This window comes from Pollachius pollachius (assembly GCF_949987615.1).
Source record: "Pollachius pollachius genome assembly, chromosome: 2".
NCBI lineage: Eukaryota > Metazoa > Chordata > Actinopteri > Gadiformes > Gadidae > Pollachius > Pollachius pollachius.
Window position 1 is genome coordinate 33916697 of NC_136935.1, and position 67853 is coordinate 33984549.

The following is a 67853-nucleotide window of genomic DNA, read 5'->3' on the forward strand; positions in this document are numbered from 1 at the left end:
TATTAACCATGCTTGAACCAAAAGACACACGAAATCAGGAAATACTACCGCTGATAACACACCGTGTTATTTCTTATTTCTGATCATGAATCATGAATTGTGTTTGCATGAGATCAGCCAAAGGTGCTCTCTCTTTGGAATATGAAATGAAGGGAATATCAACCAATACCTGGCAATCCATTATTAACAAGCTGCCCACAGCATGAACCTGTCCCAGCACCGGTGACGGCTCCCAGAAAGGAATGCTTGGTTATTGAACCTCTCGTTAAAGATTCTCCTCACAGGCACAAAGAAGGGTCAGTATCTGGTCCAGTATCTGCCTTGAAGAGATTTCCAACGGCAGGAAGTGCACAGCCGGAATGAGGAAATGATGTTATGATGCACAGGGAATTGTTGATTGTGTGCATATCCTGATCATCATTCACGGTCCTTGTTGTCTTGGTTGATTGAAAGAAGACACAAGAAGTTAATGATGGGTGTGTGGGTGTGTGTACGTGCGAATGTGTGTGTGTGTGCTTGCGTGCGTGCATGCGTGTGTGTGTGTGTGTGCCTTTCAATTTTTTTACTTATAAATGTGGGACAAATACTGCAAGAATAGAAGGTAATTGCACAGAGAGAACTGGAGGAGAGAGAGAGGCCTACGTGTGTCTGTTTACAGTGGAGCAGGATGTGAACCTGTGCTGGTGTGTTTGTGACACAGCTGTCTGTGTTCAGTCTGGTCTTGTTAGCCACCCGCTGAGACACAGACGGGCGGTAGACCCCGGGGGGTCCAAACACAACCTGCCTGTTTTAATGCTTTACTCATTCAGGAGCCTCTTATGATGCTTTTTAAACCTGATCATCCCTTCTCCAGGATACCAGTTAAGGACTTATTTTAAGGGTTCATTGAAGGGTTATTTAATGGTTACTTAAAATGTTACATTTAGGGTTCTCTAAAGGTTCTTCAAGGGTTATTTTAAGGGTTACTTTAAATGATGCTTCAAGACCTATTTAAGTGTTAATTTAAGTGGTTCTTTAAAGGTTATTTTAGGGTTACTTGAAGTCCTTCTTTAAGAGAGTTTTTAAGGGTTACTTACTTTAAGGGATCATTAAGGGCTCCTTCAATGTTACTTTAAGGGTTTCTTCAAGGGTGGTTTGTAGGTTACTTTACTTACACTGTCATCAACAGAATGGAGGGATCTTTGTCGTCGTGGTCCACGTTAATACCCTTAAGAGCCAGAGCAAACAGTAGAAATGTTGGATCAAAACACAAGATAATTACATTATTCCACATGCAAAACCAAATGAGAACTGCTTGCTGCAATATGCATCATGTAGTGTTTTTTGAAAAAAAAAGTTAATAAATATTATAACATTTAATAATAATAAATACATAATGCCTTTTAAAATGTGCAGAAAGCATGTGTTGATGTGTATTGTTACATAACATTTTCCAATGTTCACTGTACACTGTACTCATACACTTGAGTATGTCACGCCCAAAATATTACACTGCAGAAACGTAATCCATCATTCTTCTATCATTCATCTTCTATCATCTATTTTCTATCATCCATCTTCTATCATCAATCCAGGCATGGACAGACAAGCAAAGTGAAAAAGCAGGGGTGAGTGTGTGTGTGTATGTCCCAGAAAACAAGGCAACAGTTAGTGGATGTTTAAGTAAAGGACACAGAACAGAAGTGTCAGAGCATCATATTGAAACGGTGTGGCTGAGTGGGATAGACAAAGAGAGAGAGATAGAGAGAGAGAGAGAGAGAGAGAGAGAGAGAGAGAGAGAGAGAGAGAGTGCGAGGGAGTGTGTGCGATAGAGAGACAGAGAGAGAGAGAGAGTTCAGCAGCCACCTATACCTTTTAGCCCCTACTCTCCCAACAGGGGAGAGTAGCTCTGCTTCAATTGTTTATTGGCAGTATCGTTGGGTTAAAAATGGAACTCTCTGGGCCCCTTGCCATTCGATGGTCTGGTGTTGGATATTTGGTAGCAACATTTTGCGTGGAGTTGAAAGCTGTTTAACCTGTGCTGTCCCCAGATGCTCCGCAGCTAAAGAGCTGAGCTAACAGGGCTTTGTTTGGACGTGCTATGAGACCAGACACCCCAAAAACCCTGCTGGGGTTTTGTTCTAGTGACAGTAATGGTATCATGACATTTAGGGGAACTAGTTAGCATTCGGAGATAGTACAGAGAGGGGATCTTGCCTTTGAAAGCACCAGGATTATAGAGATGCATCGAGCTCAGCTCACCTATCAATCATTGCTCATTAATAATTCATGGTAGACTGAAGACAGATTCATAGTTTGCTGTATGCCTGTATATATCCCTTATGTGTTATTCAAATCGTTGAACATTTTAAAAACTGTAAACACCAACCCTATAAAAGGATAGACTTTAATGAGGTTGACGCTGAAGAGAGAGACAAATTGGCTCTCAAAAATACGGTTGTTTGTAAGACTTGCTCCTTGTTAGCTGGTATTGAAAGGCATTCTAAATGAAGAAATGTATAAAAAATGTTAGGAGCTGAAGTTACCCATGCATTGGACAGCTGGAATCCAGGAATCAATTTCAGGATTCATGTCTTATGTCTTAATAAATCTCTTTAAAGCACTATGTGGACAGCAGGCTCCTAATGACCCAGATAACCGGCGGATTTCCTACCGTTAAATCATCACGATAATCGTTTCACCAACAGCATGGATATTCCTACCTATAGGTGGACTGGAGGAAAGAGAAAGAGGAGTAAAAAACCTTAATTAACTCATTAAGTAATTAAGTCGTCATTATAGAGGCTGAATATTTTAATAGGTTATGAGTCATCCAATCAGTTAATTTGGGCACAGGTGTCAGAGCGGAAGGATCTTGGTCTGAATATCTAATCAGCTATTATAAATACGCAGAGACCTTACCGCACACAAGAGAAGTGCTAATCAATTAATCATAGTAATAATGATATCCCACGTTAAATGTAATACACTGATTCTTTGAGAGGTTGACCTTGCAGGCCATAAGCCTTTTCCCTTTCTCATGCTTTTATGGGTTATTATGAAGTTCATGTCTCATTACTGCTATGATCTTGAAGTGCCCGTCCTGGAGGAAGTAATACAATGTCATCTCTTTCTGTACGTTCACACCAAAAGCTGTAAAAGATGCAAAATCAACGAATAGCTCAAAACGCAACGCTGTCCAAAATATTTACAGCTCATATCGCTCTTGCGATTTTGCTTTTCCATTTAAAGGAGCTTTTTGCACGCTCGTAGTTGAGGCAAGTGCTACAAAGCCACAAAAACACAAGATAGTCATAAGTTTGGTCAATAGAAAAATAATAAGAAACATAAATACATGAAACACTGAATGAACTATGGAGCGATTGCTTATATGCTAGATTATAGCTTAGTTGATCGCTATCGTGTGTGTGTGTGTGTGTGTGTGTAGTATTGTTTATTATGGAAAAGATCCGCTCAACGGGAGCATTTGCGCCAGGCAGACACACGGTAAAATGACAAATTAGAAATAGATTTTTGTGCGGTATCTCCCTGCTTCTAAAATGCGCGCACATCTCCACCCACCGCACGTCCGCTGGTTTCCATCAGCATTCCACTGTACGACCATCCCTGTTGCGTAATGCGGATTGCGCATGCCCTCATACATTGTTGAAATCATGATATGGTGGATGCTTTATTCTCTTTCTATGTGTTATTTAGTTAATGATCGGGCTATTATAAGACCACGTTGGCAATGCAATCGCGGACAAATACGATGCCCTGCAACAGCCGCAATTATTCTCTCACGCACCATGATGAAGGAACAAATGTGTGGTAGGAACTAGGAACTAAAGTTCTCGCCTATGTTTACTGTGACCCACGCCGGCGAGAGACATCTACATTCCGATTGGCTGGCGGTCATTTACAGCCAAAACGCTACTAGCTCATTTGCATAGAGTTGAGCTGTTTTCAACTCTCATTTACAGCTTTAAAGCTATCACTCAAGCGTTTTATCGCTCCTATCGCTTTATCGCTCATGTCTAATAGAAAGTGAATGGGTGTTTATCGCTCAAAACGCTTTACAGCTTTTGGTGTGAACGCACAGTTTTAATAGAAAGGAAAACCTAGATTGCATACAATGGTAATATTTTACACTTTGTACCTGAATGAAACCAACACCCTTGACAATATAGGACAGTATGGTCGCTAATTAATTATAATTTCCCTATAGGTGCGCTGTGCAATATCCAATCTCCATCTCTGCTGAGAGTCAAGGGGTTTTACAGGAACAGGGAGATGAAAGTGCTTATTCAAATTATTATTTTTTTTATGGCTGTGATTAAAGGACGATAGTGGTCTGCATTATTAAACCATCCTAACACCTCTGCTGGCTTCACTTAAACATCTGTTACTAAAAACTTACGCACCGAATCTGTCAATGAGTAATTAGCGTAAGCGCACTCTCACTACAGATGTAAACAATAGCCATATAGCACTTTCGTCTTTTGGAGTCAATGCAGGTAGCTTGAGTACAGATCTTAAGAAGTTTGCAGTACAAGAGTACAAAACCACGGTGCAACTGCTGGGCACAATAATGTCATTTACTATGGTTTGATCTGAGTACCTTGATAAGCTATAGGGATGGAATGTAGTATTCCTGTTACTTTTATTACATGTAGAGGCTTTAGATAACTATGTTTCAGAAAAAGGACAGCAAACGATAAGGCGTATTCTTATATGGTTCAGTGGTCTCCAAGCAACACACAACACACTTCAATACAGAATCCACCTCCACTTCCAATGTCCTTAAATGTCACACACCCTTTCTCTCTCTACAATCCTTCCCTTTTCTCTCTCTCTCACACTAACACACACACACACACACACACACACACACACACACACACACACACACACACACACACAGTGTTTGAGTTCCTTGGTTCAGTATGTTTCAGTGTTGATCAGTCTAGCCAAGGTTCTTCGGGGAGGTGATAGGACAGGCTCTCAATGGAACAATCGAAAGAAGAGATTTGATTCTCTATGCCTCATTGTCACCAAAACCAGATCACAACAAACAAAAGCCAATAGAGGAGTGATCGCACAGTAGATAAAGTGCTGCATACAGTGTATCTAGATCGAAACTGTATGGTAATGCATGTCTTTGCCTTTTTTTTACTCACAGATGCAGACAAGCCCCTGTTGATTGTGACGTAGATGTACCTACACACATGGCTTTGGAGCCCTCTCTGTGTAACATGAATTGGATCCCTACCTGTTCTTGAAACCATGATCTTTAAACCTAACACTGCAATATGGAGTTGGCAATGAATACATAGGATTACTTCTGAACTATATGAGAAGTGCACATATTTTGGCTCACTTGGTGTAGTGTCCTTGCTTGTCATAGGACACTATTTTGTACGCGGATCCAAAAGCACTATGAGGCATCTTTTAGTAGCTGGTGTTATTAGGCAGGCTAAAAGATTAATCTCTTTTCTTTTGTTCTCACACAAACCCCACAAGCCGAGTTGATCACGGCAATGATGTACTTACAAGCGCAGTAATTTGCATGGCTTTGTAGCCTAACGATAAGTCTTCTCTGAGTGGAGCACTCAGACAAATATATATATATTTTTTTTGCTTGCAGTGAATCAACAATCAATTCAAGAATCAAATAGATTCCATTCAATGAACATACACACAAACACACACAAACACAAACAGACTTTACATCTAAATAATCTATTTAACGATGTCTGAATTTGCTCTTCAACCTTCGACTGGATTTATGGCCATATATATAAGCCTTATTTGTATGAAGAGTGACACCTGGCAGTGTCGCTCTGAGTTGAAATGCTGCAATTACATCGTGTCACGATGGCTGCCGGGGTGGAGGAAGAGGAGGCTGGAGAGCGAGGGGAGGGCTCGTGGCGAGAGCTATTTCTCCTCCGAATGTCCATTATGGATGGAGCCATGCTGTATGCAATCACAATGAAGGTCTATTTATAGCTGCCTTCAGCCATCCCTCTTCACCACCACCTAACTTGGAATGAACCTCCCTCGCACCTCCTCTCCCTTTCTATCTATCAAGCTCTCCCTTTCTCACTTTTTAGATCTACCTTCTTCTCCCTCCATCCCTTTCTCTCTTTCTTTCTCTCTTGTGCTCCCTCCTCCTCTCTCCCAATCTCTGTCCTTCCCGCCACCCTCTCTCTCTCTCTCTCTAGCTCTTCCCCTCTCTCTCTATTGTGCACTTTCTCAGTAATCGACTTCACGCACACAGACACTCACACACAATCTGCCTCTTTTCCCTGCCTCTATCACTCCGTCCAAGACGGTATCAAACACTATCACGGTAAACGGACGAGGAAGTGAGTCAAAGTGAGAGTGAGCGAGTGAGGAGAGAGTTACAACATCGGTCAGCTCTGTAGTGATGCAAGTCAAATATCTCCAGAACAGAGAGACGCACACACTCACAAGGTATAAAATAATGAGAAAGAATGAAGAAGAGAATCAAGTGTAAAAGCAAGTGAGCAAGAGCGATAACCAGGAGACCTGACAGCTGTGTTTCCTCTCTCCTCTCGCTAACGATTACACTTGTGAATAAAGGTGTAGAAATATAATGAGGACATGGCCTTCTATGTCATCTATGACCATAACAAGGTATCTTTATAAATTACAATGTTTTTATATGCAAAGTTCAAAATCTCTCGAAGAAGTGAGAACTTAATAGCATCGCTCGAAATCTATTGGACAATACCACGTCATGTTCTAAACTGTTAACCCATTCGGGAAGAATCCCAAACCAATAGGTGAGGAAACACATTAGGCTTGATCTGGATGAACGACCTTCAACCTTTTCCCATTGTCAAGCTGGAGTTATTATACATTATAACAGTTTAATCATTAAACATAATACCAGTTTAACAATTATGCATAATACCAGTTCAAGTAGTATATATAACACCAGTTGGATCATTAATATACAATACCAGTTCTACAAATTCTACATTCTATCCGTGCCATTATACATAATGGCAGTTTCATAATCAATACATAATATGAGGATGTCAATTTTGTTTGAAGTATGATGCAACAATTAGTTGAGCCCCTACTGTTTGGGTAGAAATAGAGCAAGGGAGAGAGAGAGAGAGAGAGAGAGAGAGAGAGAGAGAGAGAGAGAGAGAGAGAGAGAGAGAGAGAGGGGGACAGAGAGAGAGTGAGAGGGACAGAGAGCAACAGAGAGCGAGTGATGTGATGTTTATTGCATTTTGCTGATCAGGAATCATTTTCAATTACTGCTTGGATAATAAAAACTCTGGAAGCCAATATCCCATAGACAGACAGAGAGGCACAGAGTTTTGGATTTAGCATTTTAAAGTTAACCGAATTACCCAAATAAAAACTGTCTCCCCCCTCAGTGTTTTCTTATAGGCCAAGAGTGTGCCTGCCAGCTGATAGGCTGAGAGTGTGTTTGCCAGCTGGTGATGTCACTTACCATTGCATCAGTGGTTCTTGACATCACCTGGATAGTTAGTATCACAACGAGATAGTGAATAAAGATGCTGGCCAACGAATGTGTGCTAAACAAAGCAGCACAGAGTTTGCTGCATTAACCTTTAAGTAACTCTTAATTCTAGCAGTACATAAGACAAATAATTCCTTCCAACAACCGCAGAACACATTTTATGATCAAAATAAATAGTAAATATATTTTTGTACACTCAAACCAAGGATTACATATAAAAGAACAATGGCCCCGGGTTTCGAACAGGCAGCAGTGGAACTGTATGCAGTGTTGTAATTAGTTGTGTTTGGCAGGCGTCTCCAGAATATTGTAGCCTACTGGTCTTACAGCCATAGAAGCAGTGGCTCTGGGCCTGAGATACAGAACAGCCGTCCATGAGACCAGACACAGTGGCTCGCGGCTAGACTCACTCACTCACTGTGGGGAGAGTTGGAAGGAAAAGAAAAAACACGCCGTTCTAGGACGTGACTGGATTATTTCATCATCAGGTGAAGTGCCTTTAGAATACAGATAAGTACTTCATCACCAATTTTGTGCTATCTAAATATTGAGCAGTGCTTCTTTCTAAAAGGTCCAGTGATTTCAGATGCATGAGATTACCGCTTAAAATGTGCTTTAGATACTAAAACTTACTTTTACCGGACTACCCCTACCTAATTCTGCCCCTGGGGTCCATCAGTCCAAATGACTCGTAGAGAGCAGTCAGGAACCAATCAGAACACAGCCCCATGTGGTTGAATCACACCACAGGCTATTTTCAAATCCCTAGTAAATATCCTGTCTGAACTGTGTGGTCGTGTTTTGCCCTTCTTTTGTTTCTCTTTTTTAGAGGAGGAGATACGTTTTTAATTGAAATTAACCCCCCAAGCACAGAAGGCGATGTTAGGGGTCTCTGATCTCAAGCCAAGGATAAGCTGTATCCCTGGTGGACTCCTCGTGTTTCCCCTTCCGGCTACCTCTCATTACGGCAGCAACAACAATGCATGTTGCCTTACTGAATTCATTTTTGTTTCCAGCCTCCCTGAATTTAGCGTTTAAAACACGCCGTTCAAGGTCCCGCAATATGTTTTGGATTTAATATGAACTGGCTTCAGGTTAGGAACGATTCATGATCCACAGAGATGCACTCATCTCCTTTATAGCCCAGAGGCTTCTGAAATTATTTAAATAAATAACAAATACATATTGTGCTATGACCATGAAAGTCTCATGAAGTATTGTGTTGTGCTTGATACGGTTCAAAGGATGTTAATACGGTGTAAATATGTAGATCAGAGAAATGTGTGTGAATAATAATTTCCCTGACTTCAGTCCAACTCACCTTGGCAGGTAATTCCAAGTGTGTGCCACAACAAGGCTCCGGATGGAATTCCACAGAATTTATACATACTGTCCGTTAAAATGTTTTGATTAAAGAAAATGGGGTATAGCTTCAGGAACCGGAAGACTCATTAAGATCCAGCAGATCCAGGCATGTTTTGGCACATGGGTATGCAAAGGACTTATCGAGGATTGTCACGTGTTTGAGCAAGATTTAGCATTTATTTCCCAGGAAGAAATAAGCCTGTCCTGCGTAACAGATGAAGAGGTGCTAGTTCTGGCTCAGATTCAACCACGATCAGTATGCAGTACCCTTCAGGACTCGGAGCGAGGGAAAGGTGGGGGGGGGGGGGGGGGACGGACTTGTGTAGTTGTTTTGATTACCATCTGTGTGTGAGTATTTCCATGTAGATTAGAGACGGTGCCAGCAGCAGAGAAGGTGAAATATTCTCACACAAATTGGCAGAAGGCCGCCAATAGGTGCGGGTTATGATAGTTGAGGGGAGTTGGCGGTGGTAGTGGTTTTGTACGTGTGCACTCAGGGTGGGATTGGGTTTTTGTCGTCTGGTAACTTCATTCACATGTGATATCCCTCCTCGACCCAGCCCCCTCTATCACACACACTGTGGAATGAGTGCCTGGAAAAGTGCAATAAAATGCAATGAATTATTGTTGCCTTATCATTGTCCCGCAGTTGCCTGTTGCTGTTGTTGTTTTTTTGCTGGTTTTGCCCAGCAGTGTATTTAAATAAAACAACTGAATGGAATTAGGCATATATTACACTTTAAAGTTATAAATATATAACCTTAAAGTTTAAAGTTATGTATTATTACCTTAAAGTTTAAAGTTATGTATTATAACTTTACACTTCTCCTATCACTGTCCCTACCTTTAAAATGTGATTGTAAAAAGGTATATTTAAATCAACGGTATATCAATATTCTGTCATGTCTATATAATTTATCTGTTATATCTGACTCGTCACCTTTGTTCCATTTATCCTCAATTTCTGCCTGTTTTTCACCCCCCCCCCCCCCCACACACACACACACACACACACACATACACACACACACACACACACACACACACACACACACACACACACACACACACACACTGTCGACCGGGATACAGGACACACATGCAGTGTAAATATGTCCTTCGAGTGACCCGGTAAATCTCAGTTGATTGCTGAGCATGACCCAGAAGTGGTCTCTAGCGTACACACTGTGTGTGTGTGTGTGTGTGTGTGTGTGTGTGTGTGTGTGTGTGTGTGTGTGTGTGTGTGTGTCTGTGTGTGTGTCTGTGTGTGTGTCCAGCCTAATGCAATGGGACCCTTTCTCACGCCACTTTGACATGTGTGAGAGAGAGTGAGAGAGAAAAGGAGAGGAAGACACAGAGTCAAAGAGAGGGAGAGGGAAATATCTAAGGTAGCAGAGAGGGAGGTATATAGGGATGAAGATGGAGGGAGACATAGGGAGAGAGAGAGAAAAAGAACGATGGAGACAAGCAAGGGAGAGGGAAGGAGCCAGTGAGAGACCCCGGGACAGAGAAGAGTGAAAGAGAGAGGTAAGAAGAGAACAGGAGAGAGAGAACAAGTCTTTTTGTGCTTAATGCACTAGCTTCGGTCTCTGGGGTCCTCTATTAATATCATCTATGCATCCACTGGGACGTCACTTATAAATCGAACCTTCAGAAGAAATTAATCACAGAGCGTCTGGCTTTCATTATTAGGGGGTCAAAACCAAAAGAATATCCTTTGTTATTGCGCATGTATTCCTTTCATTCGATTACATTACCTAAGATTACATCAGATAAAATGTATTGTCATTATGCAGAGTACAGGTACAAAGCCAATGAAATGCAGTTAGCATATAACCAGAAGTGAAAATGTAGCACACAACAGATGTGAGAGCTACAGTAGTGCTTCAGTTCAGTGTGCGTGTGTTTGAAGTTTATTGATTCATACAGCACCTTAAAGGCAAACACATAGACACAACAATAAAGCACATACAGTGGCAGAAGACGCTAGTATCAGAATAAAACAAGATGCAGCGAGACCGCCACTGAGCATAAGAAACACTGGTATAAACCTTCTGATTATTGCTGTGTGTACTTATGCACGTGTAAGTGCGTGCACATGTGTGATTGTGGTTTTGTTTGAGTGTGTGCATGTATGTGTCTTAAGTGATTATGTTTGCATCAATGTACGTTTGTGCGTGTGTGTCTGTATGCATATGTGTATGTGTGTGCATCAATGTACGTGTGTGTGTGTCCACCATGTTGTGTCTTTAATAAAAAAGGTTGAAGCTGGAAAAATCGTCCAAGTTAGAACTCACACTGAGCTCGTGTTTGTCCTGCAGTCTGCTAGTTTCTGAAACATTCTCACCATAGCTACCAAACACACACAGACCCCCCCCCCCAACACACACACACACACACACCACACACACATGCAGCTCAAACAGCTTCGCAGGGTTCCAGAGGAATCCCAAGACGTCTGAACAATGTGTTCTGGGTTCTCTGCTTGCCCCCTTAACATCCCAACAACTCCATCCACGGTGGTCGTCCCCGGCAACATGCATAACCGCCCAATAACCTGTCCAATTACCCTTTTATGGTAATTGAAATTCCCTCCCGAAAGATTTATAAGCGAAAAGCATGTTTCATAGAGTTTTCTACGATTCCTCTGCAGTCATGAGGAACCAACAGTCATTAGCTAATTTCAGCTGATGGAGCACAGGGAGACGTTACACGCAATAGTTCACCCTCAGGTTAATGCGTGGAGCACAGCCGTCCAATCAGGACACAGCACTCCAGGGACGGCAGGAAGTGTTGCCGTTGGTTCGCCCTGAGGGTGAAAATAGACTGTAAGTACTTTGAGTTTCACCGAAGCGCGACTCTATGATTACAAAGATACAATGATACTAATTAGTCTCATCAATAAGCTGGAAAATATGAATTAAGTCTCAATTATGTCTCAGGCATGACAGCTATTTGGTTGGAACTAAAGGAGTTTCAACTGTCATAGGATTCATGTTATCAACCACAATATCAATATCATTTGTTGGCAAAGAAATACAAAAAATAATCTTTACAGAAATTTACAGACACAAATACTACCATTTATACATCTAGTACATACCTATTGGATATCACAATGTATATCCCCAGAAGATATATAAAATAAGACTTTTGGAGGACATATGCAGAGTAGGTTATTTCCATGTAGTAAACCATTTAAATGTCTCCAGTTAACAGTCTCCAAATTAATCTCCCAATGTCCCTTTTATGACAGTTATGACAGAAAGAATAATGATGTCAGTACATTAAAGAGATGAAGAAAAAAAACACTCTCAGAGATAGACAGGCAGGAAGACAGACAAACAGACACACACAAACACAGACGCACACACACACACCCACACACACACACACACACACATACACACAGAAACAAACACACACAAAATCAACCACAGCCAAAAACACACACACGCAAACACACACAAACATAACACACACACACACACACACACACACACACCCACACACACACACACACACACACACACACACACACACATACACACACACACAGCTCCCTCAACAGGGAGAGTTGATCAATAGAGGCTGAAGAATGCCAGGTGACAGCGGAGCCATGGCCAGCTGCTGCTACATCTTGCGGGATTGGGTTCTCTTCCCTTATGGTTAGGCTGCCCACACCTCAGAGCACGTCAAGAGCTGGCCAGGTGAAGCATCTCAGGCTCTCAATCGGCTTCGGTTCCCTCTCGCTGAATCAATAGGAGTTCAGTCTCTAACGACAAATGAGTTCTTATGTTTAATAATCCAGATGCTGGACATCTGGACCTGGCTACACCGGATCCAGAAATCCAGAACGTGATCCGACCAATCATGACACAGTGTCAAACTATGCATTATAATAGCCTGCTATGTGTTCTGCAGAGTTCTACAAGTAAAGAGTGTCGTGGTTGGTCGAAATTGCACCTTGGACCTTGCATCCGGTTCAGGAGTCACTTTATTCTGGCTTGAGTCACTTTACTCTGGCTTGATTCATAGCTCCCTTGGTATCATTTTCAGACGACAGCGAATGAAAAAGCGGACCAAAATAAAACGGATGACATCGCGTTAATAGCTCCGTTGTAAAAGCAGTACCGTGCAGGTGTAAATAACAATGTGATGAACTGTCTGCCAGCCAAGCTGTGGAAGAGCTGCACAGCTGTGTGTGTGACCCGGGTCTGGATGGGTTCTGGGACCTGGAAGGTGGCTGGTCACAGTGGCCCCCAGAGAGAGAGGACCGGTCCCAGCGACAGACTGCACCAGATGCGGGCATGTAGTCGGCCAAAATGGGAAGGATTGATTTAGCCTGACCATCCACAGAGTTGGAGATGAAGGAACCAGGCAACCAGGCTGGAAGTCTTTTCACAAAGAAGTGGGAATAACATTTGTTAAAATATGATGAAAGCAAAGAATCAAGTGATGAGAGAACGAGATTTGCTTGCATTACCGGAGGCGTTCTGCAAAACTGTGGGTTTGAATCTGGCTCCCTACAATTTTCTTTGGAATGAAGTTCATTTGAGGATGTAGAATTAAATCGGTTCTGCTAGCTGGTAGACTAGTCACAACATGAAGATGTGTGTCCTTTGAGGAAATACATGAAAAAGGGAAATGTCCTGCAGTGTATGAATCTTGGACTCTTGGAGATGCCCTTCTTCTAAGACTCAGTTTTCAGCGAGCTTTATTGGGGTGCCCTGAGAATTCAATAACAGCAGAGTCTATCCTCAGCTGAACCTTATACCCTGTTCTTTCATTCATAGTGGAGTGTATCTTCAGCTACTCCCATTCATAGTGGGGTTTATCCTCAACTACTCCCATTCATAACAGAATATACCCTCAGCTGATCCTTAAACCCTGATTCCTCACTCATAATGGGGTCTATCCTGAGCTGATCTTTAAACCTTTGATCCCTCATTCAAAGTGGTTCCCTCATTCATAGTCGAGTCTATCCCAAGCTTCTCTCATTTAACCATAAGCTTCTCTCATTCATAGTGGTGTCTATCAGCTTCTCTCATTCATATTGGAGCCTACACTAAGCTTCTCTCATTCATAGTGGAGACTACCCTTAGCTTCTCTCATCATAGTGCAGTCTACTCTAAGCTTCTCTCAATCATTGTAGAGACTACCATCAGTTTCTCTCCATAATATTTCAGTCTATCATTAGCTAATCCTTAAACACTGTTACTCTTTTGGTTTTCCTCTGATTAACATCCGATCTACAAAATAAATAACAGATTAACCAATATACAGTGAATGTGCATGTGTGTGTGTGTGAGTGCGTGCGTGTGTGCGTGCCTGCCTGCCTGCCTGTGTGCGCGCACGCGTGTGTGTGTGTGTGTGTCTGTGTGACCTTCTTCCAGTGTTTTGATCCTCCATCTTGTGGTTCTGTCTTTAATCTCTACGCCTTCTTTCATTTCTTGTTTTTCTCACTCTTGCACTTTCACAATCTTTAATCTTCTTCTGATCGATTTGTTTTCCATCCTGTTGGGCTTCTTCCTATAACTTATTGTGAAGCGCTGGTAGTGTATAGTACATTTAATACATATTATTTCATAATATTATTGTGACTAATGTTATTAGTAGTAGCAGTAGTATTAGTAGAAGTATTTACCTGACATAAAAGTGATTTTGTACATCAGCACATGCATTACTGCCTTGTTCCTGATTACTTCTAGTGCAGCGACTACATAAAATACCTCATAGTTCATTGTATTATACGCAGAATATAGAATGTTGCTTCTTCACCTGTTTCTCACACACACGCACACACGCACGCACGCACGCACGCACGCACGCACGCACGCACGCACGCACGCACGCACGCACGCACGCACGCACACACACAACCTTCATTGTCTCCACAAAAAATCCATCAGCTTTCCAACACCACATCATGTAATAATATTCTAAAAGACAGTGGGCAGGTCAAGCAAGCCTTCTGAGTTCGCCACAACAGGAATTTAACCGGGTCCTCTCTCCTCCCACCAGCGCCCACTGGCATCCAACACAGAAACGTGATCCTTCTACCACTAGGAAAAAGACAGACTCAAATACCTCCATCGGTAGGATAACTACACTATAAAGTACCTCTTCCACTTGGAAAACCACACAATAAATGACCTCTACCACTAGAGTAACTACACTATAAAGTACCTCTACCACTAAGCCAACTACACTATGAAGTAACTCAACCATTTGGAAAGCTAAAAAAAAATACCTTGACAACTAGGAAAATAAAGAACTTTATCTATTGTGTCTTGGCTTAAAAAAAACAAGGAAAAAATAGGAAGAGAAATATTTATAATGTCTGTATTTAACAATATATAAAAGCTTCAAATGTGTTGTTAAGTAACATGTTCATTTAATACGTTACGTTTATACATTTGGATGTGATGTTACACATTGACAATCATTATAAACAAATCAAATTGGATGAAAATACAGATTTTTCTCCCCTCCTGCAATCATAGCAGTCATTTCAGAATATAACAGGTTGAACCTGTAATATTTGGTCCACTGAAAACAAATGAGTTCTCATTTCCTTTGTGTGTTTATGTGTTTTTGCAATTTGCATACAAAAATAAATCAAAATAAGAAAGAAAAGGCCCAGAACAAAATTTACCAAAAAATGCCTTAATAGGACAGTGTTGGTTTAATCAGATCGCCCAGGTAATCAGAGAGGTGGCAGATCACCGTCCTCCTATGATTACAGAGCAGGTTTTCATGATCAAGGAAGAAAATATTTTCTTATAGTATAATAGTTTTCTTCACAATTTCTCTTTTTTTAAACGTAGTTCAATTTATTTTTTTTACAGTGATTTAATCAAGATTCAAACTTGCCGCTACCGATTGAAAATCCGTTCTCAAGGTTCTTGCTCATCTTTCTGTGACCGTTTCCTCACAACTGGAATCCGGCAAACAGAAACACGTTGGTCCGTTGGGTTTCGACAGACCCCTGACCTTTGCCCTCTACGACCCTGCCCCTCGACCTCTGGCCCCAGGGGCCCCCAGGACACATGTCACCAAGGCCCATCCCTACCTGGGGCCCGCTATGTACATCGAGCCCGCCCGGGGACTGCAGCTGCACAGCGTAACTGGACAATGTTCACAGCTGCCCCCCCCCCCCCCCCTCCTGGCACATCAACAGCCAGGAGCCAGCAGAGACCACAGCCATCCATTGGCGTTGGTGCTGCTGTTGGCTCTGAGCTGCACTTCCGAGTCCCATCTGTTTACTGGACTGGTTTGCGTGTCAGCTACCACTTTGAAGGAGCTAGGCACCCTAGGCTGTCGAGTATTTTGTATTATACGGCATTAAAGATGACATTTTCTTATTCAAATTCGTTTTAAGATTATGATGTAGGAATTTGAAGCTCTAGATTCTGGTCTCACTAACTTTCACTATAGGTTAGATAAGATCTAGGACTACTTTCTAGATGCTATAATGGTAGCCACAGCAGCAAGCACAGGACAATGTTATACAAGAAAGGAAGAATAAAATACAATAATATAAATTGGGACCGAATTTTTTTGGAGAAAATATTTCTAAATACAATATGAGTATATTGGGTTGTATGCCAACAGTAGGCCTATACAAACTATTAACGTCGTGACGAGCCCCATACATGTCCTGCGTCCTACTACAACGAGCTTTTGAATCGTCCTGATGTTGAATCTGAGTAGATCTCCGTGCCGCGCGTCACCACCGCTCCTTTATGACTCTGCAGGCTGCGTGACGCGCCAGTGGATCCACTTGGCGGGGAGGAGCGGACTTCAGGCACACTGTGCAGGCGGTGGTTGTGTGGGGAGATGCGGGGAGAGTTGCACAGGGTGTTCAGGACGCCACCAGCGGTGCGTCTGTGTGAGAACTTCACCATGGCATTTTCCTGACCATCACAATTATTTTTCCCTTTTTTTACCCAAAAATGTCTTATTTATTTTTTTACTACTTCAATACGTATTGACCTATTTTTGGACCTTACAGTTAAAAAAAAAAAAGGGGGAAAACTTTTTATCATTCGAAACGCATGCGACGGTTTGCCTGGTGCCGTTCTTTGTTGGAGCCAATCTGAAGGAAAAACAATTACATTCTCGTCGCAAGAAGGCCTGCACGAGTGCGTCAGTGTGACTGCAAGCTATATTTCTGGAGTAAACACTCAGGACTCGTACTATGATGTCAAGTACCGCACTGTTTTCAACGGGAAACAAACTTTGACCACCTCTTCATGGAGTTTCAAAATGACCCATTCTAACTTCACGGAAGACGGAAGCGACGATGGGATCTACTCGGGCGAGGCGCTCAACGCCTCCCTGGACAACCAGACGCATGCGGGCGGCAATCGCACGACCTGCATACCCTCGGAGGTGGACTCCCAGGTCATCGTTGTCGGCGTGTTCCTCGCACTGTTCATTCTGGTGGCCATCGTGGGCAACATCTTGGTCATCCTCTCTGTGCTGTGCAACAGGCACCTGCAAACGGTCACCAACTTCTTCATCGTTAACCTGGCCGTTGCCGACTTGCTGCTCAGCATCATCGTGCTGCCCTTCTCCGCGTCCCTGGAGGTGCTGGGCTGCTGGCTGTTCGGCCGGGTGTTCTGCAACATCTGGGCCGCGGTGGACGTGCTGTGCTGCACCGCGTCCATCCTCAGCCTGTGCGTGATCTCCATCGACCGTTACATTGGCGTGAAGCACTGCCTCAAGTACCCCGCGATCGTGACGGAGCGGCGGGCGGCCGTGATCCTGGTGGTGGTGTGGCTCTCCTCCATGGTCATCTCCATAGGACCGCTGCTCGGCTGGAAGGAGCCGCCGCCGGAGGACGAGCGCATCTGCAGGATCACGGAGGAGCCTTTCTACGCGATATTCTCCTCGCTCTTCTCCTTCTACCTGCCGCTCATGGTCATCCTGGTCATGTACTTTCGGGTTTACGTGGTGGCGCGCCGGACCACCAAGAGTTTGGAAGCGGGCGTGAAGCGGGAGAGGAACAAGTCGATGGAGGTCGTGCTGCGGATCCACTGTCGCAGCGTGCTGGGCGACGTGCGTCCGGACAGCTCCAAGAGCAGCAAGCAGCACCCGTTCAGGAGCTCGCTGTCGGTGCGCCTCATGAAGTTCTCGCGGGAGAAGAAAGCGGCGAAAACCCTGGCGATTGTGGTCGGCATGTTCATCCTGTGCTGGCTACCCTTTTTTTTCCTTCTGCCACTAGGTAACGATCCTTTTCATTCTCTTTTATACAAAGGCTGTACTGACAATACTATAGGCTATTGGTATATGTAATATTGATGTGTGCGATGGTAATGGAATTATTTAAGTTATCTCCGACCGGCAACGTAATGACACAAATTACATCCAATGAATCTATATGTATATTATATATTTAAATGATAGGCTTACATCAAAACACATCAACACACACACGCACACACACACTCACACACACACACGCACACGCACGCGCGCACGCACACACACACACACACACACACACAGATCTTCATCATAGATTAAAATGTGAACATCACTCAGGGTCAGTGATTGAGCTTTCAATACAGATCAGATTCACAGGGCTGAGCATTTTTATTTTTCCACTGATTCAAATCTAATGCCCTAAGCAATCAATAAGCAATTTTACGCTTGCTTATGTATTTGGCCCAGATGCGTTTCACCATCGGTCAGATGTGATCTTGCTGACATGGAGGTCTTCCTCAACCTTGAAGATCCAACAGTAGGCGTAGCATATTTAGCTTCTTAATCCCCCCCCCCCCCCCCCCCCATCTCCTCATAGTCTTCCAGACGTGCACACGTATACACAGCAGCAACAAATACAACGTGATGTCCCAACCCCAGAGTTTGACCTCTGACCTCCACACTCCCACCACCTCTCTGTTTTCACTTATTATGGTGGGAGGGGCCTCCTCCTGGGTCATGTCCCCCCCCCTGGTGTTTTATAAACTGGTGATTTATAAACTGGCTTAATGACAAGAGTAATTGACCCAAATGAACCAGCCACTTTCCTGGTATTCTTCTCAGTGAGAGGCTGAAAGAAAAAAAACAGAGATGAGGAGCAGAGAGGAAGGAAAGGGAGGATGTAGCTCCGCTGCACGCTTCATAGATAACAACACAATTAGTGAATCAAACTCTGAGGTTCAAAAAGACTTAATACCCTTTCGAGACTTAATACCCAATTACATGATTGTTATTCCTCATAGACGACAATTCTCTGTTTGATATTCTCTATGTGTGCGTGTGTGTGTATGTCTGTGTGTGTCTGCGTGTGTGTATGTGCATGATTCTGAGTGTTGGTTTAAAGTGCATTGGAGGACGTAATCTTAACAAAGGCGCATGCGGCAGGTCACATCATTTTCTCTAACTATTCCCTGTCCTCGTGAGTTTTCCGTGCTACCCTGTCTTGGCATCGCTACAGAATCACTGCCCAATATCTAGCATTCTCTATGGAGAAATTAAAAAGGAGGGAGAAAAAGGTTTGTTACTTTGGTCCACCGTTATTCCCATTTCCTTTTAGATTGTGTTGGGCAGGAACAGAGGAGAAAGGGCTTGGTCAAAAGGAAATGCTTATCTGAAGAAAATGGCACTTAATCTACAATATATTATTTTTTTCGGGGTTTAAAGTTACAGACGAAGATCTGCTTGCACATTTAAAAAAAAAGATTCTTCAAATCCTAAATGAATCTCTTATAAAGTCAGTCAGCACTGCAGGATTCGGACTTAGAGGGTTGTTTGAAACTACAAATATCCATAGTGAGAATCGTGAAATGATAGTGAAATAATAGTGAAATGAGAATCCAAATAATGTATTTTCAACATGAGAAAATACATATTGTATGTAGCTCTGTGGCTGACTATTTAGCCTAAAAGGTAAAGGTTTATTATTTACAATATATTTCTATGTATAGATAAGCGACCCTAATGGAGGCACACAATGCTCCTCGCTCAATCTCACCATGCCAAATGATTACAATGTTTTTTTCGTTTTTTTTGTGTATTTAATTTTTGTTTTTGTAATTTGTTAATTTGTCTGATTCCAATGTGATGTAATTTGTGAAGTCCCAATATATTGACATTGAGGTCTAAAATCCAGCTGCATGTCAAGGCCAAAAGACAAAGTTTTGCGTGTGTACACAACAACATGCAGCCCTCCCAGAGCCTAGCAACATGTCGGCCTTCTCTGCTGAGGCTCACATCGTCACTCAAATACAAAACCCCTTGTCGGACTCAACAGCCTCAACTCAGACTAAGGAGTCAGGAAACATTCCTACCACCGCGTTCTTGTGCAAGCACTACATAGTGCCATGGCCAGATCTAAAGGCTGGGAAGGCCCCAGTATGCTTAACATTAAATATAAATCAGCATGCATTGGCTGTTGAGCGTGTCCATTTTGACAGGGTACTATGTAGTCGTGACAAATAATGCAATTTGCTTGATTATTGAAATGATTCGCCGTGGGAGACGACGTGGCCCAGGTGACTACAGACACAACTACAGGCAGCGGCGTATAGGGAGGGGACATGTGGGAAAAAAGTTAGATGAGTTCAGTACCCTCGCTCACACTGAATTGATCGAAGTCCAATGTGCTGCTTTGATTTGGTGCCAACCCTGCCATTTCTGTCGATGCAAAAATGGCTTCTTTAATATCCTATAGAGTAGACAATGACATTAATAGTGGACTATTGTGCAGTTGATTAGCTGTGATCCTGCTCAGTGCAGGGGGTCGTCTTCCATCCCACCACATCGCCACAGCAGAGAAAGAATAGGCCGTAAACCAGGGTGATGGAAATAACTTTACAATGGCCTGATTGGCTTCTTTGTTTTCTTCCCCTTCGATTCGTAAGCAATCATATTAAATATGCAGTCATTATTGTTCAAGGTCCTCCATTGCCAGCCCTTTCAACAATTGGCCTTTCTTGGTTTGAGCCTGACAGCCATTTAGAGATACGGTGGTCCATTCGGGATCGGGATCCTGTACTGACTATTTGTCGTGTGACTCAAAGATGAAAAGCACTGGGTGAGATCCCCAGTGTGAGCAGCTTATCTGTATCTCTACTTTAAATCACCGTCCTTTTGGATAAAATAACAACATAACTCAATAGGAAATTCAGGGAAATATTACAGGACAAGGAGCATAGCAAGATCTGCTAAATGACTAAATATGAATTAAATTATATTTTGTATTGCCACCAACAGATACTGTTTGCTGTTTGATTTGAGTGCCATGGAGTTTCAGTTGTTGTCCCACATTACATTACAACTGGTGACAAAGGCACATCCTGTTCCTTTGATCCACAGAATTCATCATATTTGTCCAACATCCATTCAATTTGTGCATTTTTGCCCAACATCCATCATGCTTGTACTTGTTTCCTGTCTTTTGGATAACAATGGAAGTTATGGCGTTTTGCCAATTTAACGTGTGTTGGACGGACATCATTTTAGATCCAAACACAGAAATCTGGATGGTTTCGGCCATAAGAAAGCAAAAGAAGATGAGACATGCTGGCCTTGTTATTGAAGGCAAGCAATGCAGGAGAAATCATTTGAACTAGACGTGACACGATACGTTTTTTTAAATAAGTGTTCAGTCTGCGTCAGTCTTCTAATGCTTTGATCCCTCACTATATGCAACATTTTAAAGCAAAAATGTGTCTGCAGAAAACGGGCAAAACCCATGCACATTTCCAACCCATAGAAGATGTGTCTGGATGGGTGCATGCTGTGCGTAGGCTGTGAGGAAGGGATTTTTGGTTTGCACCAGCTTGAGTAGTTCACTCACTACAACTTTAAAGGAGGTTTGAGTCCCATGAAAGCATTTGGCTAGCAGTGCTTTACATTTAGCTGCTCTCTGCTGCACCGATAGCATGAATTACCCTTGCGTCCCCGAACGGGGGGCGTGCATAGGGACGACGTCGGAACGTCAGTTCAGTCGAGGAGGTTTCTCCCCCACCAACACAACACTTACTTTAGGCCCTCTGTTCTCCCAGGCCACGTCCTGGCTACAACAAAGAAGATAAACCCATATACAGTGGGGCAAAAAAGTATTTAGTCAGCCACCAATTGTGGAAGTTCTCCCACTTAAAAAGATGAGAGAGGCCTGTAATTTTCATCATAGGTATACCTCAGCTATGAGAGACAAAATGAAAAAAAAAAATCTAGAAAATCACATTGTCTGATTTTTAAAGAATTTATTTGCAAATTATGGTGGAGAATAAGTATTTGGTCAATAACAAAAGGTCATCTCAATACTTTGTTACATGCCCTTTGTTGGCAATGACAGAGGTCAAACGTTTTCTGTAAGTCTTTACAAGGTTTTCACACACTGCTGCTGGTATTTTGGCCCATTCCTCCATGCAGATCTCCTCTAGAGCAGTGATGTTTTTGGGCCACACAGACTTTCAACTCCCTCCAAAGATTTTCTATGGGGTTGAGATCTGGAGACTGGCTAGGCCACTCCAGGACCTTGAAATGCTTCTTACGAAGCCACTCCTTCGTTGTCCGGGCGGTGTGTTTGGGGTCATTGTCATGCTGAAAGACCCAGCCACGTTTCATCTTCAGTGCCCTTGCTGATGGAAGGAGGTTTTCACTCAAAATCTCACGATACATGGCCCCATTCATTCTTTCCGTGATACGGATCAGACGTCCTGGTCCCTTGGCAGAAAAACAGCCCCAAAGCATGATGTTTCCACCCCCATGCTTCACTGTAGGTATGGTGTTCTTTGGATGCAACTCAGCATTCTTTCTCCTCCAAACACGACGAGTTGAGTTTTTACCAAAAAGTTCTATTTTGGTTTCATCTGACCATATGACATTCTCCCAATCCTGTTCTGGATCATCCAAATGCTCTCTAGCAAACTTCAAACGGGCCCGGACATGCACTGGCTTTAGCAGGGGGACACGTCTGGCACTGCAGGATTTCAGTCCCTGGCGGCGTAGTGTGTTAGTGATGGTAACCTTTGTTACTTTGGTCCCAGCTCTCTGGAGGTCATTCACTAGGTCCCCCCGTGTGGTTCTGGGATTTTTGTTGACCGTTCTTGTGATCATTTTGACCCCACAGGGTGAGATCTTGCGTGGAGCCCCAGATCGAGGGAGATTATCAGTGGTCTTGTATGTATTCCATTTCCTCATAATTGCTCCCACAGTTTATTTCTTCACACCAAGCTGCTTACCTATTGCAGATTCAGACTTCCCAGCCTGGTGCAGGTCTACATTTGTGTTTCTGGTGTCCTTTGACAGCTCTTTGGTCTTGGTCATAGTGGAGTTTGGAGTGTGACTGTTTGAGGTTGTGGACAGGTGTCTTTTATACTGATAAGGAGTTCAAACAGGTGCCATTAATACAGGTAACAAGTGGAGGACAGAGGAGCCTCTTAAAGAAGAAGTTACAGGTCTGTGACAGCCAGAATTCTTGCTGGTTTGTAGGTGACCAAATAATTATTTTCCACCATAATTTGCAAATGAATTCTTAAAAAATCAGACAATGTGATTTTCTGGATTCTTTTTTTCATTTTGTCTCTCATAGCTGAGGTTTACCTATGATGAAAATTACAGGCCTCTCTCGTCTTTTTAAGTGGGAGAACTTGCACAATTGGTGGCTGACTAAATACTTTTTTGCCCCACTGTATATTGCATTTGAAAAAGTGTGTGAACCGGCCAACTCATCGGAGCCCAATCTATGTCAAGAGAAAATAGCCTTCTCCAAAAGGCTGGATCTTGAAAACACACGCACGCACGCACGCACGCACACATGCACGCACGCACGCGCGCACACACACACACACACACACACACACACACACACACATATTATCTCCTCAAGTACCACTCTCAAAGCAATCAGCTTTCCAACAACACTGGATAAAAGTGTAATAATATTCTAACAGACAGTGGGCAGGTCAAGCAACTACTTACAGCCTAAGTTCTCCACAACGGGAATTGAACCGGGTCCTCTGTCCTCCTACCAGCGCCCACTGGCATTCAACACAGAAACGTGTTCCTTCTACAACTAGGAAAACTACACAATATAGTACCTCTTCCATGAGGAAAACGACACAATAAAGTACCTCTCCCATGAGGGAAACTACACAATAAAGTACCTCTTCAACTATGAAAACGACACAATAAAGTACCTCTTCCATTAGATAAACTACACAATAAAGTACCTCTCCCATGAGGGAAACTACACAATAAAGTACCTCTCCCATGAGGGAAACTACACAATAAAGTACCTCTTCAACTATGAAAACGACACAATAAAGTACCTCTTCCATTAGGAAAACTACACAATGATAACTAGATAGTAAACAACGAACATATTGAAATGCTAAATAGATTTTTTTTGTGAACTTTCAAGGTTAATTATGATGATGTATGTTACAAATATTAGTAGGAATTTGTATTATTTTGGAGAAGTATTCAGTAGAAGCAGAATACCTTATGTCTATCATTAAATATGTATTAACATGCTGTGTTATCAGACAGTTGAATGTATTTGTTACAGTTTGATTATTGAGCTATCAATGTTATATATTAAATATAAAATGTTCTTTCACAGTCCCAATTTTCATAGAGTTCATGCACATGAGTTCTCTCTCTCTCTCTTTCTCTCTCTCTCTCTCTCTTTCTCTCTATATCTATCTATCTATCTATATATATGCACACACACCATTTCATTTTCCTTTTGTTTGATTTTAATTGTCCTGAATTTCTTATCATCTCACCTCATCTCATCTTAGCCTGTGGACATGTATGGATCTAACCAAGAATCTAAGTGCTGGGAATAGAGCAGACTAAGCACTACACTATCCCACACCCATTTGACATCTCAGATGAAGATGGTAGGTGTGGTGATGCAGAAAAATGAGCATGGGCCACAGAGGCATGGGCCACTGGTCCCCAAAATGGCCAGGCTCCATAGCTCCAAACCTCAAGGTAACAGCTTGGGAAAGGTAGCTTCTCTTCCGTGTGTAAGTGTGGCCATAAAGGTAACCATTCTCTGGAGGACAACATTGTGAGAAGTGAATCCCTGTGATTCTGTTGGGCAGGGTAGTGTTTTAGTGGTGGATAGGGCTCTCCCCTCCCCTGTGGGGAATGGGGAATGGGTTTGATCGCCGATGTGAACAGCCTTAGCATTCTTTAGCGAGTTAGCAACAAGTACATAAATATGGCCTGCAGAACAGGGATTCCACCAAACAACAATATATTTGAATTTCTCCATAGGCAGTTTGCAGACGATGCGTGCATTAGTTCAACTCCTGGCAGAAGTACAAACACAGGGAACAACACGGATAGAACCGTGAAAAGACATGAGAGATGCCTACTCAATGCGAGAAAACATCAGTGCCTCAGGTGACCTGGAACTGCAGGGTATTTAAGGGAGTGTAAAGGGATTAATGAGCCAGCGAGACACAGATGCCAGTGATCAGTAGGCTGATGAAGTGGAGCTCTGACTATTCGTGACATTCATGTAACACATATAGAATCATTTTTGATTTCTGATTGCAGACGCGCTCATATCTGGGTGAGTCACTTTTCTTTTGCTTCGTATTTGTTTGGACTAATCATGTTGTTTGAAGCGGGGATCTGTTAGCAGGTAATTGGCAAACACAAACTCAGCCAGTACTTGTATACTGTAACAAAGTGTCTGTAAACGTTTCACAATCAACACCGTGTTGACTGCAGAAATACACTCACCAAATCCTCTTCTGAAAGCTTCATCCACTAATCACATGCATATTTTTGCATGTAAACAAGCGTAACGCCGAAGTTGGTTTCTTGGCTCAGACTCTATGACATCTGTCCCTAGTTCTGCTATAACATAGTAGGACTGCTGGATCCAAGATTATATATATTAATACTTGACCACAAATGAGCCACCAATGTCTGTTTGCCTTGTTTGACACAAACATGTAGGATATTCATTAAAGAACACTTTGTATAAATGAAGCAGGATCTTTATTAGAGAGCTAAAGGCCTTCCCCACACGGGTGTAATAGTAGAGGAGAACACAGGTGTATTTCATGACCTTACTTAAGGCCACTGGCATGCCTAGCCTATAATGAACTAAATGAGCTACACCTGTTTTTGCCCCCAATATTACACCTCTGTGATAAAGGCCTCTGGACATTGTTAAATAGCCTACAACCTAAGATACGTCTTTCCAGCACAAAAAGTGTGTGTGTGTGTGTGCATATGTGTGTATGTGCGTACGTGTGTGTGTGTTTGTTCTGGGTCAGCTGGACGGCACACATAATCATGAGGCTATTTCAGATCTGCAGAATCTTGCTTTCATCTGGGAGACGCAATTATGAGCAATTACCTCCCACTGACGTTCGCCAGGAAACAGTAGTGCTACTAGGCTCTGGGTGAACCCAGCATGCTAGCACGACGGCTAACATAACAATGCTGTGTGGCAGCCTTTCCCAAACCCTCAGCCTCTGGGGCCCACTTAGACCAACATAAACAAACTTGAATAGATATACAAAACTAGAATGACCAAATGAACACAAATCTCTTAGTCAAGTTGATTTTAAGCTTTCAATCTGCAGATGAAGTGCATGTTAAAACAATATAACAGTTTTGGAGTGTGGCTCAGGAGCCCTGATCCACGGCTTGAGAAGCACCACAGTGTAGGAGAAGAAGCTCTGCACTATCACATCATGGGCCACATTAATATTGAGAGAAATGGCTCTCCATAAACGGCAATTCGTTTTTTACTGTTCAGCCCAATCCCAAAAAACCTTCCAAACCTTGTTTGTTTATTTGGAAATCAACAGCTGATACTGAATTAGATTAAGCCTTCAGAGAATAACGATATAAAACTGAAATCCTCCGGACTGGATTCTTAGTTGACAAACTGTGTGGTAAACATCCTCCTTGACCTTGTACCCACTAAACATTGGACGTTGGATAGATGTGCAAATCATGTCTATATCTGGTCCGTCGGTCCATGTCCAATTCTGGACATCTATTTGACAGCCAAACTAGGTTCACTCATAGACGGATTATGAGATATCAAGCCCCTGGGCACGAGGACTCCCCCCCCCTCCCCTTCCAACACAAACACACGCACCCAGATACACACACTTATTGCAGATAATAAAAGCTTTACTAAGTCATTGGCCTATAGCCTACATTCAACTGCAACTCAGCAGGATTTGTAGCACATAAGGCAACATCATAATAATTATTACAAATAAAGGCATCTTTATTTATACAAAACAGGATTTACAAGGGTTGCCATTTTTGGCAATTTGAACGAATTTCGTTAGTTTTTAATATTTAAAATAGTCAAATATAATTTTCTTGAGGCTGTTCAATAAGAAAGTGACGGATCAGCTAAGAAGTGAACTGCGCAGGCACGGCGGCCTCAATAAAGGTCAACAGCAAATACATTTTCTCTTGTTTCTTTTTTTTTTTTTAATTTTCGCTTAGCTGTTTCACTCATGGACCTATTAAGGTTCCACTTAGAGTTTACCGTTGCAACCGTTTACCGTTGCTCCATGTTTAAATCAGTGCCTTGTTCGTGACTTGTGAGTGACCGGTCTCAAATTCACAAACTGAAATATTGCCCCCTAGTGATCTTTTCTTTTACTCAGTAGTAATACGCCTACTAATGTTTTCGCTTGAATTTTTGTATTTCTCTACTGATTGCTTGGGCCCCTGGGCATGTGCCCGGTGTGCCCGTGCGGTAATCCACCCTTGGGTCCACTATTTGGATGTCAAACCATGTACCAACTTGGACGACATATTGACGTTCACCATTTCACCTTTGAACTGGGAACATTTTCGGTCCACTGAAGGGGTTGTTTTGTAACGCCGGGCGACGTCTTTCATTTGGCGTGTGCCGAACGTCTAATGTTGACGTCCACGGGATCTCCTTGTAAGGGGTATTTTTAGTCCAAATGTGACGTCGGAGTGACGTCTTTCGGTGTCAAATTTGGGTCCACTGAAGGGGTTGTTTGGTTACACCAGGAAACGTCTTTTTTTTTTTTACGTCTACCGAACGTCTAATGTTGATGTCCGTTGGACCTCCGTCCCACTGCGCAATGTGACGTCGGATTGGCGTCTTTTCTGTATCATTATTTGACGTCAAATTTCGGTCCACTGATGTTACGGCCACATTGGCCTTTCAGTATCATTGCGTGTGTACTACTTGTTTTGTCTGCCCGTGCTCTCATAGGCCTGGTCCCGCATGTTCCAGGATGGGGGTGTGCCCGCATACGGGGCGTGTCCCCCAAACCGGATAAAAGTGGGCCTGGCCTCCGAGAGACGGCGGCGGGATATTTTGATTTGTGTTTTGCGCTGATTGTCAAGACCAGTTTTGATTAATGCTTTTCACGCAATTAAAACCAAAAACGTGGATTGTCACGCGGTCTCCTGCCCCGTTTCTTTGTTACGTCTAAGCCGCGTAACACTGAAGGGGGTTGTTTTGTAACGCCAGGCGACGTCTTTTTTTCGACTTCTACCGAATGTCTAATGTTGACGTCCGTGGGACCTCCGTGTAAGTGCTATTTATAGTCCAGATGTGACGTCAAATTTAGACTAATTTTAGACGACTTTTTTATACTACTTAATGTTTCGAGGTGTTTTCTCTACCATTGATTTTCCTGTAGCTGTAGCATTTCACCTTTGACCTGTTTTGGACGCCTATGACAGATGCAGGAAATACATGATGATATATTTGTATATTATGTTTTTTTGTTGTTATTTTAGATTTCCTGGTTTATTTAGTTTAAGTAATACAGTTATTTTTTATGCATATATATTTTTTTGTTTATTTATTTGGAAATGCTGTTTATAATTGGCCTAGGCATGTCTTGTGTGTGTGTGTGTGTGTGTGTGTGTGTGTGTGTGTGTGTGTGTGTGTGTGTGTGTGTGTGTGTGTGAAAAGACGTCACTCCGACGGCACATTGCGCAGTGGGTATATAATATACCAATGCTATGAAGGTCAGTGGATGTTACCGTTAGCCGAACCCACTGCAGGGACACAAGGTGTGATAAGTGGGACACATTCTGGGAGCAACTAGTTTTCAAAAATTCAATTGATATATTCATGCCTAATGTAATAACATGTATAATACAAATGTGCTATCAATATACATATCTTGCATTTATACTAAGATGAGATGAATCCCCCGCATATCAGTCAAGAAGAAGCATAGAGGTACCATGGATACAGTAAAACGTTTGATAATGAAAAAAATCCAATCCAAGTTCATTCCCCCAGGCAATATTATTCCTCTGTTTGACAAACCATGCCAAACCTATTTTTGCTTCACATTAAAATTGAATCATCTCATTTTCCAGCGTTTTTCTGACTGTGATTTGCTTTTGGATGATGAATGTCCCTTTTGCAAATAACATTATTCCCCACATAAATTACAGGCTGCAAAGTTTCAAAGAGGACTTTTGCAGTTTGTTGTTTGATCAAATCAAAGCATATATTGTGATAAATAGGGTGCTTTTTAAACGTATCTCTTTCTTTATACATGCATTTCATTATAAACATTAACAGAAAGTGGTTTAAAAACGAAGGGACGTTGTTGCAAAAATCCATCCTGAACAAGCTTGACATGTATACATATATTTGTGTGTGTTTGAATTGATAAATAACCTTTAATAGCTAAATGTCAACGTATATATTTGTTGATATATAGTTCTTATCTCAGCCGCTGTATATATTTATATTTATATCTTATAAATATATATTTTAGTTCATGCAGGTCTTTGTTATGTTAGGCCTTTATATATAAAAAATCATGACATGTATGTGTTCGTATATGCCATGCTTATATTAGCTTATTTGTGTTCCCATAAATCCTGGATCAGTGTGCTGACGTGTTCTCATCCTACCCCCCCTGCCCCCCCAGGCTCCCTGTTCCCGGCGCTGAAGCCTTCCGACACGCTGTTCAAGGTGGTGTTCTGGCTGGGCTACTTCAACAGCTGCATCAACCCCATGATCTACCCCTGCTCCAGCCAGGAGTTCCAGCGCGCCTTCACCCGGCTGCTGCGCTGCCGCTGCCATCGCCGCCGCCGCAGGCTTCGCCGCTTCTACGACCAGCGGTGGCGGACCGCCGTGAAGGGGATCCAGAGGGAGCGCTTGGGGAGGGGGGGGTACGGGCCGGCCTCCGCCCTACACGGCTCCACCGACGGCGGCATCGGCGGCGTTGGCGGGTCGCTGGTGTACCCGACCTCGCCGTCGACCGGGAGCTCTCTGCGCTTCAAGGGCTGGCGTCTGTTCCCGCCCCTGCGGACCTCGTCCTTCCAGCTCAGGGAGAAGATGAACAGCCTGTCGAGGAAGATCACCACAAGGGGGGGAGGCTCCGCCGGTGGGGCGGGGGGCAGCGCCGGCTCCTCGCTGAACAGGAACGACGTCGATACGGTGTCCATGGGGATGTACGGCGAGTGCGAACCGGGCAGCTATCAGGTCTATGACTTCCCAGACTGCTACGACCTTAAGGAGACTGACATTTAAAGACTCGGGTGGAGGAGGAGGTGGGTGGTGCTGATGGTCCTGAGATGGGGCGCAGGGGGGAGGGTGGGGTATGGTGGGAAACCTGCAGAAAAACCCATGGGGATGTAGCTCCTTGATGGTAGAAAGTGATTTACACTGTGACTTTGACTTGGGGTTTGGGGATGAGCTAATTTGAGCTGCAACAAATGCTTATGTTATTTATTACGGGGGAGAGGAACGTTTAACTGCTGAGACAACCGCTGTTGGACGACGGTTAGCAGTTAGCTCAATTTGACTTGTCATTGTTATGTTAAAGTATTTTGTTATTTCTTACTAAGCATTTGTCAATCCTGCTCTGTTGAATAAACAACAGAACGACCATGTTATATATCTATAAAAGGTGTGTCAGCTTTGAATAGCAGTGGAAGGATTTTATCGAGTGTGAGGCTTGTTTTCCACGTAAAGGTCTGTCCTGGGATGAATATGCTGCCACATCATAATGGATTGAATGGGGTTTTTGCGTGTGTCGGGTCGAAATACCAGAGGGTAAATGGAATTCCTGCTACTGTCCGTTTTATGGGACAACAAGCTGCATTCACCTATGATAGGAGAGCTCCAATAACCCTGTAAAATAAACCATCCCGAAAAAAGAAAAGAAACGTTCTTAGTTTTCTGCTTTTTTCATCTGCTCATGGGCTATGGGTTTTGTAAATATGAGGTGTGAAGAAAATAGAAAATTTAAATGATAAACAGTTCGTTCTTTTCTTGGATTTCATCGTCAACTGTTGCATCTATCTATCACATTTAAACGGCGGTGCCAGTCTGGTTGATCAATGCATCTTAACCGACTATGCTAACTTCAGTAAAGGACCCGTTACCAATATAATTAGTCAAAATCACTCCTTGTGCCGATTCTTACTTAGATCATTTTGTATTGATGCACCTGCCACAAAGGTTATCATTGCAATGTAGCACGTTGGTCTTTGTGATACATCATTTTGTAAAGTAATTGTATGGTGATTCACTGTTATTTTGTCCACAAACTCCGTACTGACCTAAACACATTGATTCTAGTAGAGGAAAGTGCTATGTAAAGTAGTTTTGACGATTTATATTGGTTACAGATGCTTTAGTGAATTAGTGTTGGGGATATCACTCATCCACTATTCAGTATAGGATCATACAGTCTTATTCAACATGAATATTAAATATATTATCTATCACAATGAAAGGCTATGTCATTCAGAGCAGAGCTTGGTCAACACTGAGGTCAAATCCCTGAAGTGTCTTGTCTAGCGAAGTTATGATTAATGAAAAAGTCTTTGAATGATTGTACTAAAGAAATCAAGCAGGTTGACATGAATTGAAACTCAGAAATACTATAGAGTAGTTCTGGGTCTGGAGTCTTACTGAACTTCCCTCAGTGTGTCTGTGTGTGTGTGGGGGGGGGGTTGTGCGTGAGTGTGTGCCTGCATGTGCTGTGAGTTTGCTGTAGACAGGTGTTATGGAAACCATACCAGTAGACCAGCAAGCGATTTGCCGTCACCACAGATTAAAAATGCAAAATATAACTTATATACTCTTAGGTTCTTACAGTTGAACTGACTTGGCACAATACCCACTAAACCACTTTGCCCTGCCTTCTTATCTGAAGGGTTCAGCATTCTTCAAACACGATATGTAACATTGACACCAACCGTTTCAAATGGGTAATGCAGTTCAAATTCCTCCTATTGGGGAGAGGTGTCTCCGTCCACACCCTCCTCCCCAGACTTGAGGCCCAACCCAAATGATGAGCTCATGTTGCATTTGCCTTGAATTGCACAATTGAACAATTGCATCTTTAAGATTAACCTGTGTTTTAGAACGGCTCTGGTCATGGTGCTGCAGCAGACTGTGTTTCTGTGCCAATTGGTTTAATATCTGGGAACCCGGAGGACTCAGGGAATGGTGAAACATAACACAAGGCCGAATCAAAAACAAACCTTCAAACATGGAACAGAAATTTCAAAGGAGAAGTTTGTTCCTTACTTTCTGATGACATATCATGGCCATTTTAGGATTTAGTAAAGCTTATTTATTACATTTAGCACCTTTAAATAAACGATGACAGATGGGAATAACGATGCTGACTATGTGGATATTTCTATGACATTTTGTGTATTACGTCTGAGTCAGAGTCGGGCCGTCTAAATAAAGTGGCTCCAGCCCCCGGTGCCACGGCTGATCCCGGCAGTTGGGTCAGAGCCACTACCTCATTGAACATCTCTTTCAAACACATTGGCATCCTGCCCCCTTATGTAGATCATCATAAAATGGGAATCATTTAAACTTGAGAAATACTAATAAAGATAATTACATTTAAGCTCTTATTCTTTAAGTTACGTCAGCCTATTGTTTCCAAAGTAAGTTGACACATTGCAGCTTTGAAAATACTGGAGACGCTGTACAAATATACAATCACATAATACATTTTGTTCAATCACTTTGAGTGGGCTATTTCTGGCATCGCAAATGTGTTCTTTAATGAATTCCTTCATTTTCTACTTGTGTTTACACTCCTGAACCAATCTAAGATAAGCGAGTTGCCTAAAGCCCTTGTGATGATGAACGAAACGGAACATAATGGGATCCTAAGTCCCTAAATCCAACACCAAATAAACAAAAACAAAAGAAAGCGCTCTACTGCTGATCAGTGCGCTCAGCACCCTCCTGAGACTGAGAGAGGTCTATTCTGGGGGACGCGCCCGGCAGACAGATCCTACACCCCATGATCATGAGGAAGGCCCTGCGGAAGGAGCGGTTGAACAAGCCGTAAAGGAAGGGGTTGAGGGAGGAGTTGATGTACCCCAGCCACAGGAACACGTCCCACACCAGTGCATGGGTGCTGTGCTCGATGAAGGGGTCCACGATGTTGACGGTGAAGAAGGGCATCCAGAAGAGCAGGAAGACCCCCATGATGATCCCCAGGGTCTTGGCCGCCTTCCTCTCTCTCCGCATGGCGTTGCGGTGCCGCTGCTTCTTGCTCGAGTCCTTCCCCACGCCGGCCACCATCTGGCTCTCCATGGCGCTGATCTGCATGGCCTGCCGCTTGGCCGCCTTATAGATCTTCCAGTAGGCCACCAGCATGACCGCCATGGGCAGGTAGAACGCCACTAGGGAGGCCGTGACGGCGTAGGCGCGGTTCACCAGGAGCACACACACGTCCGGGGGCAGGGGCACGTCCACGCCGACCGCGTGGAGGCCCCCCATGATGGGGCCGAAGGAGATGAGCATAGGCACGGCCCAGCAGCCCACGATCAGTGCCGCCACGCGGTCCCGCGACATCACCAGCGAGTAGAGCAGCGGGTTGCACACGGCGTAGTAGCGGTCGAAGGCGATGCAGCTGAGGTGGAAGATGGAGGCGCTGCACAGCATGACGTCCAGGCTGGAGTGCAGGCGGCAGAAGAGGGCGCCGAGCCGCCAGCAGCCGTCCAGGGTGCGCAGCATGCTGAAGGGCATCACCACAAGGCCCACAAGGCTGTCGGCCACCGCCAGGGACATGACGAAGCAGTTGGTGGGGGACTGCAACTGCTTGAAGTAGGCGATGGAGAGGACCACCAGCAGGTTGCCGACCACGGTGCAGACCACGGCGGCGCTGAGGAGGCCGTAGAGCAGCAGGCGGGAGGCCTGGTGGCGCTCCGTGGTGCAGGGTGGGGCGATGCCATGGAGGCTGTCGTCGGAGGGCTCAGGGGTCCGAGGGTCCAGGCTGCTGTTGTCCATCTGGATCTTGTGATGGGATGGAAAATCCAGGAGTTTATAGAAGTCTGACTAGTTCAATACAGATGACGTGAAATAGTAGGTCTAGTAAAAAGGTTGCACAAAAACATCCCCCGCAACCTCCGCCCTGAGTTCTGTTACTTTCGGGGTCTCAAAGCATAGCGAGATGCAAATTCCTCATTAGTTGTGTTCACAATTGTCTAAACGTTTCCACTGATGGACACATTTATCTAAATCCCTGTTTAGTGATCTCACCCAAGTGAGACTATAAGCCTGTTGGACTGAAATGCTGCGCTCTTATCTCAAACTTCCACCGTCTTGTTTGGTTGTCGAGGGAAACCAGATTCTGCTCTGTTCTATTTGATTGTCATTATTTTGATACAAAAGAGACGTATGATTAACTTTGGGAAGCATATTCTAAACTGGGGAGAGTTAAAGCTAAATACCTGTTAATGCAATCATAGAACTGATTCCCTGTCAAACGGTGCACTGGCTGTCATGGCCTGGAGACAGCCTTTCTCTCCCTTAAGGCAGCTGCCATCAGGTTTGTTAGAGCAGAACTCATCGCCCCATCCGACAGACTGTGACAAACTTGTCATCCTCAAACTACGGGATATATTTAAGGCATTTAATGATGATTACACAGTGTATTTGTTTAGTTTACTGTTGTCATTGAGATAGATGATGTTTTTCTACTCGTGGCTGAAGCATCCAATCAATGACAAAACTACCAATGAAAGGTACATTTTGAAATCATGTCACTTTTCACTGTTCTTTGCTGAAAATGTCATGCTTTGTAAATATTTCTGTGATTTTGATTCAGTTATTAGATTGAAAGTAAAGTTACAAAGACAGTTAACATGATTCTGCTATCAAACAGGTTTTAAACCTTCATATTTTTCTTTGCTATGAAAATCATATAAATTTTCCGTCATTTAGGTTTCATTTTCTTTATTTATTTCAGCTTCCAACTTCTTTGACATCTAGCCCATCTCGGGAGGGATAAAAGCTGTGACAGCACTGGGAGACTGAGTGTCGAAGTTCACGACCTGTTCAGAAATGACACTGCATCATCATTACAGAACTATGTGTGTGTGTGTTCTGTGGGCCTGTCTCAACACAGCAAGCAGAACCCAGCCCCCACACACCCTGAGGACCACTGTGACCAGTGTGTGTATGTGTGTGTTTGTGTGTGTGTGTGTGTGTGTGTGTGTGTGTGTGTGTGTGTGTGTGTGTGTGTGTGTGTGTGTGTGTGTGTGTGTGTGTGTGTGTGTGTGTGTGTGTCTGAGAGAGTCTTATCCGTGTGCTGGTGTTTGTTTGCTGTGCACTGACTGTTAAGATGTCATGTTGTTTGTCTTTCAGTCTGCCCGTCCCCGCAGGCATACTCTCGTCTCATGTGATAATCAATTCTTCAGTCTTTTCCTCTTTATTTTAATAACCTTGATCAATAAGAGTTCTAAGGATTTGGTTTTAAAAAGAAAACAAAAATGCACTCAATGAACCACCAAACAATTAATCAGGAAACATTTTAAACGTGCCTTTGATTACTTTTCCTTATCCTAATACAAACAGAAATAAACCTGATGAATTATTTGTCCCAATGCCAGCTCTGTCAAAACTAAACTTGGACGCAAATTAATACTTGAAAATGGTTGAGTCTGTTTTCGTAAGATTGCCTCCGTCCAAATTGCTCTGCCTATTAGTCTCATTGTGGCACTTCAAATGTAGAATATAAAGAGGAGAATGCCTTCCACTCAGCAGTAAATCATTAATTATGTGGAAACAAACAAATCAACTCCACCATTCAACTATGCGGAGCATATCACCATCGCCTTGTCAACACGGTGTGAGATCAATTATGATAATACATATTATTGTGACCACAATCGTTTATGGTAGGTTAAAATTTATGGGGTTAAAAGATTGGCTGGTTCACAACATAATGCAAAAAGAAGAAAAAAGATTATTCAACGGCATTCTATCATGTCCAACTCATTTGAATTAAACAACATTCTTATCGGTCTCCCATACCACAAACCATTATCTTTACCCTCTCCAGGACCCAGGTGTTATTTGAATCAAAGAGGAGAATGCCTTTTATCTTTTTGATCAAAAGGGAGGTTTTACTCTACTTAGTATCTTTGGGTACCATTTTATAGTACATATGCACTCAATTTAAAAAAATAAAAAGGTTGGAAACAAATAAATTGAAGAGTTAAACAAATAGCTAATGTGATCAGGTTTGAATGCATTTTAGATAAAATATAGAATAGATGAGCTGTTCTGAGAATGTATGTGTGTGTGTGTGTGTGTTATTGACCTTTGTTGCAAGAGTTGTGTATCTCTTTGCGTATCTCTTTAAGAGAATAGCGGAGAATAGCGTTTATATAGCCACTAACCATATAGGTACGTATTTAGGGGTCCCCAAAGACAAACGCCCGATATATAACAATCATATTTCCAATAGGTTAATAATTTTAGCTCCAGTATAACAAGAAATAACGTAACTGTTTAAGCTTGACATTGTGTTTCTAGGTTAAATATTGACGTTGACCACCTTGGTGGTGATCACGTGATCCGCTCTAGCCTCAACGTGAAAATATACGAAGTGGCTATGAATTTAAACTGATTCTGAAAAAATGATAAATGATATTGAAATTCTGACTTTGACTTGCATTGTAAAAACTAAAATCTTAAAAAGTTTGAAATAATAAAAAAATCTGAAAGGAAGCGCGATTCTAAGCTAATCTGAATATTTTAAAATTGAATGGAGTCTCTAGGAGAAAAATCGTGGAAGTAGATGGGTCCCAAAGTTTGTAAAGAAAGAAAGAAAGAAAGAAAGAAAGAAAGAAAGAAAGAAAGAAAGAAAGAAAGAAAGAAATATAGACAGCACTCATAGAGCTCCCGAAGCATTGAACAGAGGTGTGTTTCATCCTTATACTATACACTCCATTAACAGTTCACATCAAGATAAACGGAATCATACATTTAAAAAATTGACTTTTAAACATTAGGAACTTGCTTAACAACAAACAACATGTATAAACCAACATATACTGTTCTATAATAAAAATCACTTTCTTTCAGCCTATCACAGTTTTCAATCAAGACATCACAAACGCAGTTCATATCATACACAACAACTTATTTTAATCAACTGACCTGCAAGGATTAGACACGATGGTTTGTTTTCATGATGGCGTCATCTCACAGCCGTATAATCTTTCATAAGGTTCTGTAAACTGAAGGAACCTCTGCTGTAGGCAACAATCGCGATAACGCGCGCAGGAGCAGAAAGCGACGTGCTGCCAACTGGTAGAGGCACTGGCACAATCGGGCAGAACCTTGCACGTCCGTTTGTGTGAGCGAGTGTTTAAACAGGCATCAGTGCATTGGCGCCGATGTGCAGCGGGGCTTTGGTCTCATGCCTCATCGCTTTGTGTCTGAAATTCTCTGTTATGTAAAATGCAGTTATTACGGTAATTAAAGACCATTTACAAGGTTGTTTTGAACACAAATGTTTGAACGATTTTCGATTGTTGTTCAGGAAATGAGATATGATGTTAGGAATAACAAGGCTTGCACTTACAAAAAGAGATGCACTACTGATACTATCTAGGTAAATAAACTAAATCAAATATCAAAAGTACAAACAAGGAGCGATTGAAGATATACACTAAGTCATGATCAATATTCTACTACTATTACTAGTATTACCATCCCACCACTGCTAGTAAAATATAATAATTACATTAATTATGCTCTATTAAATATATCACATTACATATAGTGCTCAAGCTCTGCGGCTGAAACAGTAAGCCTACCTGCATTGTATTCCGCCAGCGAGCATCCCTGATCGCTCTCTTTCATGTGTCACAGTGTGCGTTGGAGCACGGCCAAGTGCACCAGGCCCTGAATACCTCGGGTCCGGGCCAGATGCATCTCAAGTGTGGCAAGTATGCTTTAATTAAACATCCAGGGATTTACAAATGAAGGAGGATGCATTAAAAGGCACGTTGGGTTGCGTGGGCTTTGTGTCATTTACATGTCTAATGGCCGCACACTCAATGGCTGATGGATGACTGGATGCACATCTGCTGCTTTGTTCTGTGAGCGGTGAGCAAGTGGAGCTCGATCTCTGGCCTTTGTTTACCGTTGGCTGAAGAGGGGCAAACATACCGAGTCTTCATGCAGGATTAAACATATCATTAATGACAGAGCCCGCTGTTTGCTAACAGACATCAAGCTTGATGCTTGATGATGAGGAAGCGAAGCAGAGAGAAAGCGTTTCTCTTGAGTGTCAAGTCTCTTTTTAGAGACCATACAAATTGCTTTATAGGTTTACAATTTAGATGTTTATGTGTGATTAGGTTTGCTTCGATTATTCCCAACTGTACTTGGAAGTAGCTCTGGTCTGTCAGTGTGTTAATAGATAGATATTTAGCTATTCATTGTTAGTTAGTTATAGTTAGGTCATCTTTTCCTTAGTTGCAGCTACTTCATCCCTGAAATGAGCTGAACTATTTGTTGTTGTTGTTGTTGTTGTTGTTGTTGTTGTTGTATTTGCATGATGAACAAGTTGATTGACAGCGTTTCAACATCTTTACATTTGTCAATACTTTTACGCTGACTATTCAGCTCTCACCTCATCTGATCATGAACAATCACAATCATATTTTCCCCATAACTATGGACCTGTCAGAGAGCAGGATAGGCCCCTTGACTGGGAACTTTTAAGAACTTTATTTCAAGAGATGATTGAGGACAAAGGGCAAAGGTGTTTTGCCCTGGGGTTAATTCTTTTTTAAACCGTTAGTTTAGTTTTACTCGTTTCAACACCATTTTCTCTTAAACAGCAGCAAGGAAAAAGGCCCCATAAACACATTATTGTGTGACAGATTATTATAGTTTCACTTCAAGGCGTCATAAGCCAAATCCATTCTACGTTCACATAAAGCTGTGGATGTGATCCTAAACCAGTAACTTTTTAAAAAAAAATGTTCTAAACTGCTTAAACTCTCCAAGATAAAAAATAATGAAAAACACATCTGACACAAGGTCTGCTTCAGTCCATGGAATCATAATCCTTCAGTTCCAAATAAACATTCAAATTCACTGGCATTGAATTATTGAGCAGTTTTGTAGTTCAAAGGGTTACACTTTGCACATATTCACCATTAACTAGGTGCTTATTAATATGCCTATTAGTAACATACTGGCCCTTTATTAGTAATTATTAGACACATATTAATACCTTATTCTGTATAACCTTATTTTACCCTTACTATTCCATAAATTAAGATTTCACCCAATATAACCTCCTTATTCTTGTTTAATTACTGTAAATAAAGCCGTTATTGGACATGAGTAATGATGCTAATAACCAAGGTATCATTGGGGCCTTGTAAAGGGGCAATAGCACAAGAACAGTCATTCCCTCTTCATTACTCTGAATTTGTATATTCTATTCCTATGGAATACAATGCAAAAATACAAGTCGTAATATTACCTGTATTAACTATTAATTAAGTCTTGTTAACTCAAAATATGTTCCCTATTCTAAAGTGGGGTCTTGTTCATATTTAACTCACAAGTACTTTGACCCTTATTAACCCAAACATGTTCCCTATTCTAAAGTGGGGTCTTGTTCATATTTAACTCACAAGTACTTTGACCCTTATTAACCCAAAAATGTTTCCCATTCTAAAGTTGCAACCTCTTCACATTTAGTTAAGTCATTGCAGCGTACAACTAGCAGTTAGAAGACAGCCAAGTTATCACAAATGCAGGTTTATTTATTTTGAATAGCAAACAATCAAGCCATACAGAAAAAACTCAAAATGGCATTCAGGTTACTGCACTGGATTACTGGACTGCACTGGTTACTGCACCAGGTCCCCAGGGCAATTATTTAATTTTAAGCATAACATAACTATAGGCTTGTGCATCAATGCCAGTTACAACACAGAGGTGCTTACAATGCATTAAATGAGCAAACAAAAAAAATAAACATTTAACATACATTTATCTCAGACTTAATCAAATTCATTAAACTGAGACTTCTTCGTCATAAAAATAAGACAGACATTTGTTTTAGAACGGATATTTTTTTCGGATGTCATGGAAAAGCGTTCCCAGTTGTCCAGGTCTGTGGTGGTTACAACGCCAGTAGGTTCACTCAATAACATATAAGGGATCTTAGATGTTAAACAGTTTATTTTGTTTACGGTTTCGTCTTAGTCTCCGTATAGTGGATTTGCACACTCCCCAAAGTCGCTCCAGGTTTTGTGTATGTGCACCTGTAATTGGATCAACAAAATAACAGTTAGATGATTGTAACCTTCATCATGAAGACGGCAGTATGAACTCCGTCCATCTGAAAGGATGGAGCTTCCTTGACAAATGTGCTTATTTATGATGGGGAGGAGATGACTGGTTGAGCGGTGAGTCACTATCTTGAAAACGGGTCTCCGCCTGTCCTCCCTGATGCCCGACATTCCAAATACTCAGGAACTCTGGTTGCTTGCCCGTCCTCTGTTGTACTGAAAATCACATAACCCGTCATCATTATTGTTATGTCATGAATGTGCATGAAGTACTGAAACAATAACACCAAGTCAATGACAACCTTAATAAAAAAGAGAATGTTGCTGTAATCATAGTTCAAAGATTAGGGAATAAATCAAGGCTCAATATTTCAAGTGTTTTCTCCAGAATGTATCTTAAGGAAGAGCAGCACAGGAATAATATCATATCATTTGAAAATGGGCCTTATTCCCTATCATAATGATAACTACATCTAATGAAATAATAATATAATAGGCTACACTACAGATTGACACAATATCTTTGCAACATAGTTAAAGGGGAACAATGCAACTTTTTTGGTTTAATTTATCTTAATATAACAGGTTAAGGGTCATTGTGATGGTTCTATAACACTTTATGGGTCGATTGGTGGCTGTTTCGACTCCCCCTAGCGCATCTTGGCCGAAAAGGGAATATGCAAGTTTCTGCCGGCGACCCGCCACCCACTCTCGCGGGAGTCTCGGGTCTCGCGAAGCACCGAATTGCTTTACAGCACTACAGACCCACAAACACGGAACTAGTGGTGGATTCAAAGATTTGTTTCCATGATTCAGTTCGCGTCCGTCAGTTCGCCAAGAGGAGTCGTTCGCTTATCGTCCGTTCGTTCAGTCGAGTTTCCGGTATCAAATCATGGAATGCACGGATCTCAGCTGAGTCAGTCAGACTCAGCTCTTCACTCATTCGTTCAGTCGAGTTTCCGGTAGAGGTGAATCGAATCATGGACTGCACGGTTCTCAGAGCTCCTCCCTCGTTCTCATTCTCAAACGTCAACATTACAACTTTAACCAAACGCAGCGGGATGAGGGGTGTAGTTGATTATTGGATGTTTAACATATCAGCAAGACAGTAGACTTGATTTAGCAATGATGGTGGGGGTCCCGGTGTTTTAGGCTCTCATAAACAGAACCCTGTGCAGCCCAAGACTAAATCTAAAATAGCTGCCAAAATTAACACTGCCTTCAAAACGAGAGCTGGTAAATTGTGAAAAATGTATTAAACTATAATCAGAAAAGTTATGTGCTATAGACCCTACAGCAGTGGTCATCAACCTTTTTAAGCCCAAGATCTCTGACCTCAACCTGTGTGAAAGGCAAGATCTACCTATTGAAGACTTATTGTATTTCCAATTTAAGGCCTTTTATTGAGTCTAATTGTATGAATTACATGTAATTCTTTGCTCAGCAAAACTAACTGAAAACAAAAAATAAAGCCATGTGCCCTATTTCCCATTTATAATATTGTATAACTGTATTTGCACAACACACACACAACACAGCAAACACAACACAACAAAGAGGAAAAAATCTACACACTTGCAGTGGACAGATACTAATACCCACATGGAAGTTAACAAATGTATGATTCACATTTTAGAAAGTGGAACTGTAATATGTGCTAATAAAATTCTCTGTCAGTGCAATTAAGTTAGCGCCATGTCCCATCTAAAGCAGCATCACCTCACAACGTCATCTAAAGGCAAAACTCTTGCAGTCATGTTGCTCAAATTAGTGTGATGGCTGTGACTGAATACTGTCAGTGACTGCCTTGAAGTTTGGCTCATAGCTACAGACAGCCAGCCTGAGACAGTCATTGAGGTGTTGGTCTGTAAGGCGGCTCCTGTACTTTGATTTGATTATTTTCATTTGTGAAAACGCCATTCCACAAAGATAAGTAGATCCAAAGTAGGCCCTCACTCATAGTGCACATGCAGTGAGGAGAGGATACTTCTCTTTGCTGACCAGTCCCCAAAAGTCACTTCTCACTTTGTCCAGCTGAGCACAGTACTGCTCAGGGTTAAAAACATCCTTGTTTTTGATGGCGTGTGACATTTTCTCCAGGTTGGGGAAGTGGGTCAGCCTCTTGTTCTTTAGGTGTGTGGTCCAAACAGCCAGCTTGGCCTTGAACCCATTCACTGCGCTAATCATGTGGGGCAGGTGTCTGTCCTTTCCCTGCAGCTCGTTGTTGAGTGTGTTAAGTTTTGCCGTTAGGTCTGTCAAAAACCCGATGTCCAGTAGCCACGCATTATCGGACAGTTCCTCGTGCTCCTCGTTCCTTTTTGACAAAAAAGTCTCAGGCAGCAAGTCAACAAATCACTGCAACACTTTGCAGTCCGGTGACTCAACCACCGGACTTCAGTGTGGAGAAGCAGGTCTCCGTATGCGGCATCGAGCTCATCCAATAACGCCTTGAATAAGCGGTGCTGAAGCACTTTTGCTCTAATCGAGTTTATCAGTTTGACCACCAGTGTCATGACATGGGGAAAAAGTCCAAGACTTTCCCAACCAAGGCCTGTTGATGGATAACACAGTGATAATCCATGAATGCGGGAAATTTGGGGTCATTACGGCATAGCGCTAAGAAACCCGCCCGCCCATCTCGCATTGCCGGGGCCCCATCAGTAGTAATGGCAACTAGTTTATTAATGGGGATGCCGTTTTCGTCTATATACTTTTTGAACTCCTGGTAAATATCCTCACCTCTCGTTCTCCTTTAAGTGCAAAAGAGTAAGGAAGTCCTCATTGGTTGTAGAATCCTGGAAAGCCATTCTGACGAATACAACAAGCTGGGATGTGTTCATTACATCCAGGGATTCATCGAACTGTAGAGAAAGCTATTCACAGCGGGACAAGTCTTTTAATACTTGTCGATCCACGTCCTCTGACAGTGATTCAGCCCTCCTTGTCACTGTCGCAGGGCCAAGCGGTACACCACGAAGTGCAGTTCTAATGTCGTCTCTGTTTTTGAAGTCGTTGAAAACTGTCTCTGCGGTGATGGCCGTTGCTTCTTTGATTAAATCTCCATCTGTGAAAGGTTTCTTGTGTTTAGCTAGCAGGTGGCTAATGCAAAGGGATGCTTCAGTAGCAGCCTTATTTTGCGTAACGGGTTTTGTGAAAAGCGATTGCTGGGCCTTCAACCCCGATTTCAGCCCCTCAATTTTTCTTGCACGGATTGCGCTCTTTGGGGGGGTAGCTGTCTTTGAATTTCGAGTGGTTGGTTTTGTGGTGCCGTTACAGGTTTCCTCTTTTAGAGGAAACCTGGATCAGTGCTTGTGTTTGGTGGCATAACATGCACACACACTTGTCTTTCACCAAAGTAAAAATAAACTCCTCTTCCCATTCTGAATGGAAGTTGTACGTTTTCGTCTTCTTTCGTGGAGCCTCTGCCATGCTAGCTATCACCAGAGAGGCGTACCGTAGCAACAGGCCAATATTGACGTTCGCGCCCCACGCCCCACTCTTCGTTAATCTCATTGGTCACTTAAATCAGACACTGTTAAATGCAGCGCTGCTACACTGAAAAAAATAGTAGGCCTCCAGAGAGGGAGAGATGTGCTTGCTATACTTATTATGAAAATGTATCATGCATAATATAGGATATTGTGTATTTATTTTTCTATTATTTTCGGGATCTACATGGAAAGCCTCAAAGATCGACCAGTCGATCGCGATCGACGGGTTGGCGACCAATGCCCTATAGTATCTGTGTAAAGGGGGGACGAATTTCAAATGACAAATATGTACTTTATGTTGAAAGTATAGACGTCGCGATTCCCATTGAAACGAATGGCGCGGTGACTAGTCGTCACAACGAGAACTGGTAGGTTGTGAAAAATGAATTAAACTGTAATCAGACAACGCGATAATATGCTATAGACCCTAGAGTATCTGTGGTATAAAGGCTGGGACGAATTTTGAATTATAAATATGGACAATGTATCCTTGCCTTCCAATACGTCCATGCAACAGATGGCCAATTTGATTAATAGATAGCCTACGTGTGGACTGATGAAAAGGTTAAACTTTTCCTACTCTCATCGAAGAAAAATACATAACCGCTCTTTTAGATGGAAAACAACAACGCAATTCCACTACATATCAGGACCTAAGAGAGAGCATGTTATCAAAAGGATACGACAAGCCCTGGACTGTGTGTACGGGTCGCGTGCGGCAGAACGAACCATGAAAGAACGAGACAGATTGACGAGACATTCAATTATTTTATTAATCTGGCATGACACAGAAAATACAAAGACATGCATTTACAATTTCACTGATATTTAATCGTATTATCGTATGCTTGCTCACTAAGCCCATTTGGGTTTTTTTTCCCAAGAAATCGGTTGATTTCTGTCTGTCATTGGCTAAATTCAACGAGAGCGTCCTAGACTCAGTCCTTGAACAGCATACGATTGGCTGGCTCTCTTGAGTCGTGACTCTCAGTCGGTCCCTCTTCACCACTCACGCAGTAAGTGAACGAACTGTCAGCGAGACAGGAGTCAGCGACTAGTGGGTCTGGGAGGAGTCAAGTCTGAGAACGAACGAGAGAGAAGAACCAGGTTAGCATACCAGGTTCGGTTCGTTCGTCTTAAAGATCCGTTCATTCAAACTGATTTGTTCGCGACTGAGCCACCTCTACACGGAACTGCCTCAAAATAAACACAAGTAGCGAAGGGATTGTTACATTCATCATGGATCAGCCGACTATAAAGAGACAGAGAAACCCAATGTCGGAGAAACAGAAAAAGAGAAAAGGGAGACTGACCGACAGAGAAGACAGACACGAGTAAACGTTGGGCGAGCTTCTCAGGAATAGCGTGAACTAAAAGAAAAAGAAGACTGCAAATCGGATGCCGACTTGCCATGGCCGTGTTGCTCTTGAAATTGTAAGTACCCTTGGGGGAACTTTGTCCTCTTTGTATTGTGGCTTCTTGATGTTGATAGTCTCTGTAAAAATGTGTTTGCTCAACCGTTTTGTTGTGAGCCTTGTGGGGCAATTGCTCTGTCGCTAGCTTAGCCACTTTTTAGAGTTTAACACGGTTTTAAACTCAAGAAGTCACATGAGGTCTTAAGCTCCATTGCTGTGTCATATGTACTTGTGGTTTAACCTGCAGCTGCATTTTACCTTGATCTCAATTGCTGTGTCTTCAGAGAAATTCACATCAGACACTAGAGGGCGTATTTTGTGCGTGTTAGTCTAATCTCGAAACTGACGTGGTTTTAGAGGAGACTAAACCAGTTTGCAGGATGAAACAAGGCTCTGTAGTGACTGTAACATAATTCACCTACAGTATTTTGTTATGTGTTGTTCTTTACACTGTGTTAGGCATGTCGTTTACTGTCTCTGTGTTTCAGGGATCGCTGTCCCTTTAAGGATTAGGAGCTTCTCATGACGCGGAGCCCGATGCGGCATATGTTCACTTGCAGCACGTTTTGATTCCTGTTTTCAAAAACGAAATAAACGATTCACACAACTGGGTGCTCAACGTGCGAAATTGTATCCTTCATTTAATGCAATTTCCACGATGGTGACCCTGACGATAGTCTGCTGGACGTATCCAGAGACACGACACGACCATGACCGCGAACGCTGTTACTCTCAAGCTCCCCGAATTCTGGGATCGTCGGCGTCGGCATGGTTCGCCCAGACCGAAGCGCAGTTCGCGTTGCGGGAGATTACCGCAGATACGACGAGGTACTACTACGTTGTGTCAGCTCTTGGAAATTCGACAGCATCCAGAGTGGTGAGCCTCCTTAAAAATCCTCCGGCAAGGGAGAAGTATGCGGCACTCAAAGCCCACCTGTTAAAGACATTTGAACTGTCGGACGCTGAGAGAGCCAGCAGGCTTTTCTCACTTCAAGGGCTCGGTGCCAGCAAACCGTCTGAGCTCATGGACCGTATGCTGGATCTCATGGGTGAGCACAAACCCGATTTTCTTTTTGTTCAGCTTTTCCTGCGTCAGCTGCCTTCCCAAGTGAGGGCTGCTTTAGCCAACACCATGATCACTGACTGTCGGAGGCTGGCTGAGGAGGCTGATAAATTTTTCCTGGCGGGTCAAGGGCACTGTGTGGCCGCGATTTTTCCTGCGCACATCGCTCCTGTGACACTGGACGACTCCACGCTCATCGCTGCCACCACTTCTCGTCGGCAGCTGTCTTCTGACCCCCAGCAGTCTTCAGGCCCGCAGCAGTCTTCAGGCATGTGTTTCTACCATGCAAAGTTTGGACTGAAGGCTCTTAAATGCCGTCCGCCATGCAGTTACAGCGGGTCGGGAAACACCAGGGCCGGCGCTCGGTAGTGGCCATGAGCGTCGGCCGTGCTGGCAGGCTGCTTCTCATCCGCGACAGCATCTCCGGACGGCGATTCCTGTGCGACACGGGAGCACAGAGGGGTGTCCTGCCTGCTTCCCGTTTGGACATGGTGACCGACGGCCACGGCCCCCCTATGGAAGCTGCTATTGGTAGCCCCATCCGTACCTATGGAACGAGGTACATTGAATTGTGTTTCGGAGGCCACCGGTTTGGCTGGGACTTTATTACCGCAAAGGTCTCCGTTCCCCTCCTCTGCGCCGATTTTTTGTGTGCGCATGGACTGTTGGTGGATGTAAACCACCGCCGTTTGATTGACGCCGTCACGTTTTGTTCCTATGCATGCACGCTCAGCGGGGCTGACTCCATACGACTGTCTAGCATGTTCTCCACCTCAGATGACTTCCACCGTCTACTTGCCGGTTTCCCAGCCCTCACTCAGCCTACTTTCTCTGCGTCTGCCGTGAAGCATGGTGTGGAGCACCATCTCGCCACTACTGGTCCACCCGTCTACGCCCGTGCTCGTCGCCTCGACCCGACCAAGCTTGCCGTTGCGAAGGCTGAGTTCGCAAAAATGGAGTGCCTGGGTGTAGTCCGCCGGTCCGACAGCCCGTGGGCCTCACCCCTCCACATAGTCCCCAAACCCGGCGGCGGCTGGCGCCCGTGTGGCGACTACTGGCGGCTAAATGAGGCAACGACGCCTGACCGGTACCCAGTGCCGAATATTCAGGATTTTTCGGCCCACCTGGCTGGTATGGTGATTTTTCCAAGGTGGACCTTGTCCGGGGATATCATCAGGTGCCTGTACACCCACTGGACGTTCCCAAAACAGCAGTGATCACGCCGTTTGGTCTGTGGCCTTAAAAACGCAGCTCAATCTTTTCAATGCCTCATTGACTCTGTTTTACGGGAGCTGCCTTTTCTTTTTGTGTACTTGGATGACATCCTAGTGGCGAGCACGTCCAAATCCCAGCACCTGGCGCACCTCCGGACGCTTTTTGAGCGGCTCAGCCAACATGGGCTAATTGTCAACCCCGCCAAGTGCCAGTTTGGTCTCTCCATCATCGATTTCCTGGGACACAGAGTCACTAAGGACGGTGCAGCCCCTCTCCCATCAAAGGTGGAGGTGGTCGCACAGTTCCCACGCCCGCTCACTGTCAAGTCCCTGCAGGAGTTCCTCGGCATGGTGAATTTTTACCACCGTTTCATCCCTCGAGCCGCCCAGCTCATGCGACTCTTGCATGAGGCCTTGCAAGATAAGCCCAAGCACGCTGTGGACTGGACTGAGGGCAGGGACAAGGCTTTTGTTGCCACTAAGGCAGCCCTGGCGAACGCCACCATGCTGGCACACCCTTCTCCCACAGCCTCCATCGCCATCACCTCAGATGCCTCGGACTACGCTGTCGGTGCCGTCTACGAGCAGTGGGTGGGCGGAGCCTGGCAGCCACTTGCCTTCTTCAGCCGTAAGTTGCGTCCCAACGAGCAGAAGTACAGCACTTTCGACCGGGAGCTGCTTTACCTTGCCATCAGACACTTTCGTTCCCTGTTGGAGGGTCGACACTTCACCGCTTTTGTCGACCACAAGCCGCTGACTTTCGCCATGGCCAAGGTGGCTGAGCCGTGGTCCACCCGCCAGCAACGTCATCTGTCCTACATTTCCGAGTTCACCACGGATTTACAACACGTTGCCGGTAAGGACAACCAGGTGGCGGACTGCCTGTCACGGGCTGTGGTAGGAGCAGTCCATCTTGGCTTGGATTACAACCGCATTGCAGCGGACCAGACCACAGACCCAGACGTGCAACCCCTGAGGACCTCGACAACAGGGCTGAAAATAGAGGATGTGGTTTTTAGCGACGCCGGCACCACGCTCCTGTGTGACGTCTCCACAGGCAGTCCTCGCCCAATCATTCCCACGGGATGGAGACGACAATTTTTGATGCCATCCATGGTCTTTCCCACCCAGGTTCGAAAGCATCACAGAGATTGGTTGCGGCTAAGTTTGTTTGGCACGGCCTCAAGAAGGACGTTAGGGACTGGGCTAACACCTGTCTTGAGTGCCAGCGGGCCAAAGTGCACCGCCACACTAAAGCCCCGTTGGAGTTGTTCCCGGTGCCGGAGAGACAGTTTGACCATGTGAACGTGGATCTGGTCGGCCCTCTGCCCTCCTCTCACGGTTTCACCTACCTGTTGACCATGGTTGACAGGACCACCCGTTGGCCTGAGGCTGTGCCACTGACGTTGCTAGCGTCGGTCGAAATGGCGGCAGGCCGGAGCGACTCTCCATTGACCGCCTCAAGCCAGCTCACTTGGACGTGGCCAGGCCCATTGAATTGGCTCAGCCCCCACGACGCGGACGACCTCCAGCTCTGCCCCTGCCCCCTGCTCCCCTCCCTCCCAGGACTCCCACACTCCAGGCCTCATACCCGTGTCATGGCGGGACGCCTGCCACAGTTGTGGCTCCTCGACCTCCTGTACGACGCAGCCGTTGTGGCCGGTTAATACGCCGCCCCCGCGATGACTGTTTTGTTTTTGTTTAATTCTGATGGTGAATTCTGGGGGGACATGTGTAGTGAGTGTAAAATAATTCACCTACAGTATTTTGCTATGTGTTGTTCTTTACACTGTGTTAGGCATGTCGTTTACTGTCTCGGTGTTTCAGGGATCGCTGTCCCTTTAAGGATTAGGAGCTTCTCATGACGCAGAGCCCGATGCGGCATATGTTCACTTGCAGCACGTTTTGATTCCTGTTTTCAAAAACGAAATAAACGAGTCACACAACTGTGTGCTCAACGTGCGAAATTGTATCCTTCATTTAATGCAATTTCCACAGCTCCATCATAAACGACACACACACATAGAATTAGTTTTATGAATTATTATTAAAAGGTATGATACATTTACACTTATTACACCAGATAGGCCTTTGGCAGTTATTATATTTGACATGAGCAGTGATATTTCACGGCTCACGGGGCCCAGGACTTGATAGCGCTGCTCAGCAATAGCTTTACGGGCTTCTACTTTCAAGCGCTTCCATAGATTTTTTAAATGTGCCGTGCTGCTCGGTCTTCTGCTGGGAAATCTACAGTTGAATGTGTTTGACAGATTATCCCAAACAGCCTTTCTTCGGAGCGTGGTGGTGGTGTCTTTCTTTGGATTTTCCACCGTGTCCACAACACCTCGAATGCAGTGCAGCAAATATAATTTTTGCTCCTCGTTGTAGTTCTCTATCCGCGACATGTTCATCGACATGATGCTAACTCTCCTTCTCCGAGAATTGAAAGGCGTGACATTACCCTAATTACTCGCATAGGCCTATTAGTTCGTCTTCAATTAATTAAGTAATCACGTTTGCATACACACACCAAGAGAAAACAATGACAAGTAATTGATTGACGTAGGTGAGGGCAGATTCCAGACTCAGATTTCCACAAAAAGTAGCCTAGACAGGGGCGTCACTAGGTTTTAAGGACAGGGGGGGCTTAGCCCCCAGGAGATGCACAGAATGTGAGCGAATGTTTAATTTCACAAACAGCTAACAAAAACTGAGAAATTACAACCTAGGTTGCAGGGAAAACGTGGATTTCAGTGATGTGGGCGTGCTCTATATGAACAAGTGGAATGGACTCGATAACGACGCACTGACTCTGACTCTACCGCTTCCATAAGGGAAACTAAGATTTATGATCACATTTAAGTTAATAATAACTGGTTATACGATTATTTATCTAAACTCAAATTCTCGCCACATTATATTGAATTTGTCGGCACTTTTTTGTAAAAAAAAAATAAATAAATAAAAAAATATAAATGAACATAAAATCATTTAGGGGGGCTTAAGAATATTTTAGGGGGGCTGAAGCCCCCCTAAAATACGCCTAATGACGCCACTGGCCTAGACTATTTCATAATATATGTCAACATTATTAGCGTTTTTATTTATTATAGTTTTATTATATTAAAGTTCACTTTACATTCCCATTACGTTTTTGTTGGTAATTATAGCACAAAATGCATCCACCATTAAGTTAAGACTGCATCTGCTGGGGTATACTAGAAATCAAAGTACTTCCTGTTTAAACCGAGTCAGCTAGGAATCAGCTGATCCTGTACGAGTCCTTACACGGTAATCACGTTCAACCTCGTGCGCAGCTGCGTGTTAAACTCCAAAACCTCTGTTTTAAAAAGTACGGTTTTAAAGCGCAGCAATGCTAACTGACAGAGCAATTGGCCCTGTATGTTTCTAGCTTGCTTGCTTGCTGGGGTGTTAGCATACTTGCTACCATACACGTTTGTTTTCATGGTTGTTTTGCTGTTCGTGTGTCTCGTCCCCCAGATACAGGCTAAATCACCGAATCCAGGTTCTTGTTTATTTAGATCACTTGACCGCTATTCAAATGCCTTTTTCTAAGAGTGTATAGCCTATATCATGTGGTATGTCCGGCTGGCCATATAATGCAGTACCCTGCACGAGAGCTGCTAGTTAGCACATATTCGTCGGTAACAGAACTGTTACGATGCATGAACCTCCATTATAGCTTTTGCCATGTTATACATTTGGTGTAGTTCCCCGCTTGTAAACATGTTTGTAAAAAGATTGCTTTGTAATTTTTCTTAGTTACAAGCATTGGCAAACAACGTTGTTATGAGGCTTGATGACCCAAGATGGCTCGGCCTGCCTGCCCCGGTACAGCCACCACCCACATCCAAACTTGTGTCACGAGGAAATCCAGAGAACCCTCGAGAAGGTGTTACACATAGCCGTAAGGCAAAAAACAAACCATGAAGAACTGTCACTTGCATTTCTTTCAATATCCAAAATTAAAAAAATTCGAACCAAAGTGTGTATTATTGATCAAATGAAAGAAAGGTGGTCAAACAAATGTTATTTAAAAAAATGGAAACATTTTAAAATCATATACAATAATATTTATTTACAATGTTCATTTGCAAGCATTTACACGTAAACATAATTGTGTCCCTAATCTTCCAGACACAGCATCTGCCTATGACAACTCTCCTGCGGGGACTAGCGACAGCATACCGTCTCGATCTCTGAATCCATTTCCCTGTAATTCCGTACACAAGTGACGCACTTGAGCAGATACATAAATGTACGTTTGCTGCGCAAATTGTTCATGCTATCGTTAGCATGAACAATTTGGTAACGATAGGGTACGACAGTGTAAGAGTGTTGACCAACACTTACACTGATCTTTCTGTTCAACAACCAAAGATAAAACAATTCTAATCTACGATATAACATCTCCCCGTCAACTATAGAAAAGGATGGGTTTATTTTAACACATACGCCCTTTCAAAATCTGTAACCTTGGCTTGTCTACTCTTTATGAACGTCTACCTCAAACTTGGCTCAACGCATTCACCGGCTTCTTTGAAAACATGCACATGGCTAACGTAGAAGTGGATGGGGAAGGGTTGTCAACGAGTTGTTACGAAAGTGTTGCAAAATATCTCCTCCGAAGCTGTAGGGGGAGCTCAATGCAAGTGCAAACCAAGAAAACAGCGAAGAAGTGGCCAAAGTTGTATAGTTCCCCTTTAAGGCATCTAGTGGCATGTTTACATCTGGATACAGTATTCCAAAATATGACCTGCTCATTGTGTGTGTGTGTGTGTGTGTGTGTGTGTGTGTGTGTGTGTGTGTGTGTGTGTGTGTGTGTGTGTACTCACCATGCAGAGTCTTTTCTGCTGTAGGACTTCTTCAAATTCATGGCCTGAGAGCAAGAAGGGAATGGGAGCAGGCCTTGCTCATTAACCACCTGTTTAACTTCATGGCTTCTTTGGGGCACTGTCTAAAATGTATTTGGCTTAAGCACTCATGCTAAGACACCATGATGTATTCTAGACTAAACAATGCGCGCCGCCATGATGACCAGTCCGGTTTCCCATTTCCGGTTAGAAGCGAGAATACGTAGCTGGTAGTAGTTTAGTGAGAGGGTGAGTTCGGGCTTCACTTGCCATTTTGACCTAATGTAATATATAACTTTTACAACTATTGCCGTAGCCTTCAAGATCTGTGCTAGAAGTGCAAATTTGCTAGCCGCTATGTAAACAGCACTTGTTTAACTGTTAAAAAACTAAACTAACTAACTAACTGAACTAACTGTTTTTGCTGTGTTGTCAATACACACCTTACACACTCAGGAGGAAGAATGACCTCTCACACATGATAACTTAATGAATTATTTCAAATAACCCTGCCTCGTTAAATGCGTCCGTGCACATCTCTCAGAGTGACGTTATAGCCTAGGCCTACTAGCCACCAGACAGTGATGAAAAAAATGAAAGGACTCTGAATACAAAAGAAACGTATTAATTACAACTCTAAACTGTAGGAAATAGAACAATATGGGGAAGGAGAGCGTGCACTGCGCAGCCTTTCTGAAGTCGAAAAAAATCTCCCGATTGAAATGCATTGGTTTAATAATTAATTAATTAAATATTAAAATATATATTATATAGGCCTATAAATATATTTTAATATAAAATGATTTAGTTATAATATTATAAGTAGCCAGTAGGCCTAGCTTTTATTAAATTATCGTTATAACAAGATGATGCTGGAGCGTGCACTGCGCAGCCCGCCCCCCCTCTGAAGTCAAAAAAAATCTCCCGATTGAAATGCATTGGTTTAATATTGAAATAATTTAATATTCAAATATATATTATATATATATGAATATACAATTATTTAGTTAGCCTATAATATTTAGACCATGCAGCTTTTATTCAATTATCGTTATAACAAGATCTGTAGCCTAATTGACCGTTGAAAACCCACTTCCACCAATTTGTAAGTGTGGTTCAGGTATACCAGAAAATATTTAACTATTCATAATATAAAAACGATGTAAAAAATGGGTTATTTAATTAAATTATATTTAAATTATTATGACCATGGAGCCTTTATTTTCTTGCCGTTATCATTACATTCTTTCTCGTTATATCGATGTGATTTCTCGAAACACAGTGGAAAAGAGAGAGAGAGGGAGCCATAGAGATGGACACTGATGCACTATATAGTCCTCTCCTATATAATGAATATATATATATGTGTATATTTTGAGAAACGCTCCATTCCAAAATGCATGGGTTTACATTTCGTTCTGTGTAGCATGGAAAAATCGGAGAAACACTCCCATTCAGAATGCATTGGTTTATATTTCGTTCTGTGGAGCACGGTTATTTTTATTCATTTATTTATTTTCAGTTTTTGAGGAGGTGCTTCAAAAATGCAAAAATTTAAATATTGACATATATATAACTAGAGGGTGCACTGTACTATCTGCGCTCACCCCTTCTAAAGCCTCTCTCTCTCTCCCTCCATCTCTCTCTCTCTTTCTCTCTCTCTCTCGTTTCGTTTTGTGGAGTATGTTAATTGTCTGAGAAACGCGTGTTCTGTGGAGCACGTTCGTTTCAGTTTTTGAGGAAGTCTGCTTAAAAAAACGGAAATATTGACATATATATAACTAGCGGGTGCACTGTACTGTCTGCGCACAGTCTCTCTCTCGTCTGAAAAATGCTCCCATTCAAAATGCATTGGTTTACATTTCGTTCTGTGTAGCACGGAAAAAGCCTACACGGTATACAACTACCCGGTACTTAGTTGAGTTGATGGGTAATAGTGGAGGTTTTACTTAGTACTTCAGCTGTAATTCCTCTGTATTTACCTTCTTATTACCAGTGGTAATTACCCAGTAATACACTATGATTTACCGGGTAATTCCTCTGTATTTACCTTCTTATTACCTGTGGTAATTACCCAGTAATACAATATGATTTACCATATATTTACCGGCTAAATACCTAGTAATTAGGGGACTGTTAAAGAAAGGGTTACCATTAGTTTTTTATTAAGCCGTTGTGTTTTGCACATCCTAAGCATTTTTGAGTCTGATGTGCCCTGGTGACTTACGTTTTTTGACTGGGATCCAGCAGGAGTATATTGATTGGTCTCCGCTCGCAGCTTCGCCTTAGCCCATAAGGCGACGCCTAGATGGTGTGGCCTACATGAAATAGAACGATAGTTATGATATTATAACTGTAGTTCTATGATTTTAGGGGTAGCCGTCTAGTTTCCCACCTGCTGCTATCCTCCAAATACTGAAAGAAATCGTGGAGGATGAGCGGCGGTATGCGCCGCCTTATATACACGGTGCCGTGGGAATTGTGGGCGGTGCCATCGTTGATTGGTGCATAGTTTAAATTTTCAGTGCGCGCGAGCACGCGCACGGGACAAGCCCATAAGCCGAAGTCTAGACAGCTACGCCTACAATCATAGAACTAGAGTTATAATATCATAACTATCGATATTTTGTGTGCAGTGCACCAAAAATGGCGTGGTAACCACCACAGACATTGACCACTGGGAATGCTTTTCCATGACATTCAAAAGAATTATTTATTTTTATGATGCAGAAGTCTCAGTTAAATTATTTGATTAAGTCAGAGATAAATGTATCTGTTAATTGGATATATATATATATATATATATATTTGTTTGCTGATTTAATGCATTGTAAGCACCTCTGTGCTGTAACTGGCATTGATGCACAAGTTATGTAATGCTTAAAATGAAATAATTGACCTGGGGACCTGGTTTTGTCTTTGTACTTTGTTTCGGTTCAGTGCAGTAACCTGAATGCCATTTTGACGCTGTAATGACTTAACTAAATGTGAAGAGGTTGCAACTTTAGAATAGGGAACATGTTTGGGTTAATAAGTTGTCTTCCATAAGAACAGACTATACTATTTCAGAGTAATAAAGAGGGAATGACTGTTCTTGTGCTATTGCCCCTTTACAAGGCCCCAATGATACCTTGGTTATTAGCATCATTACTTATATCCAATAACGGCTTTATTTACAGTAATTAAACAATAATTAGGAGGTTATATTGGGTGAAATCTTAATTAATGGAATAGTAAGGGTAAAATAAGGTTATACAGAATAAGGTATTAATATGTGTCTAATAATTACTAATAAAGGGCCAGTATGTTACTAATATGCATATTAATAAGCACCTAGTTAATGGCGAATATGTGTACCTTAATATAAAGTGGGGATTTTCAGGCCTATCTCCGTTCGGCCATTTCTCTTCACACATCTCACAGCCTCTCTCCTAGTGTTCCACATTAATAAACAGCCATCACCTTTTACGATGAGACAGTTTCCTAACTGTTGGTTTATATCGTCATTAGCGATAAGAGAATTTATGAGCCATGAGTTATGACCATGTTCACTACGATCACCCATTCACTTGTGAAGGTGGCTAGATAACACCTGTTGTCATAGACCTGCTATAACACTCACCTGGCAGTGAGAGGGGCCTCATCCTGCCTTCCCCATCCCATCTTGCACCCATAACTCCCTTTTTTCTGGCTCCGTCTTTATCCCACTTATTTTGCTCTTGCTTTACATCTATATTTCGGTGAGATGTGTTGGTTGCATGCTGGGTACCCACAAATCTTCTGACCTAAAACAGGGAATAAGGGTTGGGGACTGACCTAACTACTCCTGTTATGAGCAGCATGGTCTCTGTGAGTCACCGAAGCCCTGTCACAAAATTACCGATGTAAGATTTTTTGCAGCAACAAAATATCTTAAATATATTTAACAAAAACTTTAGCTAATTAATTGTATTGTGGGGTATATCTATTTTAGTGACTTTTTGTGTTTTAAAACTGCCTTTGAAATGATTTGTAAATCCTTTCCAACAGAATACATGCTTACCCTCCTATTCTCGTCATCGTTAACCTTTTTATTGATTAAAATTCTTCTGACTTGCACAGGGCATTAAACCATGAAGCTACAACCCAAAATCTGCAAGAATGCAAAAATCACCTTGAGTAGATATTTATGTACTCAAGGTGAGAGTGTATATTTCATCATTAAGCAATTGAGAAATGTCCCGGATGAGCCCCAAAGACAACAACAATCTTACTTGCCAGTTCCACTGGGTGGGAGGCAACAACAGCCAGCCTTTCCAGTGCACACCTTACATTCAAATATTTGAAGGAAATTGCTCCCCTGGACAGCACCAACTACAATAATAAGGGTTGCACCACCGAAACACAGTGCACGTGAATAACTATCGAACAGCTGCAAGAAAAGGTTGAACGTGAAGATTATAAAACACATTGGAAAAATATTTAAATTCGGGGATCTGGATGGGGATCCTGCGCAAAGATGGAGTACAAGCTGTGGACATTGAGGAATGAACCCAGATCCTCATGGCTGGGTGTTGGATGAACAGATTCCTGGTTTTGTCACCTCTTTACGGCAAGGCTCCGGTGCTTGGCTCCGGCAGGACATCACCGCTGTCCCACCTCTCTCCTGTCCTTAGGGCTGGCTACTGCAGAAGCAGCACTCCCACCACCCTTTTCCCTCCTCGACCCTTCCTTGTGATAAGTCTCACACACACACACACACACACACACACACACACACACACACACACACACACACACACACACACACACACACACACACACAGACCTGCAGGAAGTTTGAAAGACTTGTTTGGTCATTGAGAATACTTAAACTTCACCCTGTCTGTGTTGGTGTGTGTGTGTGTGTGAGTGTATACACCACTATACTCATACACACACACTATTATACTCCTTTTACAAGTATGTATGAGAGTGTATAGTAGTGCATGTGAGAGAGAATAGTAGTGTATGTGAGAGAGTATAGTTGTTTATGCAAGAGAGTATAGCAGTGTATATAGTATATTTTAAAGATATCTATATATTACATCATCTTATATTATTTAGATATAGAGCTCCTGGACTCACGCTGGAGTTCCCGGAGGTTTCTAGATTTGAATATTTTATAGAACGGGTGATATTATGTATTCTAAACGACTGTGTCGTTTTTTCTGACGTCTCTGGTACTTCCACAACACGTAGAGGCCGACCATGGTTGAGAATGAATGGCGTTCACAAGAGGAAGCCTCTCTCAAACTCAGGCGGCCACGAGAACGCAGCATAACAACATCGCTTGAGATTCAAAAGTGAAATGACAGAGCAGTATTTTGAGCGCCAGAAGCTACCGCCTTTTCTTTCAGCCAATCAGGAACTGAGGAATCAAACTCACTCCGTTTTAGTCAAACTCTCTCACACACACTACTATACTCTCACACACACAATACTATTCTCTCTCACACACTACTACATTCTCTTGCATAAACAACTATACTCTCTCACATACACTACTATACTCTCTCACATACACTACTATTCTCTCTCACACACACTACTATACTCTCGCACATACACTACTATACACTCTCTTACACGTAACAGGTATAATAGTGTGTGTGTATGAGTATAGTGGTGTATATGCAAGATTATAATAGTGTGTGTAAGACCAAGTATGAATTCTGTCCCAGGCAGCCCCTCATAGATTCCTCAGGAACTGAGGAATCAAACTCACTTCCGTTTCATTCAAACTCACTTCCTTTTCATTCAAACTCTCTTCCGTTTCATTCAAACTCTCTCACACATACTACTATATTTTCTTGCATAAACATCTATACCCTCTCACACACACTACTATACTCTGTCACATACACTACTATACACTCTCATACATGTAAAAGGAGTATAATAGTGTGTGTGTATGAGTATACTGGTGTATATGCGAGATTATAATAGTGTGTGTAAGACCAAGTATGAATTCTGTCCCAGGCGGCCCCTCATATGTGTGTGTGTGTGTTTGTGTGTGTGTGTGTGTATGTGTGTGGGTGTGTGTGTTTGATGTGTGTATACATGCAAAATGTGGTTAAACAGAAAGATATTTGTTGTTAAACCATCACTTGCCCTAGCACGTTATTTATTCACCACAACAGGGTTACATTTCTACTACAGGTCTCTCCAGGGGGAAGTTCATGCTGGCAGACATATCAGAGCTAGGACGTTTTCCCTTGCTACATCTTAGTTGTTGGGGTAATGTCTGGGGGCAGATGGGGAATTCAATGTCAAAGGCCATTTTTCTTGTTGTTAATGAACCATCTGAGTTGGCCCCTTGGAACACGAGGCCGTCGGGAATCAGCTACAGGGAGCTACACGGAGCTCAACAAGGAGTTTGCTGAAATTGGAATCGCATACAACGACATTGAAGCAAAACCCGAGGCTAACATACCAAAGAGCTGTGATGGGGAACATCCTTTCCAGGGAAAAAAGGTTAACTGTGGGGACAAAACAACATCTCTTTATTTATTCTTTGATCTACTTTAACTCACACTTTTAAAGGAGACTATTTGGCATGACTTAAGACTGCTCCCTTTGGCCGAACATACAAAAACTGGGATTCCCTTGTCTGTCTGACCTCCATCCTTCTCTCTCTTCCTCCTTCTCACTGTCTTTCCACTTCCTCTCTTGTTTTTATTAAAGTGCTATGAATGTATTATACTATAGGAGCTATTTCTGTTTGTTTGGGATGGAAGGCGAAGTCTGGGGGTAAGAGTGTGACCTCCCTCACTAGAGTAACTCGATCACATAAGTCCAGATGTTTTGGACAGTCTGTAAGGTACTACAGCCCTCTTCTGGCCTCTCTATTAAATTGCAAGTACCCTATATAGAAACCTAACTCTGAAATCTTAACTCAAAGGCAATTAGTCCCACACACAATTTAAAAAAAAAAAAGAAGACATTTTAAAAATATCTGATCAACTCCAGACCTACCTTATGTGTTCCTTTAAAGCAGCAGGTAGCCCACTGGAGCCACTCTTACTTTTCAATTCAATGGTCATTATCTTAAAAAACTAAATTAACGTTAAAAAAAAAAGTTACATTTAATTACTTGCAACAGTTCAACATGGTAGGTTATAGTCTAATGTGTAGGAATGGAATCGGTAATAAGAGGGAAATAAATAATGGGAGGGGGACTACTTATAAGAGTTATACCAATGTGTGCATTGCACTGTGTTCTGTTTAGATTACGTTTGAATAAGCCCATTTTTTTTAAATTGAAGAAGGGCATAATATTGAATACAGCATTCCACATGAAGCTATATGATGCAGTTATGTCACACAACAAAGAAAAGCAATGTCATAAAACCAAGCATATTTGTATCAGAATGCAGCCTTACTGTCCTGCATTCCTGGTTTACCCATCTACGTCATCCAAGGACTCTTGTTCTCTATATTGAACCCTGATGTCTTGTATTATATTGAATGTGTTAAATTAATTTAATGTATTTAATTAAATAGTTGTAATGCATTCATTGTGTTTACACTTGAGATAAATATTTATAGTTTTCTTTTATCACAGACACATATATTGCTAGATGTTATTTTCTTTACCTTGGCATGTTTCGACGGATATACTTCCGTCTTCATCAGAAGGACGGCATTCTGGAAAAAGTAAAGAGAGGACATACAGAAGAAATCACAGATCACCTCAATTCCATTGACCACACTGGCAACATAAAGTTCACACATGAAGAAGAAACAGACAGAACCATAGCTTTATTGGACATAAAATCCACCACATGATTGAAGGAGACATCAAAATAAAAATCTATAGGAAACCGACGCACACAGACCAATAACTACTTTGGACATCAGAACACCCAATAGCACATAAACTATCAGTGGTTAGAACACTACATGAACAGGCAGCTTTAACAACGGATCCCAAGGACAGAGCACAGGAGGAGCAACATATACAGAATGCACTGAAAACATGTCAGTATCCACAATGGGCAATACAGAAAGGAACGCAACAGCTAAAAGAAAAAGAGGAAACACAAACAAAGAAAAGGAAAAAAAATAAGGAACAAAAAAGGGAGAGCAGAGGAGCAGTGACACTGCCGTACATCAGAGGGGTCACTGAGCGCATCCAGAGGGTCATGGAAAGGCACCAAATAAACACACCGGTAAAACCACACACAAAAGTACGACAGCTGCTATTTCACCCAAAGGACAAAAGTTGTTCAACACGACAAATGAAACGTCATATATGAAATACCATGTCAATCATGCAATAAAACCTACAAAAAAAAAGAACATAAAAAGGAATGTAAAAAGGAGACAGCTCAGAGACAAACAAGAGCAATAAAGGGCAAGGCCCAGCAAGAAAACCTCAGATCAGCCATAACGGACCATTGCAAAAGAGAGAACCATATCATGGATTGGGACAATGCCAGAGTCATTAAGCAGGAAAACAACCGATACCACTGTTGGATAAAGGAGGCGATTGAAATAAGAAAGCGGAGCCCGAAGACGATGAACAGAGATGAGGGAACATATATGCTCTCCCATACCTGGAGTGCCATCCTGGGGGGCGGCAGACTGACAGCAGGAGGTGTGGTTCACCAGTCAAAAAACTGACCGGTGGATCACATCTCCGTTAACATCAGCTGATAAGAACGCGTCACACTAATACACCCTTGTGACCTTCTGATGAAGACGGAAGTATATCCGTCGAAACATGTCAAGGTAAAGAAAATAACTGTGATAAAAGAAAAACATAAATATTTATTTAATTAAATAGTTTACACCCTACCACTCTTTCCTCGTCACTTCCCTTGCTACCCCATAAACAGTTTTTCTTTGAGTTTTTTGTATTCTTGATTATTTTAAGTTATCCAGGTGACTGAAGTCAGGCTACAGTAACTCAAATAACTACTAAACACTATGTAGAAGAGCATCAGTGAGCTCACAACATGCTTTACCTTGAGGTGGAAGTGCTGTATGAGCAGTAGATGACCAAACTGGGTAAGTATTTTCATGGGTATGACTCAAGAAATCTGGCAGATATAAATGTTATTTGTAATGCTATTTGTGTATGATGTTGATAAGATAAGGCAGTTTTTGAAAAAAAATCTAAATAATCAGAGTCAGGCACCTTGCCTGTTGTGTCTATTGCGTTATCAACCAGCCCACCTCCTAGACTAACGTGCCTAAGGAGATCCATATTAACATGGCCTACAACATAAGACAATTCTAGGAAATGTTCATTGATTAAATGCCTTTTCCCAAATAGTCCTTTTTTTTCTAGCTCACAATTTATAAATACACCCTTAAGCAGTTTAGCATTCTTTAAGACAATCAAATGCAGTTGGATAATGCAGAATATATCAGGATTGGTCCAATACCAAAATTAGAATGTTGTTCACCGAGAACATTTTGCATTTTAGAGAGAGGATTAAGTGGACAATTGAAAATGCATGACTCAAGAATGTTGTTGAAACATTGAAGTACAGGCAGATCAGAGCATCATGTATATTGTGTGGGTATAGTGTTCCATAAACCTTTCTTTACTGTTTCTTTGAATCCTACCAAAGAAGTTTGAGGCCCAGGTATCTCCCGTTTGTTATCTATGTGTTATTATGCTTTATGATATGCTCCTGTTCAAGTTTGTTAGGAATTCTAATGTTGCTTGCTATATGCTATACATTTTTCACTGCAAACATTTATTTCAGCTTTCCCGGGAGCTACACAGAGAATAAATGCATCACGTTGCGTCGGGTCACGAAAGGTTCTTGGTTAAAACTCACTTACCCGTAGGCAGGGTCTAAAATGAACACATGCCACCATCCGACAGCTGATATTTCTGAGCATTTGGCATTTTCAACAGACATATTAAAACAACTGTTTGGCCCATAGAGTTTCCCACTTTGTCCAACAAAGATGACGCTTTGGTAATAATTTGGTGAATAGTAAAAAGTAAAAATAAGAAGGAAACAAAAAAAAGATACAATTAAAAAAAGCTTCTCAGACATGACAATTTATTGACACAAATAAGAATAAACTTATTATAGGCCTACATTTATTTTCATTGAGTTCCTACAACAGTTAGTAGATCAACATGGACATTCCATGATGTTAAGCACAAGTAAGAACATAAATTAAGCAGTGAGTGAAGATTAGAGAAGTTAGAAATAAAGTGAAAATGTGTAATGTGAAAAATAGGTTAATGCTGAAAGATTCTACCCCTTGATTTACTGCATTGTAGTCCTTTTCCCCCTCCTCTTCTCCCAGCACACAAACCACTGCATCTCCAGTCATCGGTCAGTCAAGCTCCTGAAGTTGCAAGACGACAACACCCTCATTGGGCTCATCTCTGGTTCACCATCTGGTGTCCTGATGAGATCAAAACAACCTGGAGTTCAATGCTTTAAAGAAAGGAGATGGTTGTGGAATACAGGAAGAACCCAGCTCCACCCACCCCCATCACCCTGTGTGACACCCAAGTCGATTCTGTGGAGTCCTTCTGCTTCCTGGGCATCATCATCACCCATGACCTCAAGTGGGGGATGAACATCAACAAAGAAAGAAAGCCCAGCAGAGGATCTAATGCCTGTGGCAGCTGAGGAAGAAAAAACTGCCCAAACCTATGATGGTGCTCTTCAACACTGCCATCATAAAGTCCATCCTTTCCTCCTCCATCACCATTTGGTAGACTGCTCCCACTACAAAGGACAACATATCATTTGCTCCACCGAGATGGTGATTGGCTGCGATCTGCCATCTCTCCTGGACCTGCACCCCTCCAGGGCCCTTAGGTGGGGAGGCAAGATTGCGGCTGACCGCTCCCACCCTGGACACAAACTCTTCCAAACATTCCCCTCCGGTAGGAGGCTGCGGTCCATCAAGATGAAACTTCCCGCAACAACAACAGCAGTTGTCCCCACCAACACTGACTGTCGTGTAACTGGTCTCCCACTGACACCATACAGTCTCATTGAACTGCTTCTGTGTCGCACTTGCACTACTGTTATTACCTGCACTTTAATTATAACTACTTAATCTCTTGTATTATCTATTTATCATCTCCTTATTATTTAATAATATTGTTATTACTAGTCATATTGTTTTCGCCTATCTTGGCCCAATATGTGCTACGATTATGCACCAGGATGAATTTGTATCTATATATTTTTTGGGGTGTTGATAACCCAAAAGGGGAGGAGAAGGGGCTTCTACAGAGTTTTGTACAATATACTCATGTGACTATATTACCTGTGTCTCCAATGCTGTGAATCTATAATCCACGATATAACTTTTGTTATAATACTCTTATACCATGTAACTTTGACATAGATAAATGGTGTATTTACTCTTTGAATGAATATCAATTGTAAAACGATATTGTAATACACTTTTTATCATTATTTTCATGCAAATTATTTGTTTCAGTCTAAAAGTGTCTAACTGAGTTCCTCGTTAGATGCAAGAGGTTTTTTTGGGGCCTTGAGCCACATATAGGGTCTACAAAGTCAGCAACCCACTGTGTTAAAACTAGTTACAATTAAGACAAAGCGATGTATATTGGCAATACGCCCACATTATTTTCCCTATAAAGGGAGGGGAATCGAACAAACCTAGAACCGACCACCTTATATTCAGTGTTTGTAATAACGCTGTTTAAAAGAACGGCGTTAGGTAACGCCGTTATTTTTCAGTAACGGAGTTATCTAACTAATTACTGTTACCGTCGTTACAACGCTGGTACAGTTACTGTACGTTCATTGCGGTGCGTTACTATGAATTGATTGAATAAACTGCGTAATCCGAACGCACTAGCAAATGCAAAAAAAAAAAAGAAGGTGAAAGGATCTGTGGGGTATACAACAAAGCGCGTTGAACAGACCCATATTTTCTTGGGAAAACTTGGATTGACAAATATGCAACTCGCAATCAGAGTTTAACGGTACCACAAAGCTCACTTACGAATGAATTTGTCAAGCCAGGTTTTTCGCTTTAGTTTCAATGCGCTTTCCCGTAAAATGGGTGTTAATCTCGTCAATTCTTCGCAGTCTATTTCACTCAAGAGGAACAGATAGTCATAATGAAATCCTATGAGGAGTTCAAGAATCAGATAATAGATAGGGGCAAGACAGTTGCACATAAAAAGGCAGGCGTGCTGGCAAAAGTAGCCGATCATATAAATTCGTAAGTGAAAAGATTCTGCATATTGCAGAATTGTTCGCCATTAATCCCAAAAGAGTGATGATGATTTCAAAATGCAAAAGCAACGTCCTACCTACTTTATTTTATAATTTAGGGAATTCGCTATAAATACACCGATTTCATAGAATGTAAAGCATATTTTTTCGATTTCTGAGATGTAGCGGCAGCGACCGGGGTTCGAATCTCGCCGGTCCATCATCACGGCTTTTACCTCCAGCTAGATGTGGTGCCAACACGGCCTTGAGAACATGGGTTCAAGTTTAGAAATAAGCATAAAAATATAATTCCTTAACCTTTAGGGAATAAATATTCCATATGACATAAGAATTTTGACTTTTTAAAGGGGACATATTATGAAAACAAAACTTTTCCTGGGCTTTGGGGTGTTGATTTGGGTCTCTGGTGTTCCCACACGCATACAAACTTTGAAAAAAGTCTGTACATGATTTTTTGAGTGAAATATGCATTTCTCAAAATACCCCGCCTAGTTACCAAACGAGCGAGTCAGTTTTGACTCGCTCAACTGTGCCCCCTTCCTACGTAGGAGGAAGGGGGCACAGTTGAATATTACCTCCCACTTCCCCACTCCGCTCCAATCAGAGCATAGCTAAGATTTTGTGGACCAGCGGACGAGCAGCTCCGCCGAGGGGGAAATCGGCGGAAGCCCGGCAGCTTAGCTCCGGGAGTACAATACCTTTCTCTGCCAAACTGCCGCCGAGCTCCCCCTGCCGGAGCTGCCGACCGCCGCCGCTTCGGTGGCAGCCGGACGGCTTCAACGGCAGTCCGGCAGGTCCGGCGCGGGGAGCTGAGCGGCAGTCCCGCAGCTCAGCTCCCGGAGTACAATCCCTTTCTCCTCCTTGTCGCGGTTCACAGACTTCAGAGAGTCAAGGCCAACATTCCTTTCCCCCAATTCTTCTCAACCATGGCCGAGATATCCCCCACTACGAGTCTTTACTTGTTGTGGAAGTACCAGAGACGTCAGAAGCAGTCTTTATGATTGATAATATCATCCGAGGCGCACATAGCTTTTGGCCGTGATATTAGCTATAATATTATATAAATACCCATATATAATATTATTATTATATTCTATTATGTTATTTAGATATAGAGCTCCAGGAGTCCGTAAATGGCAACAATTCCTTCTCCTCAATGCTGCGGTTCAGTCTGACAGCTCATTGGTCAATGGGCAGCAGCTCATTTGTATTAAAGCTACAGACACCAGAAACAGCGCATTCTGAAGTGACTGAAACAGAGGGGAATAGCGGTAGGCAAGATTTTTTTTCCTAAAAGCTATTTCCAGCAAACAGCTTCAAAAACATGTTTTCTGGAACTCAAATACTATGTTTACTGGTTGGGAAAGCACCATAATATGTCTCCTTTATGGTACACATAAATGTACATCACTTGGGAGCAGTGGTGTAGTGGTCCCTGGAGAAGTGGGTATAGGCCTACTCTAAATGTTTGCCCTTTTTTTAACGCAGCCCAGAAAAGCGCCCTTGTAATATCCTACAGATAGATGGGTTACTGTGATTGGTCAGATGACACCTCATTTACATATGTGAAGGGTGAGGCGCGAGATGTATCGTTTTGTGTGTCACAAGGAAATGGACGCTCGAATAAAGTACCCGTCATGTTAAATCGGTCCCGTCATTTAACAGCTACAACATAAGAATATTACATGGTGTCAGAGTTATTAAGAACTCAACGCTTACCATTCAGTCGGGATGCATTCCTCTGGTGTTCAGAGCCCAACTTTGGACTGGGAATCTGCTAATTTACCGGAGTCGTGGAGAAGGTTCAAGCAGCATGTGAAGCTAATGTTCACCGGCCCACTGAAAGCCGTGAGCGAGGAGGATAAATGCAGTGACCTTCTACTGTGGGTCGGAGACAAAGGTCGGGACATTTTTAACACTTGGACACTCACGGAAGATCAGGTTTAATTGTTGGAGGCGTACTACGTCAAGTTTGAGGAATATGTGACCCCAAAAGCGAACCCCATTTTTGCAAGATACAAGTTTCAAGACAGAATGCAAGGCTCTGGCGAGCCATTTGAGAAATTCGTCACGGATTTGAAGTTGCTGGTCAAGGACTGTGGCTATGCTTACTCGGACCAGATGGTTAGGGACCGGATAGTTTTCGCAACGAACTCTCATAAGGTACGTGAGAAACTACTTAGTCATGGAGCTACGCTAGATCTGATCAAAGCAATAGACATTGCACGCTCGCATGAGCTAGCCCGGGGACAAATGAAAGCCATGAACAGTCGAGCACCAGCTAACGTTGATAGCCACGACATACACGCTGTGGGCCGCGCCAAGATGCACGGAGAGGCGCCAAAATACAGCGCTAACTACAATCAAAGGGGGAAATATTCAAGCAGTGGAGACAGAGCCAGACCACATGGCAAAACATGTGGGAATTGTGGAAGAGAACAACACAGTGACCGTCAGGACTGCCCAGCTAGGGGCCGACAATGCAACAAGTGCAAACGTTTTGATCATTTCGCCCAGGTATGCAGATCTCAGCAGCAACGCAGGGCCAAGCCAGTGCATGCAGTAGAGGGCGCTAACGCCCAAGACAGCGATACAGACGAACAGGAGACACTATACATTGACACAATTTCAAAAGGCACAGACAATGATGTGGCCATTGCTGAGATGGAAATTGGACAGAAAAATCACAAAGTCAAATTCAAGTTAGATACCGGTGCCCAAGTCAACATAATCCCAGCTCAAAGATTTCACAAACTGTTTAGCAAGGCAGACATGAAGCCCACAACCCGCCGCCTCACAGGATATGGTGGTGAGCCACTTGATGTAAAAGGGACATGCAACCTAAGCTGTAAATACAAAGGAACTGCTATGACACTGGAGTTCTACATAGTCACCACCAAAGCTCCACCTGTATTAGGACTGAGAGCATGTATTGATATGGACCTCATTAAACTAGTTTTGTCTGTAAATGCAACTCAAACAGAAGGCTGTGATGTGAGGGAGGAATTTGCAGATGTGTTCCAGTGCGTTGGACAGTTCCCAGGTGAATGCAGCATACGCCTGGACCCCACAGCCACACCCGTCGTGTGCCCACCACGGAGAATCCCGTTCACCCTCCGCAGCCG

General features: G+C 42.8%; 2 protein-coding genes across 2 annotated transcripts; one reads left to right on the forward strand and one right to left on the reverse strand.

Annotated features, from left to right (window-relative positions):
- Window positions 1–16720: 16720 nt before the first annotated feature.
- adra1d (adrenoceptor alpha 1D) lies at window positions 16721–30377 on the forward strand (the record flags this gene model as incomplete). Its single annotated transcript, XM_079731041.1, has 2 exons — window positions 16721–18101; window positions 29773–30377. The coding sequence occupies exons 1-2, from the start codon at window positions 17141–17143 to the stop codon at window positions 30375–30377; spliced, it is 1566 nt and encodes a 521-aa protein (XP_079587167.1). The 5' UTR covers window positions 16721–17140.
- A 2661-nt stretch (window positions 30378–33038) lies between these two features.
- On the reverse strand, window positions 33039–43248 carry LOC307071328 (trace amine-associated receptor 3; the record flags this gene model as incomplete). Its single annotated transcript, XM_079730314.1, has 3 exons — window positions 33039–34124; window positions 42467–42755; window positions 43181–43248. 3 exons carry the CDS (start codon window positions 43246–43248, stop codon window positions 33039–33041), a joined length of 1443 nt encoding a protein of 480 aa, XP_079586440.1.
- Window positions 43249–67853: the final 24605 nt, after the last annotated feature.